The sequence below is a fragment of the Pinus tabuliformis genome, chromosome 8 (genome assembly GCF_031772625.1).
Source record: "Pinus tabuliformis cultivar Carrire ecotype Pingquan chromosome 8, CPIR1, whole genome shotgun sequence".
Lineage (NCBI taxonomy): Eukaryota > Viridiplantae > Streptophyta > Pinopsida > Pinales > Pinaceae > Pinus > Pinus tabuliformis.
Window position 1 is genome coordinate 1,145,613,089 of NC_142294.1, and position 72,089 is coordinate 1,145,685,177.

The 72,089-nt window shown below is 40.0% G+C and overlaps 1 protein-coding gene across 1 annotated transcript; it reads right to left on the reverse strand.

The window, feature by feature from the left end:
• Window positions 1-23,265: 23,265 nt before the first annotated feature.
• Window positions 23,266-56,521, reverse strand: LOC149239399 (pyrophosphate-energized vacuolar membrane proton pump 1-like). The gene is made up of 4 exons (XM_089369848.1): window positions 56,362-56,521; window positions 56,095-56,312; window positions 55,844-55,936; window positions 23,266-23,436 (listed from the first exon to the last, which is right to left on the reverse strand). The coding sequence occupies exons 1-4, from the start codon at window positions 56,519-56,521 to the stop codon at window positions 23,266-23,268; spliced, it is 642 nt and encodes a 213-aa protein (XP_089225974.1).
• Between the last annotated feature and the right edge of the window lie 15,568 nt (window positions 56,522-72,089).

Sequence of the window (72,089 nt, forward strand, 5' to 3'; positions counted from 1 at the left end):
ACCGGTGAATGAAACAACCCAACCCGATGTGATACGGAGGACAAAGTGTCATGTTCAAGAGCGACTTGCTACCATTAAAGCTGTGAGGTTCTCCCAATTTTTCCCCAGTCATTGCTGACCAGTACCTCTTTATTTTACCAAGTGGGCCGAGGCGATGCCTACATTGGACAATACCGGTGAAACAGCTGCCCTATTCTTTTTCAATCACGTAGTCGCCAGGTTCGGCGTACCCCAAGCTATAGTTACAGATCATGGATCGCATTTCCGCAATCACATGATGGTCGAATTAGCTGCCAAACTAGGGCTATCTCATGACAGCTCTACTCCGTATTATCCACAAGCCAACGGACAAGTTGAAGCAATCAACAAGGTCCTGAAGCGTATGTTGCAAAGGATGATCGGAGTTCATAAAAGAAGATGGCACATAATCCTGTATGCAGCCTTGTGGGCCTACCGAACTTCGGTAAGAAACGCAACCGGATTCACACCTTTCCAATTGGTGTACGGTCTAGAAGCAGTCTTACCGATCCAGTGTGAAATTTCGTCGCTTAAACTCGCAATTGATCTCCTCCCCGGAACTTCGGAAGAAGAGGCTCGTTTCTTGGAATTAATCCACTTGGATGAAACCCGTCGTGATGCCGCTTTGGCTAACGAAGCCCATAAGAAACGAGTCAAGGCTCAGTTCGACAAAAATGTCAAACCCCGTGTCTTCTCAGAAGGTGATTTGGTCTTGCTTTATGACCAAGAATCCGATAAATTAGGAGCAGGTAAATTCAATTCCTTATGGATGGGCCCCTATATTGTTAAAAGAGTGTTAGCAAAAGGAGCCTACGAGTTAATAGATTACGACGGAATTCCACTGGCGCAGCCCCGGAACGGGCTGTACCTCAAGCGTTACTATGCTTAAATAGTAACCTGCATGCTTTTGTTGTATTTTGTTTTCGCCGAAGTTCTTGTTCTGGTTGAGTGATTCCCCTTTTTCATTCGTTGCAGATGTCGAACCTTATGGAGACATGTGTTGGATATGCCGACGGAGCGAGTCGTAGTTCGCGGAACCTATCCTCCGCAGCATGGGCCATTTTTTATCCAAGTGGCGAGTTAGTAAGTTTCAGAGGTGTATGTATTGGGCAATCAACGAATAACATCGCTGAGTATAGCGCGTTGATAGAACTACTCTCTGATGCCGTCACACGAGGCATACGCCGACTAATTGTCAGGCTAGACTCACAGCTCGTAGTACTACAACTCAATGGCATATATTCTGTTCGTAATCCAGCTATTTATCGCATGTTCCTAAGAGTAAAGATCTTGGAAAGACGATTTGATTCAATTCAATATCAACATATTTCAAGAAATTTAAACACATTAACTGACTCATTAGCAAACTATGTGTTAGATAGACATCTGCAACATTTATAAAAGGGACACATCATAAAAAGTGTACATATGAATCATCCAAATCAACCAGAATGAAAATCGAAAATCAAAATATATATAAGTTGTTCATAAAGTTCATACATAACGTTCTGTAACCAAGACAAAATTGGTCGTGTGACCTAAAAACTCAAAAGTGCTAGGGGGCACCCTAGCCTAGTGATGCTCCTGATAGTAAGCCACAGTCTGTGCTATCATACGCAGAAGACGGGTCCATCGTCTAGGTACACCGATAGTATGCTGCTGCATCGGTAAAGGTAACTCGTCAATCTGTACATCCGGAAGACCACGGGTAAGGTTCTCAACCTGCCCCTGCACAGCTGTAAGAGTCTCAGTATCGCTAAGATCACGGATAATAACTCTCCGAGCAGGTTCCTCTGCCGGAGCAGCAACAGGTGGTCTCAGACGAACTGCCGGACGAACAGGACCGACATCTGCAAACACGCATGAGTTCAATTAAAGTCTTGATAGAATAAAGCACAAGAACATTATAAATGAAAACAATGAACAGTAATATGGTTGAAGTTCTTACCAGTAGCATCCCACTGAGCACCGTCTGGCAGTACCATATCCGGATCACCCCGGAAATCCATACCAACATATGGGTACTCGGAAAAAGCCATCTCCTGGCGATCGAACCACCTGAAGAAAGCGGCATTGAAAGAAATCTGGGATTGACCTGCATGTCTGGACATGTGATCGACCCATCGCTGCATACGTGGCTCGGTAGGAGAAGGCACTCCGAGATCAATGTACTGAGGTTGCATCAGAGGGATCTTCTCCAAGGCGAAGGCAGTCAGAATCGAACCAAAACCAAAGTTCTTCAGCTTCCCGTCCTTCACCTTGTTCAATTGATTTTTCATCTGAGTAAGCACCGCATCACTCCAGTTGAAGATCTTCGGTTGGAGACATTCCAAGGCGTGCTGCATATGAGACCTGTTGGCAACATGTAAAGATGCGCTACCGGCCATCCTACCAAGAGTATACAGAATGGACCTGAGAGGCCTGCTAGTAACATCACGGATAACCACCTTGCCGTCTCTGCTCGGCTGGGACCCCTCCCTGCAGTACTGGCGGACATAATCTCTCACAGAATCATTCCCCCGAACTGTACCTGATAAAGAAATGGGGGCACCCCGCCTTGACAAGCCAGTCAAGAAATAAATATCTGTCACGGTCAATGGAATAGGTTTGTTCCTGATCTGGAATACTTGGTTAACAGGATCCCAAGCATCAAGCATATACTGCAGTAGAGAAATCTGTGCTCTCATGCTAGAGATACGGAAAAACTTCAGCAAACCACAGTCTCGTAATGCGCCCACCGTAACAGGATCATGAAGGGCAATCATATCTTCTTCTTCATGTTCTCGTTCTCGCCATGTTAGGGCCATCTTGATCAAGAATCCCTGCAAAACAAACAAGAGAATGAGTCAGCTCCTGAAATTGATGAAAAACTGGCGAAAATTTCATCAAAATCTGTGAAAAATTGTTGTTTTTATGCCCCAACGCAGGTGCCCAGTGTACTACCTGTGTTGGGGGACAAGCTGCCTTCAAACAGCTTGAATCCCAATGCAGTTTTCGAATGGGGAACCTGCGCTGATCAGAGGGCGCCCTAGCAAAACCCCAGAGGCTCAATAGAATAGCAAAACAGGCATAAAACAGGAAAATGAAACCATGAAAATGAAGAGCTAAGGTTTAGCTCCTACCTGGTCCAAACGGCGCCGAAAATCGTCCGCAGAATCTCCCGGAATCAGCTGATGAAAATCAAGGGGAAAGAGGCTCCTCCAAAGCTCCAACAAGCAAAATGCAAATGAAATGGTAAAGTGAGAGGTAAAAACCCTTTTTATTTGCTTTTTTTACGTAGTTCAAGGTAAATATTAATGTGTTAATCTCATTTTCAAGTAAATATTACTCATTTCTAACTAGTTTGTTGCAGCAATTTGAAAATGCAGTGCTATCAGTGAAAAAGAAAGGCTAGTTATGGTAAAAATCAAAAGTAAACCATATAATCGAGCAGTTTTAGCACACAGTTCATGCTCGTTAAAAAATAAACGCAAGATCCGAGCAGTTTTAGCACATAGTTCATGCTCGTTAAAAAATAAACATAAGTTGTGAGCAATCTTCCCCTAGAGTTCAAGCTCACCCAGAAAAAATGAACGGTAAATAACCTTGGTAAATGTAACCTTTGACAGCCATATTAAAGCCCTTGGTCGTGTTCTTGCAGTCTCACCTCCATCCGTTCATTTGGCCAATCGTTCATCTCCATATGTTTGTTTACCCATTTTGAGGAACAGCTGCGAAGAGTGATTTCACTTAGCCATCCTTGTGACACTGCCGTGATTGGAAAATTCCAACCTGTACCTGGAATCTGCTGCTATCCCTGTTTATCACTCGTTCCTCAAAAGACGAGTCTTCTTTGAGCTCTTTTCTCCTGACTCGTAAAATATGAAAAGTTTGCCGAGTTTTGGCTTTCCAGCTCGTTAAACGACCGGAAGAGCTATCCCTCCTCTAGATTTTAATCTTTTTGGACCTGAGGGATTATTGCACAAAAAGATCGAGCGCTTGTTTTGTTCGGCTCGTTAAAGCAATCGAAAATTCATCCCTTCTGTATTGTTTTATAATTTTTCGGACTTAAGGGATTAGATGACGAAAAAGGAATTCTGGAGTTGACTTTATGTACCTTTTCAGACTCTCTAAAAATGAAAAGGACCGAGTTATCCTTGTCGTTAGACTCGTTAAATTCATTAAATAGCGACAAACTTGTCTTTAGACGAGAACGAGTTTCCATATCGCTAGGCTCGTTAAAACATAGCGATGGGCTTGCCCGAAGGGCAGGTTATAGAACAATCATATGTTATCCTCCTCAAGCTTGATAAAAATAAAGAGGTACTCGTCAGCAATGACTGGGGAAAAATTGGGAGAACCTCACAGCTTTAATGGTAGCAAGTCGCTCTTGAACATGACACTTTGTCCTCCGTATCACATCGGGTTGGGTTGTTTCATTCACCGGTCTCATCACCATGGTCCTCGCCACACCATCCACATTTGGGGTAATGCTACCGATCCATCACATCAGTGTCGTTATATGTTCAAGAGATGTTGTTCTGCAAAGAGTCAACCGTGTCCCATCCACTGCCATACATTGTCCTTCATCCATTTCATGACCGCCACCCTGAATCATACATCACGGTTTGTTTTCACCTCATCACAATCACTAGCTCCGTTCCGTGTCACTGATGTGGGATTCATTAAGGCCCTCCTTTGACGGATCGCTCCTTGTCGACATCAGCTCATTATCCAAGGAGTTGATCTAGGAACAACCCCTTCAGTACTTTGAAGCTTGCATGCCTCAATGGCAAGTTTCTCACTTCCGGCGACAGGTATACATCAATGACCTTCGACCAGAAGATTTTGCATGGTGGTCGACGCCAAGTCCTTTATTCCCACCATGTGAATTGTACTGTCGTACCTTGAGGGTCATCATCCTTATCGGTGATTCCTCTCGCGCTTGTTAACGGTTTACATCATTGACCGGTAATCAAGCGATGTCTTTCCATGTTCGACTTCAAGAAATTCTCACATGGATCGACTTGTACATCGAGTGAAGATCGGAAGAGATTGAAGACCCCGGATCTAGTTTCATCCATCCGGGCTGCGATATATATTCAGGATATAAAGACATTTGATGTGTACATCATTGCAGCAGATGACCATCCTTCTCAAAGGATGATAATTTCAGCAGAGAATTATCAGTCTACCATCAGACGATCGTCTGTTCTATGTACCAAAATGAATTTATAAAGCTGAGCATGGGAATGCCCGCCTCAGCTAGATCATGAAAAAGTATGAAAAATAATGTATTGTATTGTATCTTATTACAGGACACTTCTCAGCAGATTGAATGAACTTCGGATCCTCCTAATAAATCATTTCACCCGATAAACGACCTCATACTTTAGGGGGCATCTGTTATAGACAATTTTGTGCCTTGCAGCATCAGGCATGAATTGTCAATAATCCAAGGGATCCAAAGTCCCTAAACATGATGTTCCTACCCCTAGAGGAACAAGGTCAGCAAACCAACAGCTCTCAGATCAGTTCTCCACCTGAAAACACTCAAAAACAAGCAATCCTGAAATCAAAGCAGGTGCTCCACTAGGCTTCTGCGCTGAAACTCAACTCCTCCATGGTGTACCTGCGTTGCAAAGCAGGTAGAACAAAGGCCACCTGCGCTGAGCGAGATGGGACAAGTGGCACACTGAGTCATTGCTCTGGAATCTTCCAAAAATGACACTTGGATCAGGGATTTCGCCTTGTGATGAGTCAGAGGCTCTGTTTCTCCAAGTGGAAGCAAGGTTCTCCAAGTGGACTCAGGAACTGAAGATCAACTAAAGAGAGAGAGGACACAAGGCAGCTACACATCAGTTGCAAGCTGACTCATCCTTTCTCAATTCATCTATATATTGAGCTCTCTCCTATGAGCTCAGTAGGCTGGAATTTTGTGCAAAGTAATGATATGCTGTTGGTTTCACTATAGAACTATTGGGTGATTGCTTGAAGGAGGTGAAGAGGAGAAATTCTTTCTGCTGGGAGGTGTTGCTGGATTGGGGCCTTCAATGGTTGTAACCTTCTCAGAACTTTACTTCTTCCATTAATAAAAGCTATTGAGGTTCTTCTATATGCACTTGTTTCAATGATGTATTGTGATGATTGTATATTTGATTTATGCTAATCCTTGAATCAGTTATGAATGCATGCTTCTTGTAGTTTCCTTCTTTGTTATTTTGCAGGATCTCATTGTAGCTGGGCCAACAAAAGAGCAAAGAGTTAGGAGCAAGCAGCAAAGAGAAGAGATTGGAGCAAATATTAAGCGCAAGGCAACGATTAGTGCATTTCTTCATTCTCTCTTGCTTTCATAAAGAAGTAAACCTTAAGTAGTTTTGTTTACAGTTGTTGCTGAGGTACTATCACCCTTAGAGTGGGATAGGGTCATCCGAGTCGGATACTTTTCCCTACAACAAACTGGCGACTCCGCTGGGGATCGTATCTGTTTGATTGTTTGTAGTATTTTTCTATTCATTTCCTGAACAAAAGAGTACCAAATCGAAAAGCTTTTGACTATATCAAAAGCAAAGTAGAGGGCAGCTACTCTAGCTCATTTCTGAGCATGTTCATGATTTGAAGAGCTGATCTACAAGGATCCTTGTAAGCTCTTAGTGATAGCTTTTCATCCTCCTTGTCATCCCTTTGTGTGTGCTTGACTGATTGCTTCTGATTTGAGCAAAAACTGTGAATTTTTGAGAAAATTGTGACCCGGAAACTGTGAAAACGCAACTTTCGTTTTCCAAAGCAGGTAGTACACAGGCTACCTGCTTTGCAACGTAGGTCCCGAAGGGGCTACCTGCGCTGAGAGCCAGACTGGCTGTGCAGCACCTGCGTTGGCCCAATTTTGCCTTGTGCATTTGGGGTTTCCTCCCTTTTTCTTGCCTGTTTTCACTATAGATTTTGCAGCCAGTTACCAGTCTTGTACCTATTCTGAAACCAACCTTACTTGCCATCATTCCGCCTCTGTTATATAACGAAATTGTACTTGTTCTTTTGTATTTCTTACATCATTTACGATTTCTCATAACGAAAGTGAACTAGTCTTGCTTTGGCCTCTTAGATCTGAACCTGTGTTAGGCATTTTGCTGGTCTAAAGAGTTAGCTTGTTTGCTGTCCATAGCTGATTAGTCTTTTTACTTTCGTCATTATGGTTTGATTTCATGTATTTCCAGCGATTAAACAAGTAAATCTTAAGGCGTCTTTTGATTTTGGACAAGCTTGTTTGTTTTCGCTTTAAATCGAAATCAAAGTTATATAACAACTTTCTTTTTGTAATACATCAACATTAAGAAAGGGAAAAGAAAATACATGCATTGTGCATTTTGCATTTGAAAAAGTTTGCATGATGATTTAGGAGAAAGTGCATTAGTTTGTGCTATATGAACTGTGTGAAAAGATATGCCTTTCTTCTCCCTCAGTAGTTAAGATTTTCATCAGTCAAAAAGATTTGAAAAAGCTTGCTTCTCATCTTAGGCTGCATTTAGGAATTTGTCATATACATCTCGTGGTGAACCTTGAAAGGCAAACTTTAATAAGATCAACTTAAAATATACTGAATGAACCTAACAACGCATTGAAACATAACGCAAACACATAGAGGTCTAAGCTAGAGACGTGTTCCGGCGTCGTTAAACGTAGTGACTGTCGATCTCTACGAAGGTGGGTGATTCCTCCTGAGAGTCGGTGGCACTAATACGGACTTGTGCTCCCACGTACCGTCGAGTATATATTGGGAGACCCCTATAGGCATATATCCTTTACCCTTAGGAAGCCGTGTTGGCCGCCCTACTGATCGCAATGCAGTGAACACAGCATTCACGAAGATTGACCACACGTACCGTAAAACATATTCCGTGGTTTTGCGAAAGGTTTGGCACACCCTCTGCCTAGATCTCCAGAGCAGTTTCTTTTGGCCTTTTTCAAACTCTATAACTGAAAAAGTCCAACCGAGCATTTGTCACTTCGGGCTCGTTAATACATCGAAGGAGACTAGAGTCATCTTTAGCTTTTTCTCGACTCTTAAAACATGAAAAAGCAAAGTTATGTCTAAAAGCGTCTAATAAAATTCATTCAAATCGGAAACACAATTTTTCCCCTTTATATTTTAGTTGATCGAGTAATCCGCAATCGTGGAAGAAAGTCAATTGAATATCCGTCGTTCTCGGAGGCTTGCGAGTCAACCGTCTTTGTCTCCGGAATCCCACTCTAAGGGTGATAGTACCTCAGCAGCAACTGTAAACAAAACTACTTAAGGTTTACTTCTTTATGAAAGCAAGAGAGAATGAAGAAATGCACTAACCGTTGCCTTGCGCTTAATATTTGCTCCAATCTCTTCTCTTTGCTGCTTGCTCCTAACTCTTTGCTCTTTTGCTGGCCCAGCTACAATGAGATCCTGCAAAATAACAAAGAAGGAAACTACAAGAAGCATGCATTCATAACTGATTCAAGGATTAGCATAAATCAAATATACAATCATCACAATACATCATTGAAACAAGTGCATATAGAAGAACCTCAATAGCTTTTATTAATGGAAGAAGTAAAGTTCTGAGAAGGTTACAACCATTGAAGGCCCCAATCCAGCAACACCTCCCAGCAGAAAGAATTTCTCCTCTTCACCTCCTTCAAGCAATCACCCAATAGTTCTATAGTGAAACCAACAGCATATCATTACTTTGCACAAAATTCCCGCCTCCTGAGCTCATAGGAGAGAGCTCAATATATAGATGAATTGAGAAAGGATGAGTCAGCTTGCAACTGATGTGTAGCTGCCTTGTGTCCTCTCTCTCTTTAGTTGATCTTCAGTTCTTGAGTCCACTTGGAGAACCTTGCTTCCACTTGGAGAAACAGAGCCTCTGACTCATCACAAGGCGAAATCCCTGATCCAAGTGTCATTTTTGGAAGATTCCAGAGCAATGACTCAGTGTGCCACTTGTCCCATCTCGCTCAACGCAGGTGGCCTTTGTTCTACCTGCTTTGCAACGCAGGTACACCATGGAGGAGTTGAGTTTCAGCGCAGAAGCCTAGTGGAGCACCTGCTTTGATTTCAGGATTGCTTGTTTTTGAGTGTTTTCAGGGGGAGAACTGATCTGAGAGCTGTTGGTTTGCTGACCTTGTTCCTCTAGGGGTAGGAACATCATGTTTAGGGACTTTGGATCCCTTGGATTATTGACAATTCATGCCTGATGCTGCAAGGCACAAAATTGTCTATAACAGATGCCCCCTAAAGTATGAGGTCGTTTATCGGGTGAAATGCTTTATTAGGAGGATCCGAAGTTCATTCAATCTGCTGAGAAGTGTCCTGTAATAAGATACAACACAATACATTATTTTTCATACTTTTTCATGATCTAGCTGAGGCGGGCATTCCCATGCTCAGCTTTATAAATTCATTTTGGTACATAGAACAGACGATCGTCTGATGGTAGACTGATAATTCTCTGCTGAAATTATCATCCTTTGAGAAGGATGGTCATCTGCTGCAATGATGTACACATCAAATGTCTTTATATCCTGAATATATATCGCAGCCCGGATGGATGAAACTAGATCCGGGGTCTTCAATCTCTTCCGATCTTCACTCGATGTACAAGTCGATCCATGTGAGAATTTCTTGAAGTCGAACATGGAAAGACATCGCTTGATTACCGGTCAATGATGTAAACCGTTAACAAGCGCGAGAGGAATCACCGATAAGGATGATGACCCTCAAGGTACGACAGTACAATTCACATGGTGGGAATAAAGGACTTGGCGTCGACCACCATGCAAAATCTTCTGGTCGAAGGTCATTGATGTATACCTGTCGCCGGAAGTGAGAAACTTGCCATTGAGGCATGCAAGCTTCAAAGTACTGAAGGGGTTGTTCCTAGATCAACTCCTTGGATAATGAGCTGATGTCGACAAGGAGCGATCCGTCAAAGGAGGGCCTTAATGAATCCCACATCAGTGACACGGAACGGAGCTAGTGATTGTGATGAGGTGAAAACAAACCGTGATGTATGATTCAGGGTGGCGGTCATGAAATGGATGAAGGACAATGTATGGCAGTGGATGGGACACGGTTGACTCTTTGCAGAACAACATCTCTTGAACATATAACGACACTGATGTGATGGATCGGTAGCATTACCCCAAATGTGGATGGTGTGGCGAGGACCATGGTGATGAGACCAGTGAATGAAACAACCCAACCCGATGTGATACGGAGGACAAAGTGTCATGTTCAAGAGCGACTTGCTACCATTAAAGCTGTGAGGTTCTCCCAATTTTTCCCCAGTCATTGCTGACCAGTACCTCTTTATTTTTATCAAGCTTGAGGAGGATAACATATGCTTGTTCTATAACCTGCCCTTCGTGCAAGCCCATCGCTATGTTTTAACGAGCCTAGCGATAGGGAAACTCGTTCTCGTCTAAAGACAAGTTTGTCGCTATTTAATGAATTTAACGAGTCTAACGCAAGGATAACTCGGTCCTTTTCATTTTTAGAGAGTCTGAAAAGGTACATAAAGTCAACTCCAGAATTCCTTTTTCGTCATCTAATCCCTTAAGTCCGAAAAAGTATAAAACAATACAGAAGGGATGAATTTTCGATTGCTTTAACGAGCCGAACAAAACAAGCGCTCAATCTTTTTGTGCAATAATCCCTCAGGTCCAAAAAGATTAAAATCTAGAGGAGGGATAGCTCTTCCGGTCGTTTAACGAGCTGGAAGGCCAAAACTCGGCAAACTTTTCATATTTTACGAGTCAGGAGAAAAGAGCTCAAAGAAGACTCGTCTTTTGAGGAACGAGTGATAAACAGGGATAGCAGCAGATTCCAGGTACAGGTTGGAATTTTCCAATCACGGCAGTGTCACAAGGATGGCTAAGTGAAATCACTCTTCGCAGCTGTTCCTCAAAATGGGTAAACAAACATATGGAGATGAACGATTGGCCAAATGAACGGATGGAGGTGAGACTGCAAGAACACGACCAAGGGCTTTAATATGGCTGTCAAAGGTTACATTTACCAAGGTTATTTACCGGTTCATTTTTTCTGGGTGAGCTTGAACTCTAGGGGAAGATTGCTCACAACTTATGTTTATTTTTTAACGAGCATGAACTATGTGCTAAAACTGCTCGGATCTTGCGTTTATTTTTTAACGAGCATGAACTGTGTGCTAAAACTGCTCGATTATATGGTTTACTTTTGATTTTTACCATAACTAGCCTTTCTTTTTCACTGATAGCACTGCATTTTCAAATTGCTGCAACAAACTAGTTAGAAATGAGTAATATTTACTTGAAAATGAGATTAACACATTAATATTTACCTTGAACTACGTAAAAAAGCAAATAAAAAGGGTTTTTACCTCTCACTTTACCATTTCATTTGCATTTTGCTTGTTGGAGCTTTGGAGGAGCCTCTTTCCCCTTGATTTTCATCAGCTGATTCCGGGAGATTCTGCGGACGATTTTCGGCGCCGTTTGGACCAGGTAGGAGCTAAACCTTAGCTCTTCATTTTCATGGTTTCATTTTCCTGTTTTATGCCTGTTTTGCTGTTCTATTGAGCCTCTGGGGTTTTGCCAGGGCGCCCTCTGATCAGCGCAGGTTCCCCATTCGAAAACTGCGTTGGGATTCAAGCTGTTTGAAGGCAGCTTGTCCCCCAACGCAGGTAGTACACTGGGCACCTGCGTTGGGGCATAAAAACAACAATTTTTCACAGATTTTGATGAAATTTTCGCCAGTTTTTCATCAATTTCAAGAGCTGACTCATTCTCTTGTTTGTTTTGCAGGGATTCTTGATCAAGATGGCCCTAACATGGCGAGAACGAGAACATGAAGAAGAAGATATGATTGCCCTTCATGATCCTGTTACGGTGGGCGCATTACGAGACTGTGGTTTGCTGAAGTTTTTCCGTATCTCTAGCATGAGAGCACAGATTTCTCTACTGCAGTATATGCTTGATTCTTGGGATCCTGTTAACCAAGTATTCCAGATCAGGAACAAACCTATTCCATTGACCGTGACAGATATTTATTTCTTGACTGGCTTGTCAAGGCGGGGTGCCCCCATTTCTTTATCAGGTACAGTTCGGGGGAATGATTCTGTGAGAGATTATGTCCGCCAGTACTGCAGGGAGGGGTCCCAGCCGAGCAGAGACGGCAAGGTGGTTATCCGTGATGTTACTAGCAGGCCTCTCAGGTCCATTCTGTATACTCTTGGTAGGATGGCCGGTAGCGCATCTTTACATGTTGCCAACAGGTCTCATACGCAGCACGCCTTGGAATGTCTCCAACCGAAGATCTTCAACTGGAGTGATGCGGTGCTTACTCAGATGAAAAATCAATTGAACAAGGTGAAGGACGGGAAGCTGAAGAACTTTGGTTTTGGTTCGATTCTGACTGCCTTCGCCTTGGAGAAGATCCCTCTGATGCAACCTCAGTACATTGATCTCGGAGTGCCTTCTCCTACCGAGCCACGTATGCAGCGATGGGTCGATCACATGTCCAGACATGCAGGTCAATCCCAGATTTCTTTCAATGCCGCTTTCTTCAGGTGGTTCGATCGCCAGGAGATGGCTTTTTCCGAGTACCCATATGTTGGTATGGATTTCCGGGGTGATCCGGATATGGTACTGCCAGACGATGCTCAGTGGGATGCTACTGGTAAGAACTTCAACCATATTACTGTTCATTGTTTTCATTTATAATGTTCTTGTGCTTTATTCTATCAAGACTTTAATTGAACTCATGTGTGTTTGCAGATGTCGGTCTTGTTCCTCCGGCAGTTCGTCTGAGACCACCTATTGCTGCTCCGGCAGAGGAACCTACTCGGAGAGTTATTATCCGTGATCTTAGCGATACTGAGACTCTTACAGTTGTGCAGGGGCAGGTTGAGAACCTTACCCGTGGTCTTCCGAATGTACAGATTGACGAGTTACCTTTACCGATGCAGCAGCATACTATCGGTGTACCTAGACGATGGACCCGTCTTCTGCGTATGATAGCACAGACTGTGGCTTACTATCAGGAGCATCACTAGGCTAGGGTGCCCCCTAGCACTTTTGAGTTTTTAGGTCACATGACCAATTTTGTCTTGGTTACAGAACGTTATGTATGAACTTTATGAACAGCTTATATATATTTTGATTTTCGATTTTCATTCTGGTTGATTTGGATGATTCATATGTACACTTTTTATGATGTGTCCCTTTTATAAATGTTGCAGATGTCTATCTAACACATAGTTTGCTAATGAGTCAGTTAATGTGTTTAAATTTCTTGAAATATGTTGATATTGAATTGAATCAAATCGTCTTTCCAAGATCTTTACTCTTAGGAACATGCGATAAATAGCTGGATTACGAACAGAATATATGCCATTGAGTTGTAGTACTACGAGCTGTGAGTCTAGCCTGACAATTAGTCGGCGTATGCCTCGTGTGACGGCATCAGAGAGTAGTTCTATCAACGCGCTATACTCAGCGATGTTATTCGTTGATTGCCCAATACATACACCTCTGAAACTTACTAACTCGCCACTTGGATCAAAAATGGCCCATGCTGCGGAGGATAGGTTCCGCGAACTACGACTCGCTCCGTCGGCATATCCAGCACATGTCTCCATAAGGTTCGACATCTGCAACGAATGAAAAAGGGGAATCACTCAACCAGAACAAGAACTTCGGCGAAAACAAAATACAACAAAAGCATGCAGGTTACTATTTAAGCATAGTAACGCTTGAGGTACAACCCGTTCCGGGGCTGCGCCAGTGGAATTCCGTCGTAATCTATTAACTCGTAGGCTCCTTTTGCTAAAACTCTTTTAACAATATAGGGGCCCATCCATAAGGAATTGAATTTACCTGCTCCTAATTTATCGGATTCTTGGTCATAAAGCAAGACCAAATCACCTTCTGAGAAGACACGGGGTTTGACATTTTTGTCGAACTGAGCCTTGACTCGTTTCTTATGGGCTTCGTTAGCCAAAGCGGCATCACAACGGGTTTCATCCAAGTGGATTAATTCCAAGAAACGAGCCTCTTCTTCCGAAGTTCCGGGGAGGAGATCAATTGCGAGTTTAAGCGACGAAATTTCACACTGGATCGGTAAGACTGCTTCTAGACCGTACACCAATTGGAAAGGTGTGAATCCGGTTGCGTTTCTTACCGAAGTTCGGTAGGCCCACAAGGCTGCATACAGGATTAGGTGCCATCTTCTTTTATGAACTCCGATCATCCTTTGCAACATACGCTTCAGGACCTTGTTGATTGCTTCAACTTGTCCGTTGGCTTGTGGATAATACGGAGTAGAGCTGTCGTGAGATAGCCCTAGTTTGGCAGCTAATTCGACCATCATGTGATTGCGGAAATGCGATCCATGATCTGTAACTATAGCCTGGGGTACGCCGAACCTGGCGACTACGTGATTGAAAAAGAATAGGGCAGCTGTTTCACCGGTATTGTCCAATGTAGGCATCGCCTCGGCCCACTTGGTAAAATAGTCTACTGCGACTATAATATACCCATGCCCCCCGGTCGAGGTGGGGTTACATTGCATGAAATCGATGCCCCATTTGGCGAAAGGCCCAACTGCAACTATTGGTTGCAGGGGTGCGGGCGGTCTTCTGGTTTTGCTATCAAAGATTTGGCAGGAATGGCAACTTCGGACTGCGATTATGCAATCTTTGAACATTGTTGGCCAAAAATATCCTGCTCTTAATATCTTTTGGGCTGTAGCGAAACCTGATTGATGCCCTCCACACGCACCTGAATGACACTCATTCAGGGCTTTTTCGGCTTCTTCATGGGTGAGACACCTCCTCAGAACTGTATCGATGCCACGACGGTAAAGGGTATCACCGACGATCACGTAGTCTTTTGCTTGGTATCGTATACGTTTCTGTTCGGAGTGTGAGGTGTCTGGCCGAAACTTTTGGGTTTGGAGATAGATAATTATATCTCCATACCATTCATCGCTTGCAGATATCAAAAATAAAGTCTCGTCCACGATTGATTCCTTGGAAGTTTCATCGTTGGACGACGATGGGAGATCGCATAATAATTCTGCGAATACCAGAGCTTTCTTTGACTTGGATTTCACAAATTCCAGATCAAACTCTTGAAGGATCGCTATCCATTTGGAATACTTGCCCCCCAGCAACTGTCGCGACAGTATATAAGTCATGGGGTTGCAATCTGACAGAATGGTAGTTTTCCTAAAGAGGATATAATGTCGAAATCTCTGTACCGCTTGAACAGCAGCAAGCGCTAGCTTTTCAACGTAATAATATTTACTTTCTGTATCATTTAAGTTTTTACTTAAATAATATACAGGATGTTCAATTCCATCGACTTCTTGAACTAAAACCATCGCAATGGTTGTATCTGCTGCAGCTAGATACAGGTTAAAATCCCTAAGATAATCTGGGGCGTACATTAATGATGCTTTTACTAGAGATTCTTTCAAAGCGTCAAAGGAAGCTTGCGCAACCTGGTCCCAGTCGAAGGGTACATCTTTTTTCAAAAGACGTGTATAACCTTTAGCAAGTTCTGCGTAATTTGGAATGAACCTCCTCAGAAAGTTTGCTTTCCCTTGGAGTTTCTGAATCTGAAGCAAATTCGAAGGTGGAGGCAAATTGATGATTGCCTGAACCTTAAAAGGGTCGAGACGAATCCCATCTTTAGAGACTACAAAGCCAAGTAAACGACCAGAACCGACGCAAAACACACACTTGTGTGGGTTGAGTCTTATCTTGTAGTGTCGGCAACGTAGAAATATCGCTCTTAAATGCTGCGGATGATCAGTCCGCTTTCGCGAATGAGCCGGAAGATCGTCGAGATATGGTTGAACAATGCTCTTGATGTCATGGAAGGCATAATTCATAGCCCTCTGAAAAGTCGCCCCTGCATTCTTTAAACCAAAGGGTAATTTTCGATAAGCGAATGTGCCCCACGGACATATAAAAGCAGTCTTTGACTGGTCCTGTGGGCGGATATTAATTTGATTGTACCCGGAGAATCCATCCATAAAGGAAAAGATTTCACATCCGGCGCATTCATCAATTATCTGGTCGATGAAGGGCGTAGGGTAGTTGTCCTTTGGACAAGCTTGATTTACATCCCTATAATCGACGCACACTCGTATTGTTCCTTGTTTTTTCATAACAGGTACAATATTCGATACCCAATCAGTTAGCGGAACCGGGTAGATGAATCCAGCATGGAGAAGTTTCTCAACTTCTGCCTTAATGGCAGCGGCTTTCTTAGGGTGAACCTGTCGAAGCCGTTGCCTTACTGGTTTGACATCAGGATACATTTTAATTTCATGTTCAACGATACTCGAGTCGATGCCTGGCATTTCATCATATGACCAAGCAAAGACATCTCTAAATTCGCGAAAAAGAGCGTTATATATTTCCAGTTCTGAAGGGGAACAACCTTTGCCAACATGAATATTCTCTACAACACCTGTTTTGGTCGAGATATTTATGGCTATAGTCTCTTCAATATTGGATAAGTTTCGCTCGAAATCCACCGTGTTTACAGTATTTGTTAGGAATTCAAAGACTGAAGGGTGGTAAAGATATTTTTGAGTATCTTCTTCGTATTCCGGAAGAAGGGAACGATGGTGGTGGTCATTCCATGGTGCCCCCTCAATCATCATTGATTGTAAGATTCCTTCGTCAGTCCCATGTACTTTTGACCAAGGATCTAATGGGGTACCATATTCTCTAGATCTATCTACCCAAACGCTCGATGAGCGTTGATTGGGGTTCGCCTCCCAGGCCTGAAACATTGATTGCTACAATATTTCAATGGGGCTTGGTGGCAAAACCATCGAATGATCCATAGCGACTCTGCCTTCTGTGACTTTCAAGGTGGATACCATATTGCATGTTGCCACAAATGGTACATTTCCTATGCAAATAGGAGGTGGCAGCGCGAAAGTCCCCATCATGGTGGGATCTTTCAACAGACCTACTCCAATATCTTGAATCGACCGGTCGCTTCCATGGATCATGGGAACGCTTCCTGTAACTTGTGAACCATTAGGGAGGAAGTTCTGTTGGTCGACGACCGTAATCCCTCCTTCAAAGGGGAATGCGATCTTCCTAAAATAAGTCGACACCACAGCTTGCATGGCATAAATCCAAGGTCTTCCCAGTAGGATGTTATAGTCAAGATTGCCATCGATGACTTCAACATCTATTTCTACTGTTTTGCCCCTAGTTCAACTTTCAAGTTACTAAGGATACCGTAAGGGGTATATATCCTTCCGTCGAATGCTTTTAATGTTGTCGATGACCGCGACAAGGTTGGAGATCCTAAAGTTTTCCAGCAACTCATCGACATAATACATGTCGATGCCCCCTCATCAATAATCGTTCTATGAACTGTTTTGTTGAGGGCTTTCACTTGGACGAGGAAAGCTAGTTGAGCTGGTAACTGAGGATCATACCCTTTGTGATCAAAGGATACAAGATTGGAATCTTTAGGATCCACTCCACCAATTGCTGATAACAATGCCTGCCTTTGGGATGGGCAATGTTGTATTACCTCAAGAGTCGACATAGCAGATGGCGATTGCGCCAAATCTTCCACTATGTTATAATGCTGTGCCGCTCTGGCACGAGGATTAAATGTCGACTTGTGTACTACTCCCTTTGGCGGTTTTATTGTTAATTCATGCGTGATGGGGGGTACAACTTCTGCCGAAGTTGTTGTCGAACTGCTAGGTTGATCTTTACCTTTATCGTTCGATACCTGTGGATTCCCGTAATCTTTGTTCCTTGTCGAAATCAAAGCATCATTTTGCTGTTTTGAAACCGACAACATAAGCACTTGAGATGGGGAAGCGTTTCCGCTATCAACCAGATTTTGACCTGGGTTAGGAAAAGGATCACTTGACATAGTTGAGGTATGAGGACTCTTAAAGAACCTCTTTAGCTCAGCTTTGAATGGGCAATTCTTTGTGTTATGATCTTTGTCATCGCATATTTGACATGGACTCGGTTTCCTATTCCCAGGAGGGTTCGAAGAATTTTTCTTAGGAGATGACTCACCTTGTTTATTCTTCTTCCCTTTGTTTTGCTTCTTCTTGCTTCCTGGTTGATTGGTTTCTTTGCCTTTATCTGTCGATACGGCATTTACTTCCGAAGCAAGAACTTCTCCATGCGCATTTTGATTCGAATCCTTACGGGCCTTCTTTTGATTGGTCCTTTTCGGATTCGTGTTTGCCGTGCCAATCACGCCATCGCCGGCATGAGAGTCACTATTTGATTTAGGAGGAGGAGGGATTGAAAATTCTGGTCTAGGGGCGTCTGGTATTTTGTCATAGAGCGTGCCGGACTGAGTATATACTAAGTCCAAATATTGTGCACGAGCAATAACCTGCTCTTCTGTTACGACTCCCCCCTTTGCCACATCTTCCATTATGGCCGGAAGTAACGACTTTATAAACCACTCAGCTAAAAGCTGATCAGGAACGTATGTTTTAACCATTCTTCGTCGACGTCTCCACTCATGTATATGATCTGATATATGAGTTGCGGTTGTTTGTTTGAAGTTAGTCAATATCTCTGTTCCCGTTTCATACCTTATCGGTAATTGAAAGTGGGTTAAAAATGTCGTGGCAAGGGAGCTAAAATTGTCGAACGAAGCTCTTGGCAATTCTATATACCATTTCGCCGCTGGACCTGTCAATGTCCTCTGAAAGAGGCGAAGTCTTATCGAATCATCATTTAAAGTGTTCGACGAACACCATAGATGAAATGTCATCACATGATTCGACGGGTCTTCACCTGGATTTCCATTGAATTTAGGAATGTCGGATGGGAGTTTGTGCGGGATCACTGGCCACCATGGGGCGTAAGCAATCGGATCATTGGTTAACCGATGTAAATCAGGCAACTCTAAAGTCGCCACGAATGGTAATTGTTGATTCAAGTTAGGGGAAGCGTATCCAGGGTACGATGGAATCGTCTGAACAGTTGGTCTTTGCATACCAGCATAATGGAGTTGATGTTGGTATGACTGATACGGTTGATGGACTTGACCACCATAAAGTGGTTGATTTTGACCATTTTGGATATATGGTTGTCCAGTATTCGCAAAGATTTGTTGTTCAGAACCTTGGTACACTTGTTGGAATTGTGGTTGTTGGTATTGCACTATCCACGGTTGCGATACCATGGGTTGTTGTGCTATACTAACCATTGGACCAAGATGTGGGGTGATTGTACCCGATTGTACTTGTGTCTCCCCACCAGCAGGCGATTGTGGTTGGGTCGCAGGGTCAAGTGGCTGTTGCATGAGAACCTAAGAAATCTGAGGTTGACATACAACAGGCATCGTTTGAACTTGCGACACGGTTACAATAGCCGGTGTAGTTGGGATGTTCGTCACAGGTACACACTGTTGCATAGAATATACAACTCTTGGTGGCTGGGATAGCATAGGTACCCAACTACTCGTTGCAATTCCACCATAACTTGAATAAGGTTGAGAACTCCCGTATGGGTACCCTCCCGGAGGGGGTAATGAAAGGGCGTACTGCCCCCCATACGGTGGTAATCCAGAACTCAAGGCAATTGATTGTCTTGGAGGACTGGATGGCCTAATTTGATTCCCAAAAGGGTCAATTTGTTGAGTCTCACCATAAGAGTTACCAGACATTACTCCGGAACAAACAGGAACAGACCATACTGCCGAGACAATCCCTTGGTGGACTCCTTCTAGCGACTGAGAGCTAGTTGGGACAGATGGTATGCCGGCGAACATTGTTGGATTTGCAGCAGGTAATTCTGCCGTCGTCGTGTCACTTGACACAGTCCTAGATGTCGACGGTTGTTCAGACATTTTGAGTCTATCCAATTGATTGCCTAGTGATTCTACAGGAACTTCCACTGGTGATGGACAAACTTCTGTTGTAGCAGGAAATAGAGTGACCCCTACTCCAAAATGAGTTGGAGTGGATACTTGCGGTTCCTCTATAATTTCCTCTATCGCAATCAGACCAGGTGGAAGAGGAAGACCGTCAGGTCCGTAATAGATTTCCGGTGCCGAAGAAGGGGTTGTATCAACAGCGACAGATTTTTGAGGAACAAAACTCTCTGGACCAGTTACAGATGGAACTGGTTCAGTTATACAAGTATTTGCCCCTAGACTAGGATCAGTATTACTGTCCTTCTGCGGCGGCTGAACTTCTTCTATAGAGGTAGGGTTTCCGGAAATGTTTGGAGTAACCAGAATCTCAGATGTTGTTGGAACACTTGTTCTAACTTTTAAAGGAGATTTTGAACTGGTTCGACGAGCTCGCTTTGTCCGGACTGTTTTCGATTCCGGAGACAAAGACGGTTGACTTGCAAGCCTCTGAGAACGACGGATATTCAATTGACTTTCTTCCACGATTGCGGATTACTCGATCAACTAAAATATAAAGGGGAAAAATTGTGTTTCCGATTTGAATGAATTTTATTAGACGCTTTTAGACATAACTTTGCTTTTTCATTTTTTAAGAGTCGAGAAAAAGCTAAAGATGACTCTAGTCTCCTTCGATGTATTAACGAGCCCGAAGTGACAAATGCTCGGTTGGACTTTTTCAGTTATAGAGTTTGAAAAAGGCCAAAAGAAACTGCTCTGGAGATCTAGGCAGAGGGTGTGCCAAACCTTTCGCAAAACCACGGAATACGTTTTACGGTACGTGTGGTCAATCTTCGTGAATGCTATGTTCACTGCATTGCGATCAGTAGGGCGGCCGACACGGCTTCCTAAGGGTAAAGGATATATGCCTATAGGGGTCTCCCAATATATACTCGACGGTACGTGGGAGCACAAGTCCGTATTAGTGCCACCGACTCTCAGGAGGAATCACCCACCTTCGTAGAGATCGACAGTCACTACGTTTAACGACGCCGGAACACGTCTCTAGCTTAGACCTCTATGTGTTTGCGTTATGTTTCAATGCGTTGTTAGGTTCATTCAGTATATTTTAAGTTGATCTTATTAAAGTTTGCCTTTCAAGGTTCACCACGAGATGTATATGACAAATTCCTAAATGCAACCTAAGATGAGAAGCAAGCTTTTTCAAATCTTTTTGACTGATGAAAATCTTAACTACTGAGGGAGAAGAAAGGCATATCTTTTCACACAGTTCATACAGCACAAACTAATGCACTTTCTCCTAAATCATCATGCAAAATTTTTCAAATGCAAAATGCACAATGCATGTATTTTCTTTTCCCTTTCTTAATGTTGATGTATTACAAAAAGAAAGTTGTTATATAACTTTGATTTCGATTTAAAGCGAAAACAAACAAGCTTGTCCAAAATCAAAAGACGCCTTAAGATTTACTTGTTTAATCGCTGGAAATACATGAAATCAAACCATAATGATGAAAGTAAAAAGACTAATCAGCTATGGACAGCAAACAAGCTAACTCTTTAGACCAGCAAAATGCCTAACACAGGTTCAGATCTAAGAGGCCAAAGCAAGTCTAGTTCACTTTCGTTATGAGAAATCGTAAATGATGTAAGAAATACAAAAGAACAAGTACAATTTCGTTATATAACAGAGGCGGAATGATGGCAAGTAAGGTTGGTTTCAGAATAGGTACAAGACTGGTAACTGGCTGCAAAATCTATAGTGAAAACAGGCAAGAAAAAGGGAGGAAACCCCAAATGCACAAGGCAAAATTGGGCCAACGCAGGTGCTGCACAGCCAGTCTGGCTCTCAGCGCAGGTAGCCCCTTCGGGACCTGCGTTGCAAAGTAGGTAGCCTGTGTACTACCTGCTTTGGAAAACGAAAGTTGCGTTTTCACAGTTTCCGGGTCACAATTTTCTCAAAAATTCACAGTTTTTGCTCAAATCAGAAGCAATCAGTCAAGCACACACAAAGGGATGACAAGGAGGATGAAAATCTATCACTAAGAGCTTACAAGGATCCTTGTAGATCAGCTCTTCAAATCATGAACATGCTCAGAAATGAGCTAGAGTAGCTGCCCTCTACTTTGCTTTTGATATAGTCAAAAGCTTTTCGATTTGGTACTCTTTTGTTCAGGAAATGAATAGCAAAATACTACAAACAATCAAACAGATACGATCCCCAGCGGAGTCGCCAGTTTGTTGTAGGGAAAAGTATCTGACTCGGATGACCCTATCCCACTCTAAGGGTGATAGTACCTCAGCAACAACTGTAAACAAAACTACTTAAGGTTTACTTCTTTATGAAAGCAAGAGAGAATGAAGAAATGCACTAACCGTTGCCTTGCGCTTAATATTTGCTCCAATCTCTTCTCTTTGCTGCTTGCTCCTAACTCTTTGCTCTTTTGCTGGCCCAGCTACAATGAGATCCTGCAAAATAACAAAGAAGGAAACTACAAGAAGCATGCATTCATAACTGATTCAAGGATTAGCATAAATCAAATATACAATCATCACAATACATCATTGAAACAAGTGCATATAGAAGAACCTCAATAGCTTTTATTAATGGAAGAAGTAAAGTTCTGAGAAGGTTACAACCATTGAAGGCCCCAATCCAGCAACACCTCCCAGCAGAAAGAATTTCTCCTCTTCACCTCCTTCAAGCAATCACCCAATAGTTCTATAGTGAAACCAACAGCATATCATTACTTTGCACAAAATTCCCGCCTCCTGAGCTCATAGGAGAGAGCTCAATATATAGATGAATTGAGAAAGGATGAGTCAGCTTGCAACTGATGTGTAGCTGCCTTGTGTCCTCTCTCTCTTTAGTTGATCTTCAGTTCTTGAGTCCACTTGGAGAACCTTGCTTCCACTTGGAGAAACAGAGCTTCTGACTCATCACAAGGCGAAATCCCTTATCCAAGTGTCATTTTTGGAAGATTCCAGAGCAATGACTCAATGTGCCACTTGTCCCATCTCGCTCAGCGCAGGTGGCCTTTGTTCTACCTGCTTTGCAACGCAGGTACACCATGGAGGAGTTGAGTTTCAGCGCAGAAGCCTAGTGGAGCACCTGCTTTGATTTCAGGATTGGTTGTTTTTGAGTGTTTTCAGGTGGAGAACTGATCTGAGAGCTGTTGGTTTGCTGACCTTGTTCCTCTAGGGGTAGGAACATCATGTTTAGGGACTTTGGATCCCTTGGATTATTGACAATTCATGCCTGATGTTGCAAGGCACAAAATTGTCTATAACAGAAACCCTTGCAACAGTCGCAACAAAATTTGCAGTTTTAGATGTAGTTTTTCCACCATTCCTCCCAAACTATTTCCTCACAAGTTCAACCTCTGCAGCCATAAGGACAACCTTTACAGCAGCAAGGCCAACCCTTGTAGCAACAAGGTCAGCCTGGGCAGTAGCAACCCTTGTATTCATATCAACAGGATCAACCTTTGCAAGGTCAAGGTCAAGTCCTGCAGCAGTAGGGTCAAAATCCTTACGTACAAGAGAAACAGGTTCAAAATCCTTATGTCCAGGGGAAATAGGTGCAAAATCCTTATGTCCAAGGGCAACAGGTTCAAAACCCTTATGTCCAGGGGCAGCAGGTGCAAAATTCGTATGTCCAAGGTCAACAAGCTCAACAGCCTTTTAACCCATATGTTGCTTATCAACAGCCTATGGCTGGACAATATCAAGGCTACCCAGGCTAGAATCCTCCCTATGGGCAAGGTAACCTAAAATGGGGGCAAAATCAGATGCCATATGCACAAAATCCTCTGCTATGGGGCAAAACCCTTACCAACAAGGATGGGTTCTGCAGTCCGGGCCTACTCAGAGGCCCCAAATGCCTTTTAATACGCAATTTCCATTCTTGGCCACATTAGAGCTGCCAGATGTTTCTAGACTTACGAATGATCCCATTCTTCATTCGCCATACTGGCCTCCAGTTCCATCCAAGATTTCAAGTGATTGTCTGAAGTTTGAGGGAAAAGCGAAGGAGGACCCACAAGCCCACGTGATGATGTATCACCTCTAGTGCTCTACAATTCATACGTTGATGATTCCATTCATCTCTGGCTCTTTCAACAAACTCTCATAGGTGTTGCAGCCAAGTGGTACATCAGATTGCCTCGAGGTACCTACAATGACTTCAACACTCTTGCTATGGATTTCCTCACTCATTTCCAGTTGTCAGTTCGCTATGAAACTGGCACCCATATGCTTATGTCACTTAAGTAGGACACTACGACCCATATATCCGATCACATCCATGAATGGAGGCGTCGGCGTCGCCTAATCAAGTGAAATTTCTGATCAGTTGTTAACAGAATGGTTCACCAAATCATTCGTCAACAAAATTATTGAGGACATAGCTATGGGTGGGTGTGTTACTGACAAGCAAGCCATCGCTCGTGCCCAGTATTTAGACCTTTCCCACTCGCAATTTGGCACGTTATACAATATGTTACCCGATGCTCCAAGACCATCACCAAAATCTAACGACATCGAAGCCTTCGGCAACCCCACCTGTTGATGGAGTTATTAGTTCTGTGTCTCAGACTCCCAAGAAATCCTCTTCCAAGAAGAAGGCAGTCTCAAACACCAGTTCCAATGATCCCTCTCGAAATTCACCTGGTCCTGGTAAAACCTCTGAGGTTCACACTATCCAATCTACCACAATGGAAAAATCCTCTAAGGGTAAAAAGAAGGGCAAAGGCAAGGCCAAAGCCAATGCCCTGAAATTTTGGTCTTTTTGACTCATTAAATTTAAAATATCATCGAGCACTTGTCCTTTCGAGCTCGTTAACTTCGAAAGTGACTAGAGTCACCTTTTTCCCTTTTCTCGACTCTTAAAATATGAAAAGGCAAAGTTTTGTTTCAGTGTCTTAAAATTAACTACCCACGAAATATTCCTAGTTAAAGTTATCTTCCTTAGTGATTCTTTAGGGTCGATTCCAATGGAAACATTTCTAGAGTCTACCAGTCAAGGATTCCCCTCAGATGGGAATCATGATCCTTTTCCTTCTTTTGGAAACGCTGGTACTCCTTATATGGCAACGTTGTCCCTCCCAGGGTTAACCATTGGTTTACCTATCTGGTTATTTTCGACCTCGGTGGTCCCGAGTGTCCCAACTCCTACCCAACCATCTCCTTCATTTGAACCAGATCATGTTGATTCTAAGGCTGACCTCTCACCTTCTTCCCCTATTTCTTCATCTTCCTCTTCTACTTCACCTGGTGAATTTTTGAAATCCAGTAACGAAGAGGCTAAGAAGAAGAAGAAGAAGACGAAGAAGAAGAAGTCAGATAAGCAAGAGGCCAATCATGCAGTTGTTACTCCAAATGCACCTCCTGTAGACAAGCCTTCCAATCCTCCACGGAATGTCAGATTCCCTTGCAAGCTGTGTAAGGGTGACCATCTCCTTCGAGACTGTCCTGGCATTCCCAGAGTCTTAGACGTGTGGTCTCAAGACCTGAATCGACTATCCCCATTGACCTCTAGAGATCATGTCGATGCTACACCTTCAGCTAATGATGGTAAGAAGAAGGGAAAGATTAGATTCCCCTGTAGATTGTGTAAAGGGAAGCATCTTCTTCACCTTTTTCCTCTTATAGATAAAGCTTCCAAAGTTTTGGAAATCCTTACAGCTCCTCAACCCCAACTTCCCATTGGTTATCAGAGGCTTTCTTCTAACCCTCTCCTAGTTGGCAAAGAGATTGACTTGGATTCATCTCTTACCCATCCTGCTCTTCCTGAGCATGACTCTTTCTTATCTAGTCCTGACTAACCATAGGTCGAAAGGAGTGTCAGCTTGGCTCTGCTTTCATTTGTTCACTCTGTTCACGAAGAGAGTAGTGATCACACTTCTCATGTTCTTCTCGTCTCCTCAGATTCTCATGAATCGAAGAGTGGCCCTCCTGTCCCAGTTGTTCAGGAGAGTCCTTCTCCTTTTCCTGCAGGGCATGGGGGCAATCATATGATACCCCCACCAAGTAGTTCTGTCATTTCTTTTGATTGGAGTCAATTAACTACTTTCCACCTCCCACCTTATGTGCCTTTCTAGATCACAGTACAAGCCTATAACATGGTAGTACTTGGCACTATATTAGATGAAGGCACGTCTGTTAGCATCATGTCTTCTACTACTTGGCAAGCTTTGGGTTCCCCACAACTTCTGCTTGTCACCCAGAATCTGTTGACTTTCAACGGAGGACTAGTCAACCCTTAGGGATCCTTCCAAAGTTCTCTATTACTTTGGGAGGAAAGACCGTCTATATAGACGTGATGGTAGTCCAAGGTCCCTTAGATTTCAATATTCTCCTTGGACGCGACTATGTTTATGTCATGGGAGCTCTTGTTTCTTCGCTTTTTCATGTGGTTTGTTTTCCACACGAAGGGAGAATAGTGACCATTGATCAATTGTCATTCATTGGTCACTAGGTGCCTCCTATGCAACCATCATCCCCTATTGGTTCTTATTTGCAAGCAGTACCCTCCCTGCCACAAGTCAATTATGTGGCTACCCATTCCATCTCCACATCTGTTGATGATCACACAGATGGTATAGTACATTATGTACTAGGGGCATTGGAACCCAATCTGTCATTGGTACCAGTTGACATGTATTCCTCCTAGAGCGTGGTTCTCCCATCTAGTGAGGACCTCTTGGGAGCCATGTTCTTGTATGGTCCATGAACAAAGGGTTAGAGCATAGTTCCTTGTCTTGTGTCAAGCTCGTTAAAAAATGAAACAAGGGGCTAGAGCAGAGTTCCTTCTCTTGTGTCAAGATCCTTAAAAAATGAAACAAGGACCTTAGAGCAAAGTTCCTTGTCTTGTGTCAAGCTCCTCAAAAAATGAAACAAGGGATGTGAGCATAGTTCCTTATCTTGTGTCAAGCTTGTTAAAAATGAATCAAGGAGTCTGAGCATAGTTCCTTGTCTTGTGTCAAGCTCATTAAAAAATGAATCAAGAAGTCCGAGGGCAGCTTCTTCTTGTATCAACCTCGTTAAAAAATGAAACTGATGTTCGAGGATAGTTTCTTCCTGTCTCTACCTCATTAAAAAATGAAACAGATGTCTGAGGATAGTTTCTTCCTATATCTACCTCGTTAAAAAATGAAACAGATGTCTGAGGATAGTTCTTTTACTGTGTCAACCTCGATAAAAAAATGAAACAGCTCCCTTTTCCAAATCGAGCCTTTTATTACGATATCGTAAAATCCAAGTTGAGTCTTTCTTGGATCTCGAGAGTGAACCTTCATTTTGTCCACCTCGTTGAATGAAATGAGGCTTTGGGGGCATGTACCTCGAATTGAGTCATTATGCTCGGGGCATGCAAACTTATCGCAAGCATAGTTTTTCATTTCAAGCTTGTGTAAACATGAATCCGAATTCAAGCAGAGTTCCCCATGGTTCAAGCTTGTGTAAAAATGAACTCATGCTCGATTTACAACTCGTGATTTCCATTTTTATCAAGTAATTTCTGCTAGATGAGCCTTGGTTGTTTCATTCCATTGCCACCATCTCTTTGGTCGATCATATGCTTTCACTTGGTTTTTTTTCCTTTCCTGAGGAACCGCATCGATGAGTAGTCTTGTTAGCCAGCCTCTTGACCATTACATGTTTTTTAGTAGTTCCACCATAACCGGAACCAGTTGCTACCCTTTATACCACTCATTCCTCTAGGATGAGTCACCTTTAAGCTCTTTTCTAACTCGTAAAAAATGAAAAGATTGCCAAGTGTTTTTCCCTTTTTGACTCGTTAAAGAAAATAAAAATGGGGAGTTTGCTTTAAGCCCTTTTCTAACTCTCAAAACACGAAAAGATTGCCAAGTTCTTGTTGTTTTAACCTCGTAAATGGTTTCAAAACATTGTTTACCCAGTATATGTTTACCCCTTTTTCGGGTTGGGATAAACTATTTACAAAAAAGGAATACCTTAGTCAAACATGACTAGGAGCTTCTCTCGAATATTGTTTTCTACCTTTTCAGGCTCGAGGGACAACTTTACGAAAAGGGACTTTTTGGAGTTTTATTTTCCGTGTCTTTTCAAACTCTGCAAACATGAAAAAGATATTGAGTTTCACCTTTGTCAGACTTGTTAAAAGATTAAATGACATAGGACTTGTCATTGTGATGAGACTGGACTACTCCTTCCTAGGGCTCGTAAAACTTACTAGGTAGGATCCATTCGAAGGATGGACTTATATTACAAGCATATGTTATCCCCATCAAGCTTGTGTAAAAATAACTAGGGTACTTGCCAGAAATGGTGGGGGGAAATTGGAAGTATTTCATCAGTTGTATTCTTCACTTGAGGCAGCATGTCGCTCTTGAACATTGACACTCATCTGCTGTTTGTGTCGGGTTTTGGGACATCCTCACTCTGTCACTTGCCTCCCTGGGTTTTTGGGTTATCCATTTTAAACCTCTCATATGATCTCTGCCATGTCACCATGACCTCTGACCTTATGATGTCAAATGCTGCCAAACTCCAGAGTCGTGTCATCCACATGTTCAAGAGAAGTCTTCCTACCTGTACATTGTCTGATCATATGTCACCATCTTGGATTACTCTCATTCATTGTGTTTCCCGTTTCGTGTCGATGATGAAGCATTCATTATGACCTTCCTTCGACAGATTACTTCCTGTCGACTTCAGCTCGTTATCCAAGAAGTTGATCTAGAAACTCCTTTCCATTACCTTAGAGCTTGCATGCCTCAATGGAAATTTATTCGCACTCGATGACATGTTCTCATCATTAGCCCTCGATTGAGTGATTTCACAGGTGTTCGTGTTCAGTTCCTTATTCACACTTTGTGAATTGTATTGATAGTACCTTGAGAGCCATTGACATTATGGGTGGCTTCTCTCACGCTTGTCAACAGTTCACATCATTGGCCGATAATCAAGTGATTTTCTAGCATGTTCGACTCTAGCATGTCTATTCACATGTTAGAATTTGTACTTTGGTTGGGTTGTGTTGGAGCGCAAGACCCTAGGATTAGATCACAAAAGTCCAGGTTGTGAGGAGTGATGAGTCATTCATGATTATATACATGATTCTTTAGACGGATGGTTGCGACCATGCTGTGGGTATCATTTTGATCCTGCTCAGTCGAATGGATGCGACCATACCATGGGTGTTTTCATTTTGATCCTCTCTATGTAGATGGTTGTGCCCATGCTGTGGATCTATTTCATATGATCCTTTCAATCGGATGGTTGCGTCCATGCTAAGGATCCCTGCACATGATCCTTTTCTTGATGGATAGTTGCACCTATACCATGGATTGATGTATTGTTATATGCCTCTCATTTTTATCAAGCATGACTATCAGATTTCAGATATGTACATGTATGTTTGAGTTGCAAGTCTTTTGATGCTAGTATTCCAAGTCCTTGCTCTGTCTTAAAGCATTTCATCCATCGCTCTCAACTCTGACTTCATGCTTTAGGGGGCATCTATTACACAGTAATTTGTTACTTTCCTGTCACTCCCCATTCCTAATCTCGAAGAACCCTAGTAGTGACTACTGTGTTATACCTTCAACATGAAACCTATGCTCTTGCATCCCTTGAAGTTTGAAGAAAGTAGTCCCCACTCCCTTCAAAACATTTCCAAACAATCCTTCTTAAAAAAACCAGTTTTTAAGAAAAACGTTCTTTCCCAGTGTCTCATCCGCGCCGATTTGCAGAGTTTAACACTGTGAACCATGCCTATCGGTGCTACTGTTAGCCCAATACCCACGCTAGTCTACGTTTGGAAAGTTTTAATAAAAGGAAATGGAGTTTCACATCTAGAAACTTCTAGTGGCGATGTGTTGGATGTTCGTTTGGTTGGTTAAGGGCCGAGAACTCCATATAAGGTTCTTTTCCCCTTAAAAGTGGACCTTCCCAAGGAGATAAGACCTTCTTCCCCCTTAAGTGGATCTCATTATTATCCTCCTATCCCTATATAAACCACTTCCTCTTGCCGTTTTTGGTTATGCACAATACAACCAGCTGCAAAAATTCTGCAAATTTTTAGCCTTTCATAGGAGAAGATTAGTCTTAGATGACAAAAGACTAGTCTTTGGTAGCTAAAGCATGAGGAGAGAGAGTTAGAGCTTGGAAGCCATTTCATGTCAAGATAGGGGAGGAAAAGAGTGCTAAAATGGTATCTAGCAAGACGTGGATACCGCAAAGGAGATCTCCAACGTCAAGGCTTCGGTTGTATTTCTCTTTGAAGTTTATTTTAATACAACTAATGGTTTATTTCCTATATCGGGTGTAATATTACATTTGATAGCTTAGAACTCCTTGACCTTTTAAGTAGATTGGATTTGATTTTATGCTACCACATTTGTTGTTGTTACTTGCATGTTTGTTTCAGGTACTTGAACGGAAGGAATGAAAGGAAGATGGAGCAAGGAAGCAAGATCATCATCAAGCGGATTAGCATTATAAGAGGTAGGCCTTGTTATTCGATTATAATTTAAGGAAATTTACATTAGATTGTCTTTTTTGTGGCTAGACCCACTCTCTTGGGCTAGAGGGATCGTCTCTGTCCGCAGAGAGGATACTCCTACTCCACAATAAGCTCACAAGAACATTTTTACCAGTGGAACCTAGTTTGTAAAATTGGGGTCTGAAACCTTCCGAGAGCATTTTGAGTTATCAAACAACATTTTTCGGGGGTAAAAATTTGTTGCTTATCATCACAACATTTTTTCATATTCTACACACAGATACATTTCCAACCATGCGAGAATTTCCTCAATTGGAGTCCATATGCAAAAGTTACGTCACTCTGAAGTTGACCTTCTTGTTTTGGTCACCATAATTTGAGAGGATGCCACATCACCCCCATTATTCATGGAAAAGGGGTTATACATGTGATCATGATAAAGAAGTCTCTAGAAGAGTCCATATTGTAACTCTAGTTAAGAGTTGAGAGAGTCAAACTTAACCACTAGTAGGCTATCAGGTTGTGTTATAACTCGACCATTATGAGGAAAAGAGGTCACATTCTCTTCGAGCGCATTTTGTTCCACATATGAACAAAGTAGTTGAGAAACATAGGTAGAAAGCACACAAAGAGGATTTGTGCAATGTAGTAGCCCACAATCCACAAGCCTTACTTTTTCGTACTCGCAGCCATTTTCTATTCATAGAAAGAGAGAAAAGTGACCTCACTTTCCAGTTGACTTTTTTCCCGAAAGGGTTTCCCATGTTATATCTTGTGTCAAATCACAATTTGTGATTTTTTATTTCATTGTTCTCTATTTTTTGCGTAATTATAATATGCATGCATATGCAATAAACAATAATTTACAAATTTCAAAATCTAATGAGAAATAAATCCTCATAGTGTAGATTGCAGATTTTTAAGTACAATTTATTAGATTTGTTATGAGAACTGTCTAGTGGAATATTCACGGAAGTTTATGGGTTACTCTAGTCCTTCATGATTTGATAGAGAATTCCTTCATACAAAACATAGCAATTGCTCATATTCTAATTGCACAACTGGCATGTATATAGTGGATCATATGTTAGATTATATATAAATCCTTTGGAAGTGGTTTTTCCTACATGTATAAGCCTTCGAGACCATGAATAATGAATAGTCTATTCTATTTGGAGTACTTTATCCTTCATTGACTAGAATTTTTGGTCAATGCTACAACTCCACATCACCTTTACAAGCAATTTTATGGATGAATTATGGTGACAAGTTTTTGTCTTGGGAAACTTTAGAATCCTAGAATCTCTGGTTTGGCATACTCCCTTACTTCCTTCAATATGTCATAGCCAGAGTAAACTCTGTAATGCAATGTAGCCATCTCAAAACTTCAAATGTGCAATGTCATTCACCGATGTGTTTCACCACCATCTAGAAGAAGGATATCACCACCATCTAGAAGAAGGATATGTCAAGACCAACAAATTTATATGCATAAAACTTTGTCAAAGGTATTTTAAACTACTAGTCTTCTTCATATTCATTCTTCTGGCACTTCCTTTACAATGTGTAAATTTGATTGAGCCGAGAGGCTCATTCTAATGTGTAAGTATGTATGTCCATCTGCCCCCCTTTAAAATACATTAAAAATTAAAAACTATGTTCTAAATTGAAAAATAATGTCCTTTATAATTAAAAAAATGAATATTCTCTGAAGTAATTAGAAGTAAAAAAAAAAATGAATATTCTCTAAAGTAATTAGAAGTAAAAAAATGTTTGAGTAAGATGTTTAAATCTTATCATTTTCAAAAATATTTAAATAAACTATTTGAAGATTTATGTTGACTAATTTATGTCCATATGAACTTCACATATATCTATATATAGAAAAAATTATTAAAATAAAATATTAAATATTTTAATGTTGTATATAAAAATATTCAATGTAGGTTATCATAAAATATTCTAATATGAATTAATATTAACATATACTTAAAAATATATTAATAATAAAAAATCATTTTAATTTGCTTGATAAAACTTTTCCATGTACATGTTATGTAAAATATTTTAATGTCAATAATTAAGTGTGTCTATAAATATAAATATATATAGGACCAAATAAATGTTTTAACCATAAAAGTTTATTTTCCGTGATATATATATATATATATATATATATATATATATCACGGAAAATAAACTTTTATGGTTAAAACATTTATTTGGTCCTATATATACCCTATTTAGCATTCAAAAATACAATTTAAAGAATGAAATATAACACATTGTATTTTTCCCTCTAAAGAAGTTTGCATGTGAAGAAATTTGATCCCTCTAAGCTAATGTTAGATCCGTAGTTAAGATAGATCTATGCTGGGGTTATCTCCAACACAAATCAAGTAATATTTGAAATCAACAACATCATTGATAACCATATTCAAAAGATTCTCCTCCATAATTATTAAATGCCCTTTAAATTAAAAAAACAATAAAACTCGTGAGTCATTCTTTTGAAAAAATAAGCATTGCATTCTATTATGTGGTCCAAAAATATTGTAGACAACTTCAGAATAAAGGGTGAAAAGCTACCTTCCAATATCTACTTTAGCTACAATATCTATCGCTACACTGAAATTGGCCTTGGAAGAGCAAGTCGCTTTTTCACACCCTTTGGAGAATGATAGAATGTCAATGTAATTCTGAAGGGCTAGAAATGGAGTAATAGGATTGCAAGGGATGCTTGCTTTCAGAACATTTGTGACTGCATCTTCTGCACATGTAGCAGAATGCTGATCTTCAAAAATGATTGCTACTGCATGATAGTCTGAGGTAATATAACCTTCAAGGCCTCAGCTATTTCTAGTCATCTATGTGAGAAGGTCATAGTTTGCACATATAGGAACTCCATTTAGCTGATTGTATGAGCACATCATACAACTAGCATGACCATTTTGCACACATCTCTGGAAAGGTGGTTGGAATGTATCTTTCAGGTCTTGCTCATACACACATGATTATTTGTAAATGCTACCTTTTCAGACATGGAAAGATCGAAATCAAAGTATCAAATCTGGCAAGTTTTGCCACATTATCTACATGTATTTGGAAATATTGCATGTTGTCTGCCATACAAAAATACATATGTAACGACACAAATGTACTGGTGAATATTCCAATAATATTGACAAACAATTATTGGAACAATGGACCCTGGGCTGATCATGATCTTCAACATTCCTCATGAATGTATCGATGTTTACACCCTTTTTAAAGTATCTCACATTTATTTTTGGAACCATCAGTAGTTTGCATTTCCGAAGAGATTGGTAGCATATTTGAGACAAATTCGAAGTCAGAATGGGGAAGGATACATGGCCAACTGGTTGGAGTAATTTTCCTGTCCCATTCTTATGCATATATCCATGTACATTTTCTGCAATGCTAATTTACGGTGTCTGAAATGTTGTCATGAATGATGCTAAATCTATTGTGAATCACACTTGCCAGTTATCCAAATAATATTTTGTGAAATGTTTGCAACATGCTCAAAGCATGAAACGACTCAGTTCTCTTTAAATTCTATTTACCCCCTCCATTTCTAAGTCCCTCCTAGCTCTGCTTCTCTGAATCTTCTCCATTGTGTTATCTTTCATTTTCGCCTTGGAAACCCCTTACAAATGCAACTGCAAACTGAGTAGTCCGTATATATTATCAATCCTTCCAGCATAAATGTCCACTTGAGTCGGGCCATATCGAGCTATAAAGCCCAGTCTGGACATGAATGTGGTGTGAGGTGCTTGGTATTGAGATATTTAATTCAATCCTTGGATGATAGACTCAATGCATAATCGAGTTGTATCGATAAGAGGGAAAATGTGTTTGCCCATAATAGCCCCACAGCTGGCTAAAAGAAAACCGGGACTCCTCCACAAACATATCAGAGATATGAGGCAGAGCATACTCTGTTTTTTTGGAGGAGGCTGAGGATGAAGAAGTACAGGTCCGTTACAATCATCTCGCAAGGTTCAATCTTCAAGAGGAAGGTCTAATCATCATGCAGGGTTGTTGATCTACACTCTCTTCATAGGGATATAAACACACATATTTACACTCTCTTCACAGGGGATATAAACACATACTGAGGATACAGATTCTCTGTTTTATGTAACACAGGAGAGCCCTGTAGAACACTAAAATGTATCAAGTTAAAACTGGATCCCGGATCCAAGTAACAATGTTTTTTTTTTTCTGAAAAATTAAAAAACACTTGTCAATAATGGGTTTTCCCTAGGGTTTATTAACCTCTTCTCCAGTGAGGTTCTCGAAAGATATTAATATTGGGTGCCCAAAATGTCAAGCCTGCTTGACCAATAATGTACATTGACCGAGCTTCAGTAGCCATTGCCTTAGGTAGGATTTTGTGAATTATCACCATCTGCGCCATTGAATTGACTTCTTCAACGTTGAGCACTCAAATCCTCTAAACTTTAAAGCATCAAAACCCTCGAGATCGGAAGTGGGCTCCAATTCTTTCAATTCTTCCAGCTTTCTGTCGGATGCTTTCCTCCTCCACTAGTAGTGTACCGCAGTTCATCGACTCTATTTCTTCACCTTTTACAGTGTTGATGATGTGTTCTCGTGAATTTTGAGTTGCAGCAGAGCAGGGCTAAGGCTCAGGCTGAAAAATGGGGCTTATATTTGTGGGGGTTTTGGAATTCAATGATGAACTCGTTCCGTTGCAGATAAGAAAGATACAGAAATGAGATCGTAGGAATGCGTCCGAATGGGACGCACAGGCGCGAAATCCACTGTGTAGTGAGACCAGCATTAATGCCCTCGCCTTGTCATCTCCTTGCCTTTCAAGCTCAAGCTCATAAATGCATTGTGCATATAAATTTAAGAAGGTATTGCTGTCGGAGAGAGGAGGAAAGAAATTGAATCAGGAAGATCTCATTCTTAAGTCTGCAACATTTTTAGGTGTAGCTTTTACCAAGGCGGACTCAATAAATATGCATAGTTTTGGTACCTTTTTGTATTCTGGTTCTGTTAGTCTTACCGTACATGTAGAAATAGACACACTAATTGATTTCAAGATTGTCAGCATCAAAAACCACATTTCTGAAAATGGACAAAATCAAATTATAAGTGCCACTATCTTAAATATCCATGGTAATCCATTTCTTCAAAATAGCCATTGCTTTCAAGATTGTCAGCATCAAAAACCACATTTCTGAAAATGGACAAAACCAAATTATGAGCGCCACTATCTTAAATATCCATGGTAATCCATTTCTTCAAAATAGCCATATCTGACTTGTACTCTTTGTGGTCTATTTCACCATTTCTGACTTGTACTCTTTGTTGTCTATTTCACCATTTCTCATTAATTTAGCACGCAACCATCACACCCACTGGTGCTATGAAGGTTATATGATTCCATGGAATGGTCTAATTTTTCACACTCATATATATATATATACATACTAAATACTAAATGAGTGAAAAATTATATCATTTGAAATTGTATAAAGTATATCATATCAGCAGAAAATGTATCATCTAAAATTAGACCGATGATGTTTAAACTCACACCGCATAATTAAAAAGTCTTCCAAAATTTTTTTTAAGTTAATATGTTCCATGCTTCCCAAACTTTTTTTTAAGAATGTATACTTGTGTTGATTATGGTTTTCACTCAAATGCAAGAGAAAAAAGTGATAGTATTAATTGGTAAATTCTTCATATTCTAGCTCATTTTATCATTCCATATTCATCAAATTCTCCCTTGACATATTTCAATTATAATTTGATTATCTTATTGAATTTATGTTACCTTTGCATGTGCAACTGAGTAATTGTGTATTGAATTTTGTAGAACCTTAGTTTGGGATCAAGTTAAGCTATGCGGGATATTCCGCCAATGAAAACACACCACAAGCTCTTATCAAGGGCAAAATACCATAGGAAGATGGTAGACGGAAATTAAGGGCCAATTACCTTCCCATTATCATGTGTTATCTTCTAGCAACCATCTTGGGCCCATGGTACTTTACCATAAACTGTATCTTTGTTATAACACCCTAGTAATATATAGTTGTTGAAATTGTAAATGGTTGAAAGTGAATCGTAGGTGTCTCACATTGTTCCATTATATTGATGATCGACTACGCAAATTTGATAGTACAATTCCTCCTATTATGGTCAAGGATTCAATACATGATATAGAAAAGACACATAAATAAATGTTGTGGGATTTCTATAAAGGCTAGGTGATCCAACCACTTGTTCAACATTGTTGTATCACTTCTTGAGAGTATTCATTCTAGAAGACACCCTTAAAGAAGAGTAGCATATGCTTTCAACGGTAAACTAGATAGAACCCAAAGACTTGAAATGTTGGCATCAATGGCTTGGTTTAAGTCATTGACGCAAAGGATAATGGAATTGTAGAGTTGTTTGATTTAGATGAGGAACCTATGTTTCATGATCTTGAATTATTTGACACCTATGTTGAGAAAATTTCCATCAAGAAGAAAAGGAAATCTATATTTTATGAACTTCCTTATTGACAACATCTTAAGAGTGCTCACTTACTAGATCCCATGAATGTATTAAAAAATGTTTCTTCTTTATGAAGGTACATACCATTAAAAAATATGATACATTGGGTGTTAGGAGAGATATTGTTTCTTCAAATACTAAAAGGTAACATTGGCCAAGAAAATAAAGTAGGGAAGAAGTCAGCCCCCCCTTGGTCTTTTAAAGGAGATGTAATGTCATGGATTTTCAAGAAACATGACATTTTTTTGATGAGGGATGTTATATTGGTTGTGAAGGAACCTTCTTTATATAGGTTGACTCAATGTTTCATTATAAAATAGCATTTGTCAAGGCTGAAATCATATGACCATTTGAACCTTCTAAGAGTATGTATGTTGATTACATGCTTCTTCTTTGCAATTTAGGTTATAATCTGCTATGCAATGAGAGTTCTATGCCAAATAATTTTATATGTGTTTATTTTGTAGTGCATTTATCCTTTACTCATGCATGGTTATACGAACCATGTATTCCTTTAGGCCTTGCGTCATGACATATCTAAATTATCTACATTTCTATGTTGGATTAAATCAAAGTAGATTCATATGTATAACATTCTAGGGCCAGTGTCAATAGTATCTATGATTATTTGCATGTTGGGAAGGAACTACCTATGAGTTTCGTGGACTTGCAAGTCCATACTATAATTTACCTAATTTATGAAGTTCAATTAGCCACGGTTGTTTCATGTCATTGGATGTTCTTCTTAGAGAGGTACATGAAAATGTTGAATGTGTTTGTTTGACAAAAGGAAAACATGAAGGGGTTTACAATCAAAGGTACATAACATACAAACCATTCAATTATAGTAGCGAGTATATTGAGAAAATCAATGACACACTATATGGAGTGGTATGGTCTAACTTGTAGGACGAGGACAATAGGGAAGGGGAGATAATCCAAATGAACTAAAAATAGGTATGATAAAGAGTAAGGTTCTTACCTTTTGCCAAAAAAATTTAGAGTAACTTTTTCCACTAAACTTGATAATGTATATTTGATTTCTTACTATTCATTTTGATTTCATGAATACATCATCAAATTTAGACATTAATGTCATCACTAAATTCTTTCTTTACAATTAGGAGGATATAAAACCATGGGTCACATTGTATGAATATAAGAGAATGAAATGTGACAATGACATAAAATAATCTAGATAGTTTAATGGTAGAAGCATCCCTTACTCTAATCATTTAAAAAAAATGTGCTAGTGATCTATCCAAATAGTTGGGTGGTTAACTACATCATAGAGAAATATGATGCATTTGGTCATTACTCACATGGTGAAGAGGGTATTATAAATGTAGGGATTGGGTGTAACAACTTTGTAATAATATCTCTATTTACATTATTCACTTTATAATGCATATTTGAATTATAACATGCATTATGTTTTTATTATTGCTCTGGTTACTAGACACATGACACAATCCTTTGTTCAAATTTTTACAGGTGCATTTGTTCCCATCCATGTGGGCATATTGGCATCATTTTGGAACCAAGGAGCCTAATGATGGACATATCAACTTGACTATGGAGTGGAGGCAAAATTTGGCTAATCTAGTCACGTTAGCCATTATGATTAGAGCCCAATAGAGGGAAAGTCGGGTTACATAAAAAAAATACAAGAGATAATGCAATTGGACATCTCATATTTCCATATTAATGTGTCATTTTTAAATGCAAGTGGTGGTATACCTTTGATCATGATAATGTAAAGGAAAAATGTGAGGATGAGTTAATAGGTAACAACTCTAAAAAGACTTGGGATGAAAATAAAGAGCCTTATGTTTTTCCTAAACATTGCAACCTGCAAGTTTTTTTAACCTAGATGTGTTGGATAGGGATTGGTGGTCATACTGAGACACAGTTTTTTAAGAACAACAATGTTTTCATGCCAAGCATGGAAGATAATCAAGATGATGATGATGAAGAATGATATGTACATGCTTTATTTCAACATTTATATTATGGTCAATTTATTATGGTTATTTATAATTGGCCAAGTATTTTTTTTTTTCATTTTATGGCGTTGGATATGAGAAGTTAACGAACTTTTGCAACAATCATGTAGAAAATAAGATTACATTGTTTTGGAACTTCAAGTTATTTAATGAATTATGAATCATTTTTAATCACAAGATTCACTTGTTATTCATTTGGGGCATTGTGCCAAAGGTGTTTTTGATATAAATTTATTGCCATACATTAAATTAATAAAAGGGTTTTTATAGCTTCCCCTTGGAAGCTCACTTTGCAAGCCCATGAAAATGTAAAGTAAATGTGAATACAAAGTCCCATGTTCAAATCCCCCAAATTGTCTAACCCATGGTTGTATGTTGAGGGTGACGTGGACCCACCAATGGGTATAGTGGTAGTGGTTATAATCAACCTTGTGTCACGTGAGTACAAGACCATCCCAATTGTCAATTCCCCTAATATTAAAAAACTAAATAAAAATAAATAATAAAAAAATGAAAATAAAAGGGTTTTATGTGTAAATGCATCTTTTTTATTTTACAATGGCACCTAGTAACTTGTGGACTGAGTTTGATTATAACTAGAGGCCTCATTACATACTTTACCTTGAAATAACTCAGTAGAACCTTCATATATACTAGCATATTTTATGTGCACAAACATATAAAATAATCTAAATATGTTAGATAGATACTTAACGAGATACACTAAAGACATTGTGTAAAAAAATTTATGTGCTAAATGTTTTATTGAAATGAGGGATGTTAGGTGAACTTTATGACACAACAAGGTTAAAAAGTTTAACTTTGATAATGCTTATAAAAATATCAAAATGAATAAAATATTGAAGCCAACATCAAAAGCAAAAATTTTGAAGATCTTACAATTTTTTCACAAATATCTTGATCCCCAAATAGATTATTCACAAAAATTCGTCCAACAAACTACTTACACCAAATCATCTATAAGTTTAACATATAGGATGTGAAATAGATCATTTAAACAATGGATGTATGCTTAGGTGCAAGTTTATCTATAAGAAAAAGAATTTTTCCTCATCCATTTTCTAGTAATTGTGACCAACTCCTCTACTTTGCTTGTTTGTTCCCTATACAAATACATTACAACATACCCCTCAAGGGACTTAGTTTTGGTGAATCTTATAAATATGAAAATATTTTATCAAAAGAGAGTTATAATATAAATATCTCTATCACTAATGATGTGATGTATGTTGGATATAGTGTTGACATTAATGACAACAAGTGTCATTGATGTCAAAGGGTATGTTAAAAGAAGAAGAGTATCAAATGATAATCTGATGCCTTGTAATATCTCATAAATGATGACAAAATAGTTTAAATATTATTGAGTTTTTGGTGAAGTTATGATGATCAAATAAAAATATAGATGGTGTGGTTAGATATTCTTCTCTAAGACCTTTCCAACGATATATTACACCTTTTCAAACTCCTCTGGGATGAGAAGATAAGTTAGTTTGAAAGTGACATTGGCAAAAAAGGTCAAAACCCCCAAATTTGGTTATAAAACACCAAATTTGTTAAAGTTCATGCATGTTTAAGACAAATACAAGAATTGGTGAGAAATCAATGACTTTAGGCACACAAACATGTGCACTATTTAACGAGACTAAACATCATACATCTATTAGTTGATATGATGGTTGTGGATAATGTGTATGGTGGTTTGTGTGTATACCTAGATGTCATTTAATAATGAATGCACCCCCCATATATTGCATGTGGATTTTCTCCAAACTAGTAAATTTAAGACATGTGGCAGACATCAAGCGGACCCCTTACTTGGATGCCAAGTGGAGCCCCTAAGTGTAGGTGAGCATGACGTGCCCCCTAATGTGGACACACAAGTGGTAGGACCGGATTGGGCAATTGGAAATATAGTGACATGTAGCAACACAAGAATGGCTCAAGGGTTATGACATGGCAACAAGGTGATGAAATGGTAGTGCCATGTGGCATGCTTAATTAACATTTTGGACAACCAATAGGGTCGAACCTGAGTGACACATAGCACCAATAAATAAGTGCCTTATGGCATCTATGACATCATCCTAACGTCAACATAGGTTTTCTTATTGACCCCTAGGACTGGTTCATGTTAGTTGGTCATATGATGCTTCTAGAAATGGTCCCATTTCAGTTTTTGGCCCCTGCTCGTGTATAAATAAGTGGTTCGACTGTCTCAAATGAGTAGGAGTGTAGCGAGTTATGAGTTGTGTGTTCATAACCATTAAATGGGGATGCCACTATGGTTTCAATGAAGAGAAGTAGACCTACATTTATGGTATCAAGTTTGATATGGCTTAACACTAATGGATTTGGCATGAAGTCTAATGGATTGATGAGGTTTTTCGTGTTGGCACAGTTGTGTGAAAACTTACATGGATTTTTGTTTGACATGGTTGGCATAATCATTGGTAGGAATGACACATCATTCACAAGGACTATTGGGCGCTTTGATTTGCATTTAGTTTTATACTCAGTATGTGGTGGCCCTTGGTTGGCACTCTAGTTTAACACTTTGTTTGTGGCTCGACCCTTGGTTGGAACTTCGATCAAATCTTGGTTTGAAATTTTGATTATTACTCAGTCCATGGCTCGGTAGTTTGGTTGGCACTATGATTTGATGCTAAATCTATATCTCGACACTTTTTTTGGCACTTTGGTCTATAGCTCGACACTTTGTTTGGGACTTCAGTCTATAGCTTAGCACTTGGTTAGCACTCTAATTTAATACATAGTCTGTCACTCGGTACTTTCTTTGGCACTCCAGTATGTAGAATGACACTTTGTTAGCACTTTGATTTAATACATCATTTGTTGGCTCGAAACTTTGATTGACACTCTAGGTTAATACTCAGTTTGTATGATTGATGCTTTGGTTATGAGGTTTTGGTTGGAACTCCAGTGTTGGTGCAACACCTTGGTGGCACTCTAGTTTAATACTTAGTCTGTTTGTTGCAAGGTTGTGGTTGGCACTCCAGTGTTGGTGCGACACTTTGGTGGCACTCTGTTTTAATACTTAGCATGTTTGTTGCAAGGTTATGGTTGACACTCTAGTTTAATACTTAGCTTGTTGACTCAACAATTTGGTTGGCACTCCAATTTAGCATTTAGTTTGTTGGCTTGGAACTTGGTTGCAAGGTTCCGTCTCTCCCATGCCTTTGGCTTCATTTGCATGACACAACTTATGATTGAAACAACTTTTGTCTTGAAGGTTTGAATGAGGAATGCAACAGTGTAATTGGTAGAGAGTTCTATTATGTGATGGGAGATCATAGGTTCAAATGCAACCAAGCTTCTGAAATTTTTGTTTTCCCTCAAGTGTTCATTTTGTTGAATGTTTGCTGAAAAGGTGTGTTTTGTAGACAATGAACTGAAAAGGTGCAATTTGTATAACAATTAATTTTATAATGTTTTGTGGGCCAATTTGAGGTTAATTTTATTTTTGAAAAATGGGGGATATGGCTTGAATTTTCTTGTGATCTATGTGGGGGACATGAAAAGTCACGAGGATAGGTTTTTGAGGACAAGAAGTTATATTACTCTCATTATTGTCAAAATATTATGGGCTAGATGAGCAAGTTTAGTGTTGAAACAAGAAGTAAAAAATGGGTTATTGTTGATGTTTGAAGAGCTAGTTGAAGTTGTGATGATATGATTATATTTGGAAGAGGTATATTTTATTGAGCTTTTGGATCCAGTTTGAAAGATTTTGAAAAGTAATCCATTACAAGTTGAAGAAGGAAGCGAGTGCTTCCATCAAGGTTGGTGCCTCAATCAAGTTGTAGCCTACAATAGGTTGGTGCTTGAATTAAAATTATTTTGGGGGTTGGTGCCTACAAGCTAATGTGATCAAAGATTAAAGAAGATGAATTTATTTTTGGTTTTCTCCCACAAGGGCTTCCACGTACATCTAATGTTTTCATGTGTTGATGTGATGATGACCTATAATGATGCATTGCAAGTCAGCCAAAGAACTATGAAACAAGCTCAAAATTTGTTATGAAGGGGATAACAAGGTGAAGAAGGCCAAGCTACAAACATACAAAGGTTAGTTTGAAAGTTTGAAAATGGAAGAAGATGAAAACATTGCTTCATATTCCCATTGAGTAGAGAGTATTGTCAACTCTATCATAGGTCTCGGTGAAGAAGTCAATGAAGTTGATGTTCTTTGAAGATATTTAGATCACTCCCTTCAAGGTTCAATCATAAGGTTTCATCCCTGGGACAACTATCTGACATGCAAAAGTTGAGCATGGATGTCCTTCATGGACCAATAATTTGGCAGGGGGAGTTCAATCTATGGCCATCAATGACCATTAATGTCGGGTGGTGTTTTCTTCAATCACAAAGGGGAAATTGTTGGACATAGTGTTTTCATTAATGGAAACGTGTCATTGATGTCAAAGGATATGTCAAAATAAGAAGATTTTTTAATTATTGTCTGATGCCTTGAAAGATCACATAAATTATGACAAAGAAATTTGAATATTATTGAGTTTTTGGTGAAGTTATGATGATCAAATGAAAATATATGTGGTATGGTTAGATATTCCTCTCTGAGACCTTTCCAACAATATATTACACTTGGTGAATCTCCTCCAAGATGAGAAGATAAGTTAGTTTGGAAGTGACATTGACAAAAAGGGTTAAAAACCCTAAATTTGGTTATAAAACACCAAATTTGTTAAAGTTTGTGCATGTTCAGGGTGGATCCAATCATTAGTGAGCAATCAATAGATTTAGGTGCATAGACATGTGCACTATTTAACAAGACTAAACATCATTCACCTTTTGGATAAACTAATGGTTGTGGATAATGTGTATGGTGGATTGTGTGCATATCTGCACATCATTTAAGGATGGATGCATCCCCCATATATTCCACATGGATTTTATCTGGTCTAGTAAATTTATGACACATGGCATACATCAAGTGGACCCCTTACTTGGATTCCAAATGGAGCCCCCAAGCATAGATGAGCATGATGTGTCCCCCTTACATGGAACCACAAGTGGTAGTATAGTGACACATGCCAACACAAGAGTAGCTCGAGGGTGATGATGTGGAAATGATGATGTGACAGTGTCGCCAAATCTGAGTGACATGTGGCACCACTCAAAAAGTGCCACATGGAATATCTAACATCACGGTCATGTCAGGACTAGGTTATGTTGACTGGTCATATGATGCTTCTAGAGTCAGCTCCATTTAAATTTTTGGCCCCTGCTCAAGTACAAATAACTAGCTATATTAGATCAAATGAGTGGGAGTGTAGTGAGTTTTGAGTTGTCAGTTCATAACCAACAATTGGGGATTCCCCTGTGGTTTGAATGAAGAGAAACATACCTAAAGTTGTGGGATCGGGTTTGATGTGGTTTGACACTATTGGATTTGGCATTGAAGTTTGATGGTTTGATGAGGTTTGACACGTTGGTAGATTTGTATGAAAACTGATGTGGCTTTTTGTTTGATGTGGTTGGCATAATCATTGGTGGGATTGGTATGTCATTCGCAAGGCTTATTAGGCACTTTCTTTGGAATTTCGTTTTGTACCTAGTTTGTAGATCGGCCCTTAGTTGGCACTCTGGTCAAATATTGGTTCGATATTTTGATTATTACTCAGTCCATGGCTCGGTACTTTGGTTGACACTATGATTCAATACTCAATATGTGGCTCAACACGTTTTTTGGCAGTCTGGTCGATAGCTCAACACTTTGTTTTGGGCTTCTGTCTATAGTTTGACACTTGGTTAGCACTCCAATTTAATACATAGTCCATGGCTTGGCTCATTGTTTGGTACTTTGGTTTGTAGCTCAGCACTTAGTTAACACTATGATTTGATACATAGTTTGTTAGCTTGACACTTTGAATAACATTTCGGGTTAATACTCAGTCTGTTTGATTGAGGCTTTGGTTTCAAGGTTGTGGTTGGCACTCTGGTGTTGGAACGACACTTTGGTGGCACTCTAGTGTTGGCATGACACCTTGGCGACACTCTTGTTTAATAATCATAAAATTTGTTGCAAGGTTATGATTGGCACTTGGGTTTATACTTATTTTGTTAGCTCAAAACTTTGGTTGGCACTCACGTTTAGTACTCAGTCTGTTGCCTTGGAACTTATTTGCAGGGTTGGGTTTCGCCCCCACCTTTGGTTTCGATTGCATGACACAACTTATGATTATAACTTTTTTTTTCTCGAAGGTTTGAATGAGGAATCTAATAATGCAATTGGTAGAGACTTATTTTTTGTGATGGGAGGTCACAGGTTCGAACTCAACCAGGCTCACTGAATTTTTATTTTCCTTAGGTTTTCATTTTTTCAAACTCTTTTCCTAACCGAGGGAGTGCATTTTTTTTAGCACATGCTGGAAATATGCATTTTGTAGATAACCAACTGGAAAGGTGTAGTTTGTAGAAAAATTATATTTTATAATGTTTTGTGGGATAATTGAGGTCAATTTGATTTTTGAAAAACGAGGATATGGCTCTAATTTTCTTGAGATCTATGTGAGGGACATGAAAAGTCACGAGGATAGATATTTTAGGACAGTAAGCTATATTACTTTCATCATTGTCAAAATATTCTAGTCTACAAACAAGAAGTGAAGAATGGGTTATTGTTGATGTTTCAAGAACTAGTTGAAGCTGTGATGATATGATAAGACTTGGAAGAGGTATATTTTATTGCTTTTGTGGGTCCAATTTGAAATATTGTTAAAAGTGGTCCACTACATGTTGAAGAAGGAGTCAGTTGCCTCCATTGAGGTTGGTTTCTCAATCAATTTGAAGCCTATTGCAAGTTGGTGCTTGCATATCATCGAGGTTGGTGCCTCAATTAGGTTGTAGAATATAGCAGGTTAGTGCTTGAAAATTTATTTTGGGGTTTGTTCCCGCAAATTCATTTTGGGGGTTGGTGCATGCAAATGAATGTAATAAAAAATTGAAGAAGATAAAATGATTTGTGTTTTTCTCTCGCAAGGGTTTCCACATATAACTAGTGTTTTCATGTGTTGATGTGATTATTATCTTTAATGATACATGATTGTATTTACAATTTTGATTGATTGCTAAATTGTTTAAAATTGGTCATTACACTGATTCACTCCCCCTCTCAATGTAATCATTAGTCTAACAATGTATGTCGATGGAAATTATAAACATACTTAGAAATTAAATAATTAATGATTCTCCAAAGTTTAATGAAGTCCTACATATACTCCTACTGCTAACTAGAACTTTCACTAAGAATGTAAATCCCTACCTTAAGAGTATATCCAAGAGATTTTCCATCTCAAAATTTATAAATATGTTGTATTTTTAAGGTTCAACTAGTGTGGAACCTTAGGCTTAGAATGTATAGTTTTTAGTGAACCACCATGAAGAAGGCGTTGAACCTCTAAGTCACACCTTAGTTCCATTAGGAGATTTTATTCTCTACATATGCACTTGAGGCATTGAACATGGTTATGGAAGGAATATAAAGAGTTTAAGCCCTATTTGAATCTTCTAAATATCAAGCTTCATGTAATAGTTCTCCAACAACAACAGAAGAATTTTCTAGGGTATATTTGGCCTCTTGGGGGATCTTTGGGTTCATTAAAAAAATTTGTACACTAAAAATGGGTCTCAAGCCGTATACCAAGTCTAAGGGAGGAAAACAAAATAGGCTTGAGACAAAGCTTCTTAAGTTCAAGGGCCATGAACTAGGGTTCAAACAACCACACAAATCCTTTCTAAGGGATATATGGTCTCCAAGTAGGAGATGGGCTACATTACGAGCTTTTTAGTAACACATATTGAAGTTAGAGCCTATAGCATGGATGAGGGAAGAAATTAAAGGCCTCATGCTCTAAATGAATTTTTCTCATGCTCAATGGCCATGAACAAGGCCTATAACTAGGAATATGCGCACCATAGTATGTTTTGCATAATAAGAAAGGGTTTAAGGACCCTAGCCATGGTTTTGAGAGGAAAACAAAGGATTTATACTCTACAATATTCTTCTCAACCTAAATGGTCATGAACAAGGCCTTGAACCACTAAAAACATTCTCTTTAGGATATCTCTAGTATTTGGGTGAATATAAGCATCACTCATATCCTTTAAGCACCATAATTGGGCTTGGAATCCTTTGGATTGGAACTCAATTCTATTAAGGGTTTTTACACTACGTAATGCACTTGTGGCCTAGAAAATGTTTAGGGAAGGACCATAACGTGTTAAGGAAATATTTGTTTTTACTCAGGAGCAAGATTCATGTAGTAGTCCTCAAATAACCACACAAGACCTTTGTAGGTGATCTTTGATCTTTATGGAGGATATTTGGCAAAATTGCTATGTTTTCTATAATTAAAATTGGTAATGACGCATGTACCATATCCAGTGGAGGAAAAAAAACACTTTAGGACCTAAATGATATTTGTAGAGCTCAGAGGCCACGAACTAAGATTCAAACAACCACATTGATCCTATGGGTGTTTGGCCTTTGGGTGGGATATGAGTGTCAATAGATTTTTTTTCACAATACCTATGGGAGTGATCTGAATTGGATCATTATATTTTTTTTAATCCATCTCAATGCATTTGGAGTGGAAAAAATGGAGGGATCATCTTACGGGACTGTTTTTACCGGTGAGACCCAATTTGGTGAAACAAGGTCTGAAACCTTCCAGGAGCATTTTGAGGCATACAATGATGTTTTTTGGGGTAAAAATTTACCACATAAGTGCAACACCTTTTCATGCTATTCTAAAAACAAAGACTTTTCCAACAATGCAAGAATCACGTCAATTGGAGTCCATATGCAAAAGTTATGCCACTCAGAAGTTGACCTTCCTATTTTCACACCTATAGTTTAGGAGGATGCCTTGTCAGCCCCCATTATTCATGTAAAAGGGGATAGCCACCTGTTTGTGATGTAAAAGACTCTAGAAGAGTCTATTTTGTAACTCTAGTTAAGACTTGATGTAGTCAAAATTAACCACTAGTAAGCTATCGGGGTGTGTTATAATCGGGCCACTAGGAGGAAGAGGCATTCCATTCTTTCGAGAGCATTTTGTTGCATAGCTGAGCAAAGATAGCCAGGATAGATAGGATTTAGAGCACATAGATAGGATCTATGCACTTAGCATCCCATAAGCCACATACATTACTTCTTTGTACCTGCAGCCATATTTCCAGATATAAGCGACCTCACCTTCCAGCGGGGTTTTCTCCTGAAAGGGTTTCCCAGAGAGAATATCTTGTGCCTTGTATGTGTGTTTGCTTATTTTTTAGTTCTCTACTTTTCTTCATAATTTCAATCTACATGAATGCAAAATTATAGTTAAATCCACAGATTTAAAAGTTTAATAAATTATAATAGTGTAAAATTTTTAGAGTTTTAATATAACATTATTAAATATGTTGTGATGAAATGTCTAATGGAATATCCACGGAATTTTATGGATCATTTGCTATCAGAGAAGGTTTCTTTGGGTATTTGTAGATATTTGCAGGAGATCTAGGTTGGTGAGGTTGAAAACTGTAAAACCATAATATTGGTTGATAAATTTGTAAATGAATCTTGTGATCCTGTAGCGGTGAGGTTTTTGTGGCTCGAACAACAAGTTCCGGATATAAACCGCATTGTAAACATACTCATGGTAGCCCTAAGCAATAGCTGGGGATATTTGGAGAAGATGGGGGTTCGAATGCAGAGGACAAATCAGAATGGGGATCGGGAGATTGGGAAGACACAGAGAACCAACCGAAGAAAGAACCCAAACAATATAAACCTAGTTCGAGTGGCGTGAATCAATCATTGTTCAAAATGGAAGAAAAAATCGATATTAAGTCGTACCATGGAGAGACCGACACTGTGAAGCTAAACCATTGGTTGCAGCAAGTGGAATTTTATTTTAGCGTCCATTAGATCGAGGAAGGGTAAAAGATCTAATTTGCATGGTTGAAATTAGAGGGCCATTTGCTGACTTGGTGGGAGAGACACATGAAAAGCCTGAGGTTGGAGGGAGAACCTCCATTGACTAAGTGGGAGGATTTCAAAACCCTCATTAAGTCACAATTTTATCCCATTGGTTACGTGGAGGACCAGTGGATCTGGTGGCATTACTTTAGGGAAAATTCAGGCCAAAGTGTGCAGGAGTACACCAAAAAATTCATAAATTTGGCTATAATGTTGGGTATCTCTCCAAAGAACCCAAATGTACTCCTCAAGTAATTGGGGGGCCTGTGCCGCCATTTGCGTGGGAAAGTGATGGTGTTCAAGCCCAAATCAGTGGACGAGGCTTGTGTATAGGCATAATACCTAGATAACATAGGCCTAAAAAGAGCACAATCAAGTGGGTCGAAGCAAAAGGAGAAACATGAAGCTTCTAAGGATGGGAAGAAGAAGCAAAAGGGGGAAAAGATAAAAAAAAACGATAACCACAACACACTAGTGAAAATATCATAGAAACCACTTCAACCATTGCAACATTGATGACCATACAGAGGGGAAGTGTTGGAAGTTGCATCTAGATCTAAACCCCAAGAACAAGAAGAAAGATAATAAGAAGAAGAATCTTATGATCACTGATTCGAGCAACCAAATTGAAAGTAGGTCGAACGTAGATGAGAAGTTCGTTTTTACATCAATGTAGAAGGAGGTGAATCTTAGTAGCCTCAAGCAATAGGAAGAGAAAGAAATGACCAAATTCTTCCATATAAAGATATAGGTCAAGAAGACAAAGGTTGATGTTATGTTTGACTCAGGATCGTAGGAGAATCTCATTGCAGCAGAGTAGGTCAAGAAGTTTGGGATGGAATTTCATGATCATCAAAAACCATATCCATTGGGATAGGTAAATAAGGATGCAAAGCTGAAGGTAACAAAACAACGCGAAATTAAATTTTCTCTCAATGTTGATTTTAATGATGAAGTGGATCTGGATGTGGTTCCCCTTGATGTATGTGGAGTCATGTTTGGGAGTCCATACATGTACATGCATTATGCATTATTCATGAGGAGAGCTAACCAATACCGACTCATTAAGGATGGAAAATTGTTCATCATCAACACGCATAAAGGAAAGTCGAAAATTTCACTGTTAAGTGCCAACCAAGCCAAGAAATTGATCAATTCCAACAAGAAGTATGTTTTATTGTTTTTAAGAGAAAGTTGGTCTAAAGAGGAGTCAATAAGAGGCAAGGCATCCCTAGAGGGGTGTACTAAGAAAAAAAAACAACAATTGGAGGAGTTGTTACAGACATACAAGGATGTGTTCCGAGAGCCTAAAGGGTTACCACCTAAGAGAGAAGTGGAGCATGAGATCCAACTATTGCCAGACTCCCCATTGCCAAATATTGGGTTGTACAGGCAGAATTTTATAGAAGCAAGTGAGGTGAAGAAACAGTTGCAGCAGTTGTTGGAACAAGGTGTCATTCGACCGAGTGCATCACCATCTGGGTCACTCATCATCATTGTGCCAAAGAAGGATGGGACCTAGCGGGTGTGTATAGATTACATGGCGTTGAATAAAATCACACTCAAGAATAGATAACCCCTTCCCAGGATAGACAATTTTTTAGATCAGTTGGAGCAAGTAAAGTATTTCACCAAGCTAACTCGAAGTTTGGATATCACCAGGTTCGAGTCGAAGAAGAATATACATGGAAGATCGCCTTCAAAACCAGGAAAGCTTTGTATGAGTGATTAGTTATGCCATTTGCCCTATGTAATGCACCAACTACATTTATGAGATTAATGAATGATATAATGCAGCGTTTTATAAATTCATTTGTTATTTTCTATATAGATAATATACTAGGATATAGTGCTACTTGGGAGGATCATATTTCACATTTGACAAAGGTGTTGGAAACATTGAAGAAGCAACAACTGCTAGAAAATCTCAAGAAGTGTGAGTTTGCGCAAAAGTCTTTAGTGTATATGGGATATGTGATTGATGGATGGGAGTTGAAGATAGATCCTTCCAATATGGAGGCCATCATGAAATGGTTGGTTCCTGCTAATGTTTCTAAGTTCAAGAGTTTTATTGGAGCAACACAGTACCTGAGGAAATTCATAGCCCCATTTTCTGCTGTAGCAGCATCACTCCACGCCATAATAACAAGTGGCAAGAGTTTCCAGTGGGGAAAAGGTCAACATAAGGCTTTCAAGGAGCTAAAGAAGAATATCAATCATGGATCAATCAAGCACCAGTTCTAGCATTACCAAACTTACAGTGGTTCTTTGAAGTGGAGATAGATCTGAGTGGGTATCCAATGGAAGTTGTCTTGATCCAATGAAGAAGACCCGTTTTCTACCATTCAAAAGTATTTCATGGGGTTGTTCTTAACTAACCTATCTAGGATAAAGACCTCTATGCCATGGTGCAAGCCGTGAAGAATGGAAGCACTATCTGATGGGAAGACATGGAGAACTAGCTGAAGAAAGAACCCAAAATAGATCAACCCAGTTCGAGTGTCGTGAATCAACCCCTGTTCAAAATGGAAGAAAAATTTAATATCAAGCTATACCATGGCGATATCAGCTCTGTGAAGCTAAACCATTGGTTGTAGCAATGGGAAGTTTATTTAAGCATCCATTAGAACGAGGAAGGGAAAAAGATCTCATTCTCACAACTAAAATTAGAGGGCCATGCTTTGACTTGGCAGTAGAGCCACACAGAGACCTTGAGATTGGAGGGAGAAGCTCCATTGACTAAGTGGGAGGATTTAAAAACCCTCATTAAGTCATAGTTTTATCCCATTGGGTATGTGGAGGACCACTGGATCTTTTGGCATTACTTCAGGGAAAATCCTGGCCAAAGCATGTAGGAGTACACCACAAAATTCAGAAATATGGCTATAATGTTGGGTATTGCTCCAAGGAACCCAAATGTACTCAAGTATTTGTGGGGTCTACACCGCCATCTTCGTGGGAAAGTGATGATGTTCAAGCCTAAATTGGTGGACAAGGCTTGTGTATAGGCACAATACTTGGAGATCGTAGGCTTGAAAAGAGTGCAATCAAGTGGATCAAAGCAGAAGGAGAAACATGAAGCTTCTAAGGAGGGGAAGAAGAAGCAAAAAGGGGGAAAAGATAAAAAGATGGAAACTACAACACACCAGTGAAAATATTTTACCAACCATTGCAACATTGATGGCCATATAGAGGAGAAGTGTTGGAAGTTGCATCGAGAGCTAAACCCCAAGAACAAGAAGAGAGATAATAAGAAAATGAATCTCATGACCATTGATTCGAGCAACCAAGTTGAAATTAGCTTGGATGTGGATGAGAAGTTGAAATGGAAAATCTCATTGCAGTAGAGTTGGTCAAGAAGTTGGGGATGGATGTTCATGATCATAAAAACCCATATCCACTGGGATGGATGAATAAGGATGTAGAGCTAAAGGTAACAAAACAATGCAAAATTATATTTTCTCTCAGTGCTGATTTTATTGATGAAGTGGATCTGTATGTGGTTCCACTTGTTGTACGTGGAGTCATGTTTGGTAGTCCATACATGTACATGTGTTATGCAATATTCATGAGGAGAGATAACTAGTACTGTAACATCAAGGATGGAAAATCGTTCATCATCAATATGCATAAAGGAAATTCGAAAATTTCACTGGTAAGTGCCAACCAAGCCAAGAAATTGATCATTTTTAGCAAGAAGTATGTTTTATTCCTTTTAAGAGAAAGTCAGTAATAAGAGGAGTCAATAAGAGGCAAGGCATCCCTATAGGTGTGTACTAAGAAACAAAAACAAGAATTGGAGGAGTTGTTACATGCATACAAGGATTGTCCTGAGAGCCTAAAGGGTTACCACCTAAGAGAGAAGTGGAGCATGAGATCCAGCTATTGCCACTCCCCATTGCCAAATTTTGGGTTGTATAGGAAGTCTATTATAGAAGCAAGTGAGGTGAAAAAATAGTTGCGGCAACTACCGGAACAAGGTGTCATTCTATCAAGGACATCACCATGTGGGTCACCCATCATCATTGTGCCAAACAAGGATGGGACTTGGCGGATGTGTATAGATTATAGGGCATTGAATAAAATCACACTCAAGAATAGATACCCCCTACCTAGGATAAACGATTTGCTAGATCAGTTTCAGCAAGAAAATTATTTCACCAAGCTAGACTGGAAGTTTGGATATCGCCAGGTTCAAGTCAAAGAAGAAGATACATGGAAGATCGTCTTCAAAACTTAGGAAAGGTTTGTATGAGTGGTTAGTAATGCCATATGGCCTATGTAATGCACCAACTACGTTTATGAGATTAATGAATGATATATTGTGCCCTTTTATAGATTCATTTGTTATTGTCTATCTAGATCATATAATAGTATGTAGTGCTACTTGGGAGGAGCATATTTCACATTTGACACATGTGCTAGAAAAATTGAAGAAGCACCAGTTACTAGAAAATATCAAGAAGTGTGAGTTTGTGGTGAGCTCCAGTATTGTAGCAATAATGCTGCAACTCCTGGGGCTTCCTGTCTCTTAATTTTATCAACCCGGTAGTTCGTACAAACTTGGAAGCGGCGGTGCTGTATGCACAAGTACTAGCTCTTGTCGCAGCTGTCACTTGGTCAGCTGGCACAAGTCCGCTAGGGCTCAATCCAACTTCTATATGCTCTCAGAAGAAGCTTGCTAAATGATGGACGAAGGCTATCTTAGAGGAAATTAATCTATTTTGCAAAAATGAACTGAAAGCCAAAAAGAAATGCAAACCCTAGCAAACCCTAGCAAACCCTAATTCTACCAACTAGTCCTACTGATGTAAAAATGAGAATGCAAACTATGAGAAGAGATGCCATTACTTCTAGGAAGGTAAAATGCATGTGTCTAAGTTATCACTATCTGAAGAAAACATCTTTTTGTATTTTTGATTAAGTTGTTGAAATTATCATGCATGTGCTTCTAACTAGTTTTCCACTGTGCAGGGATGGATCAAGGGATGAAATGCTCTGGGAAAGGTTGGAATGGTACAGAGAGAGTCTAAGGGATACCTGACATCCTCTCCGAGAGTTTCACAAGGTCTGGATGACATGTAACCGTGCTTATGAACTTCTACAGGAAGTCTGCAGGGGTTTCTACAGGAAAGTCCTGTAAGTCTTCTACAGGATGTTCTGTATTTCTTCTACAGGATGTTTACGAATTGGATTTTTGAGGATGGATGGTTGATGGAAGATGCATGGATGGTTATGGAGGTAGGATGGGGGTTTGAAGTGACCCAGGAACTGATGGATGGAGTGGTGAGATGATGTGGAAAGCTGACTTGGCTTGAAGGTAGTTGAGACAACAATGGGGAAGAAGGTAAGGTTACTTGGCAAAAGAGAAGATGGGAGATGAGGGAACAGACTTTGTGATGGAGGAGCTGACCTGAACGAGGCTGAGATGAACGAGGAGGTGATGAAGGTGATAGAGATGCCCTGCACAATGCTTATTCAAACAAATCAATGAATTCTTGCAAACAAACCAAGTCCTAGCTAACTCAATCCAACTATCAATGAAATGAATAAACAGCAGCTTTGTTTGCAAAGAGAACCATATATATCACGTGAGCAAGAACATGCCAAAAGGTTTAAATGCATAACAAACTCCTACCAATCTATTATAAACATGAAAAGCTACTTGAACCATCAAAAGAAACCTAAGTAACAAAGCACGAATTAAGTCTAAAGAGCAGATTTTATTTCAAGAACGCAACAAACACATAAGGATAAACAAGGGAGGTACTGGGCGCTTGAGATGGGCCCAACCCCAAGAACTACAGCCTCCCAAGAGAGATTTAGAGCTGGTGCAAAGCTGGATCCATCTTTATTAACCAAGAAATGAAAAGTACATCAAAACTGTCCATAAGGAGAGCTTGAGAATGAGCTGAAAGAAAAGCTAATCCATGGCCTAAAAATTGAACTACAAGCTAGCTAACTAATAGCTAAAACAAAATGACTAACTAGCTACAAAAATGACTACCAACTAGCTAACCCAAATGAGGCCCCAAGCCTTCTTATTTATACAATTTGAGGACCCAACAGTCCTCCTAAAAGTTAGGGACTTGGCTGCCCAAGACTTGGAGTTAACAGCAGTCCAACTTGACTTGCTTGGCTGCCCTTGTGCTCATTAATTCGGTGGCCCTTGAACTCCGAGCTGATGGTGGAGAATTCGAGGTAAGGGTCCATAAATGAGGGGGACACCTTCCTACAAATCCTCTAGCTTGTTCTCCCACGAATTTGGCTGCCAAGTGCTCATTAAGACCTTCAATTTTGTCTCCAAGTTGACCAACAAGGCTACACAAAGCACCCATTAGACTTGTTGGCATAATGACTAACCAAATTCACTCTATTAACATAAAAATAATCAAAAACATGCAATAAACAAATGAGAATGGTGGACTAAGCCAAATTAGGAGGTTGAATGAGCCCAAATAATTGTACATTTTTGGGGCTCATCATCACCCCCCTACTGAAAGTGTTGCTCATCCTCTGAGCAACCAAATCTCTCCCCTTGTCTTTGATGGCCCTGGTGACGTCCTTGGCTAGCATCTTGGCCGATTTCTCCTTTGGCTTCCCTCTTTTCACTTTCTTGTAGAAACTGTTCTGTCTTCCTGTAGAAACTGTTCTGTCTTCCTGTAGAAACAGTCTGCTAGCTTCCTGTAGAAACAGTCTGCTAGCTTCAATGAACTGCTCGAGAATAGATATTGCATGCCGAAGCTGGATGGGAATCACTGTTTTTCCATTGGTTAACCTTGATTCATGTTTCTGTTCCTGACATGACAATACTTTCCGACTGTGGCAGCTTTCTTTGCTTCATAAAATGCTTACTGCAATAGCAAATATAATAACAGATTTGTATCCCACAGCCAACCCAAATATAACATTAGTTTCTGCTTCCAGTCCAATCGGCCTTGGACAGGGCTGTAAGCATTACTAGTGCAGTATTCAGTGACAAAACCAATAACAAGGCCAGACCACAAACCAATAGCACCACAGAAGAAAAGCGCCCAGTTCTTTACAACCTTCTGGGCACCAAAATTGAAGATAGTGAAGGATGAAGGCAATGCAACTAGGCTTACAGCAACAATGCCAATAGTCATCACTACTATGGAGATAATACGTTGCTTTTTCAATGCAGGCTCAATTTCCTTCACAGCCTTGATCTCAAATATGTTAGTTGCAAACAGAGTTGTGATTAAGCAAGCAATGATACCCATTGAACTAATAAGCAAGGGGTAACACATGGCAGTAAGATCATGAGAGTTTTGAAATGATGATATGGATGCAACAACCAGAGCTGCACAGGAAGATTCAGTCATAGGACCCAAATAGATCTGATCCCATACCAGCGATATCTCCAACATTGTCACCAACATTATCAGCAATGATAGCTGGGTTGCGTGGATCGTCTTCAGGAATGTTCCTCTCAACCTTGCCAACAAGATCAACACCTACATCTGCTGCTTTGGTGCAAATACCACCACCTACGCTGCCAAACAGAGCCATGGAAGAACCACCGAGACCATATTTGAAGATGTTGAAATAAGTTTTGCTAACCATTTCATATATTTTTCTCTAAGATGTTCTGCTAATTTTCGTTTATCTCCATCTGAATTCGGATACACTTCGAGTGAATCATGATCATTGCAACAATTTCGGAGAGAAATAAAACAATCATCAAATGAGTTGATGATAGAGAACCAATTAACTGATTGTGCACACTTTAGTTGAGGACGTGGAAAGTGTCGATGAACAGCAGTTCATGAGTTTCAGCCAAGCCGTCTTCAATTTCTCCGTGATTTGTGATGAGGTGGAAAAAACATGTGCGCTAGATTTTTCAAACTGCAGTGATACATGTCTTCTTCTCTCCGTTAATTAATTGACATCCTGTTCATTGGAGTTCAACTACCATTAACTGTGTTTTTTTTATTTTTTATTTTCACGTGAATGGCCGATCATGCTGCGTGATTTTTGCCTTGAGAGCTAGAGAAGACAATCGGTCGAGCCTCGCTAATCCATGGCTTAATTCCACCATCTCATTCATTCATGCAGTTTCCAAATTAATTTTATGCAATAGAAGAATGGGTTTGTCACATACCTCGAAGTTGAATGGCTGCCGTGAGCTGCTGTGGGCTGTCATTGCTGCATGCATTTGATTTTATGGTTGCATGATGGCTGGGCTGCTAATCCATGGCTGGTTTTCTTGTGCAGGTGTCCTCTGGCCAGATGCATGCAACAAGAATTCATTTCCACGTTCAGATCTGCATCCTGAACCTGCTGCCATTGAATTTTCATAGGACCGGAACTTCTTTTTTCCATTTCTCCCAAACGGAAAACCGGATTCAGCTGAAACTTGGTGGGCATGTTCCTACCATCATGATACATCTCCCATAGCAAATTCGTGATCAATGGATGCACGGATTTCGAGAAAATTGGAAAATGGCTGAAGATTTCAGAGCTCGATTTCTCGAAAACCGTGCATCGGAATTGGCTGAAACTGCTTGGGTAGGCTACTATCACCCACGTGCATCTCCCCATGAAACAGGTTTTGAAACGGATGCACGGTCATGGAGAAAATGCAAAAATGGTTGATGGTGATGGAGGCTGATTTCTTGGAAACCGTGCACCGGAATTGCATGAAACTGCTCAGGCATGTTGTCATCGACCTTGTACAGTCCCCCATAGAATGGTTTGTCAAATGGATGCATGGTTCTCAAGTTATGGCAAAAACAAATTCTGCTCTATGTGTTTTTGGCTTCAAGGCATTTTGCATGTGTTTGCATGGTATGACAAAATGAATTTTTGTTGTGATGCAGGTATGGAGATGATGGAGGATGAGTTGGAAGACTGCAGGAGGACTCTTGAACCTTTGAGGAAGCTACCATGCTTGCAAAACCACTTTTTGAAATGCATGCCTAGTTTCCCACAATTTCTACAGGAAGATCCTGTAGAAGCACAATGAGAGGCACAAGGAGGTGGAAAAAATGATGGATGAAGGCAAGGGATGGACACACAAGTGTTTGGAGGCCTAATCAACAGATTCCCACCATTAGATTCATTTTTGAGATTGAATTTGGCTCGTCCAAAGGTTCTACAGGATGTTTCCTGTAGAAATATAGAGCATCCTGTAGAAAACACAGTTTTGAGGAAAGAAGCATAATGGCATGAAAAGAATGGTGGAAAAGGGGTGAGGAGTGGAAACATAGATGAGTGTAGGCCTCATGGACATATTCCAAGCCTTCAGGTCGTCTTTAGAGATCAATTTGGCTTTTTTGTAAGCTTCCTGTAGAAGATACAAAACTTCCTGTAGAAGGCACAAAAACTCCTTTGTCTTTGATTTGAGTGCTCCTCCTATCATGAAACGTCCTCCTTTAACCTGCAATGTCATTGCTGCAACATGAACTTATTCAATGGAGATTAGCTTTATTTTTCCTTTTTTCTTTTTCTCTTTTTTTGAAAAACAACTAGGGCGCCTTATGGAGGTTTTCACCCTAATTGCCTGCCTTGGGCGCCTCCAAGGGAGGTTTTCACCCAAAGATCTTTTTCTCTTTTATTTTCTTTTCTTTCCAACCCATTGACCGCCTCATGGAGGTTTTCAATCAATGAGCCAATCTAAGGCGCCTCCGAGGAGGTTTTCACCTTAGATTTCTATTTTCCTCTTTTTTCATTTTTTCTTTTTTCTCTTTTTTCTTTTTTTTCTTTTTTCTACCCTACCCTACTTGAAAAACAAAATCATTTTCAAGTATAGGAATACTTCCAATGGAGCCATGTGCACATCGAGATTAGAGAAAAAATGATGTGAAGGCTCGAAATGCATGCTTGGACAACTATCCAACTTTCAGAGACAAAATGATCTGACTTTGAGAGTACAAAACATAGCTGAGGAGGAGAGTGCTGCTGCAACTTAGTGACCTTCTGAAACCATATCTCAATATAGCTTTGATATCCTTGGTCATCTTGCTGATTTGGATCATTCTTCATGACCTTCTGATCTTCCTCTTTTTGCTGATCTTTCTCTTGAGTACATGGAGGATTTGATGGTGACCATGAGGAAGCTTTCTCGATCTCTGATTCTGATCTCTTTTCTTCATCAAGTGCAGCCCATGGTTCTTTGATCTCCTCTTTTGAATCTTCTTTTGCTTTTGGTCCTTCAATGCTTTCAAGATGATCTCTTTTTTGCATTACTTTTCCTGAGCTTTGGTGAACATCATTGAGCTCACGAGGAATCATTTGCACATGTTGTGCCTCAGATTTGCAATTGGGTTGAGCTGCTCCATTGCATGGTTTTGGAAATGGAGGTACGGGTAGATGAGTGGAGGTGTGAGTTTGAGCTGGAGATGGAGGGCATTGTGGTTGGGTAGGCATTTGGGGTTGCCTTGGTGGAGGAGGAGGCGATGGTTGTGGATGAGTAGGTGGTGGAGGAAAATGAGAGGGATGAGAGTTGTACTGGGGCCTCCACTCCTGATAAGGTGCATTCCACTGAGGCTGTGGCTGAGCATAAGAGTGAAACGAATGAGCAACTGGTTGGGCATAATATGGATCTGTGAAGGAACAAGGAGGATATGACCAAGGAGGAGGTGTAGACCAGGAAGGATGAGCAGGGGGACCCCAAGAAGGCATGAAGGTGGCTTGGTAAGGGTCATAATAGGTCTCGGGTGTCCCTTGTAGTTCCTGCTGGTAGGGTATGGGTCCATGTGGCCTCCTTTGGTTCATATAACAGAGTGATTCAGTGGCTCTCTTGGCTCTTTGATATGTAGCTTTGATTCTGGGCAAGGAAGGGCACTGATCTGTAGGATGGTATTCCTCACAGATGAAACACACTTCTAGGGAGTGCATTGGACATTCGTTCCTAGGATGCTTTTTAAGGCACCTAGGACAAAAAATGACCAAAGCCCTCTTGGCTTCCTCTTGCTTCTTCTGGATCCGCAAGGTATCCAGTTGCATGGCAAGAGACTGCCTCATATCACTCTTGAAATCTTCCAGCTGATTTTCAAATTCATCTTTGGACAAGATGTTGCTCCCAACATTTCTACTTGTAGCCATTTGCTCCAGAGGAATGTTTTCTTCTTCTTCTCCCCTAGAGGTTCTTCAGATATGTCTTGATGTCTACCCAGGGGTTCTTCAATCACAGCCATCGAAGAAGAGAGAAGGCTGTGTGAAGCAGTGGGGGTGTTTTGCAATCATTTTTCTAACTTATCTCTACTCCTACAAGGCATGAAATAGATTGAACTGCAACTAACTATCTTGCGAAATTGAAATGAAAGCAGGAAAGGACTAATCTATTTTGCTCAAATGAAATTGCAAGAATGAAATGCTAGTCTACGCTTGCGGAATTGAAATGCTAATCTATGCTTGCAGAATTGAAATGCGGAATTGAAAGGCTATTCTAGGAAAGCAGGAAATGCTAATCTATGAAAGCAGGAAATGCTAATCTATGAAAGCAAGAAATGCTAATCTATGAAAGCAAGAAATGCTAATCTACTTTTGCATAAATGAAATTGCATAATGGAAATGAAATAAACTACTTAGCAGAAGGTTGTAGTAGAAAATAGAAGAATAGCAACAATCACCAATACTCTACCGCTTCCCCGGCAACGGCGCCAAAAAGATGGTGAGCTCCAGTATTGTAGCAATAATGCTACAACTCCTGGGGCTTCCTGTCTCTTAATTTTATCAACCCGGTAGTTCGTACAAACTTGGAAGCGGCGATGCTGTATGCACAAGTACTAGCTCTTGTCGCAGCTGTCACTTGGTCAGCTGGCACAAGTCCGCTAGGGCTCAAGCCAACTTCTATATGCTCTCAGAAGAAGCTTGCTAAATGATGGACGAAGGCTATCTTAGAGGAAATTAATCTATTTTGCAAAAATGAACTGAAAGCCAAAAAGAAATGCAAACCCTAGCAAACCCTAATTCTACCAACTAGTCCTACTGATGTAAAAATGAGAATGCAAACTATGAGAAGAGATGCCATTACTTCTAGGAAGGTAAAATGCATGTGTCTAAGTTATCACTATCTGAAGAAAACATCTTTTTGTATTTTTGATTAAGTTGTTGAAATTATCATGCATGTGCTTCTAACTAGTTTTCCACTGTGCAGGGATGGATCAAGGGATGAAATGCTCTGGGAAAGGTTGGAATGGTACAGAGAGAGTCTAAGGGATACCTGACATCCTCTCTGAGAGTTTCACAAGGTCTGGATGACATGAAACCGTGCTTATGAACTTCTACAGGAAGTCTGCAGGGGTTTCTACAGGAAAGTCCTGTAAGTCTTCTACAGGATGTTCTGTATTTCTTCTGCAGGATGTTTACGAATTGGATTTTTGAGGATGGATGGTTGATGGAAGATGCATGGATGGTTATGGAGGTAGGATGGGGGTATGAAGTGACCCAGGAACTGATGGATGGAGTGGTGAGATGATGTGGAAAGCTGACTTGGCTTGAAGGTAGTTGAGACAACAATGGGGAAGAAGGTAAGGTTACTTGGCAAAAGAGAAGATGGGAGATGAGGGAACAGACTTGGTGATGGAGGAGCTGACCTGAACGAGGCTCAGATGAATGAGGAGGTGATGAAGGTGATAGAGATGCCCTGCACAATGCTTATTCAAACAAATCAATGAATTCTTGCAAACAAACCAAGTCCTAGCTAACTCAATCCAACTATCAATGAAATGAATAAACAGCAGCTTTGTTTGCAAAGAGAACCATATATATCACATGAGCAAGAACATGCCAAAAGGTCTAAATGCATAACAAACTCCTACCAATCTATTATAAACATGAAAAGCTACTTGAACCATCAAAAGAAACCTAAGTAACAAAGCACGAATTAAGTCTAAAGAGCAGATTTTATTTCAAGAACGCAGCAAACACATAAGGATAAACAAGGGAGGTACTGGGCGCTTGAGATGGGCCCAACCCCAAGAACTACAACCTCCCAAGAGAGATTTAGAGCTGGTGCAAAGCTGGATCCATCTTTATTAACCAAGAAATGAAAAGTACATCAAAACTGTCCATAAGGAGAGCTTGAGAATGAGCTGAAAGAAAAGCTAATCCATGGCCTAAAAATCGAACTACAAGCTAGCTAACTAATAGCTAAAACAAAATGACTAACTAGCTACAAAAATGACTACCAACTAGCTAACCCAAATGAGGCCCCAAGCCTTCTTATTTATACAATTTGAGGACCCAACAGTCCTCCTAAAAGTTAGGGACTTGGCTGCCCAAGACTTGGAGTTAACAGCAATCCAACTTGACTTGCTTGGCTGCCCTTGTGCTCATTAATTCGGTGGCCCTTGAACTCCGAGCTGATGGTGGAGAATTCGAGGTAAGGGTCCATAAATGAGGGGGACACCTTCCTACAAATCCTCTAGCTTGTTCTCCCACGAATTTGGCTACCAAGTGCTCATTAAGACCTTCAATTTTGTCTCCAAGTTGACCAACAAGGCTACACAAAGCACCCATTAGACTTGTTGGCATAATGACTAACCAAATTCACTCTATTAACATAAAAATAATAAAAAACATGCAATAAACAAATGAGAATGGTGGACTAAGCCAAATTAGGAGGTTGAATGAGCCCAAATAATTGTACATTTTTGGGGCTCATCAGTTTGCACAACAATCTTTGGTGTATCTTGGGTATATGATCGGTGGAGGGGAGCTGAAGATATATCCTTCCAAGATGAAGGCCATCATCAAATGGCTAGTGCCTACTAATGTTTCTGATTTCAGGAGTTTCATTGGAGCAACACAGTACCTGTGGAAATTCATAGCCTCATTTTCAGTGGTAGCAACACCACTCCACACCATAATAACAAGTGGAAAGAATTTCCAATGGGGAAAATTTCACCAGAAGGCTTTCAAAGAGCTAAAGAAGAAGCTCAGTCAAGAATCAGTTTTGGCATTACCAAACTTGAAGTGGCCCTTTGAAGTGGAGATAAAGGAAGCATGTTTGCTACCATTCAGAGGTATTTCATGGGGTTTTTCTTAACTACCCTACCTATGATAAGGAAATCTATGCCATGGTGCAAGTCGTGAAGAATGGAAGAACTATTTGATGGGAATACACAGAGAACCAGGTGAAGAAAGAACCCAGAAAAGAACAACCCAATTTGAGTGTTGTGAATCAATGCCTATTCAAAATGGAAGAAAAATTCAATATCAAGCCGTATCATGGTGAGATTGAAGCTCTCAAGCTAAACCACTAGTTGCAACATCTAGAAGTTTATTTCATTATCCATTAGATCAAGGAAGGGCAAAAGATCTAATTCGCATGACTAAAATTAGAGGACCATGCACTGACTTGGTGGGAGAGCCACACAAAAACCCTAAGGTTGGAGGGAGAACCTCCACTAACTAAGTGGGAGGATTTCAAAACCCTCATTAAGTCATAGTATTATACCATTGGGTACGTGGAGGACTAGTGGATCTGGTGGCATTACTTAAGGGAAAAGTCAGGCCAAAGCGTGTAGGAGTACAAAACAAAATTTAGAAATATGGCTATAATGTTGGGTATCTCTCCAAAGAACCCAAATGTACTCCTCAAGTATTTTGGGGGTCTGCACCACCATCTATGTGAGAAAGTGATGATGTTCAAGCCAAAATTAATGGATGAGGCTTGTGTAGGCACATTACTTGGAGATCATAGGCCTGAAAAGAGCACAATCAAGTGGATTGAAGCAGAAGGAGAAACATGAAACTTCTAAGGAGGGGAAGAAGAAGAAAAAAGGGGGAAAAGATAAAAAGATGACAACCACTCACACCAGTGAAAATATCTTAGAAACCACTGCAACCATTGCAACATTGGTGGCCATATAGAGGAGAAGTGCTGGAACTTGCATTCAGAGCTAAACCCCAAGAACAAGAAGAAAGATTATAAGAAGAATAATCTCATGACCACTGATTCGAGCAACCAAGTTGAAATCAGCTCGGACGTGGATGAAAAGATCGTTTGCACATCAGTGTAGAAGAAGGTGAATCTGAGTAGCCTTCAGCAATAGGAAGAGAATGAAATGACCAAGCTCTTCCATATAAAGATACAGGTCAAGAAGACAAAGACTGATGCTCTGTTTTACCCAGGATCGTAGGCGAATCTCATTACAACAGAGTTGGTCAAGAAGTTGGGGATGGAAGTTCATGATCATCAATACCCATATCCACTAGGATGGGTAAATAAGAATACAGAGGTGAAGGTAACAAAACAGTGTAAAATTATATTTTCTCTCAGTGTTGATTTTATTGATGAAGTGGATTTCGATGTGGTTTCCCTTGATGTATGTGGAGTCGTGTTTGGGTTTTCATACATGTACATGTGTTATGTAATATTCATGAGGAGAGCTAACCAATATTGGCTCATCAATGATGGAAAATCATTCATCATCAACGCGCATAAAGGCAAGATGAAACTTTCACTAGTAAGTGCTAACCAAGCCAAGAAATTGATCAGTTCTAGTAAGAAGTATGTTTTATTGTTTTTAAGAGAAAGTCAGTCTTAAGAGGAGTCAATAAGAGGCAAGACATCCCTATAGGGGTGTACTATGAAACAAAAAAAACAATTGGAGGAGTTTTTACAAGCATACAAGGATGTGTTCCGAGAGCCTAAAGGGTTACCACCTAAGAAAGAAGTGGAGCATGAGATCCAACTATTGGAAGAATCCCCATTGCCAAATATTGGGTTGTACTGAAAGTCTGTCATAGAAGCAAGCGAGGTGAAGAAATAGTTGCAACAACTACTGGAACAAGGTTTCATTCAACCGAGTACATCACCATGTGGGTCATCCATCATCATTGTGTTAAAGAAGGATGGGACTTGGTGGATGTGTATAGATTACAAGGCGTTGAATAAAATCACGCTCAAGAACAGATACCCCCTGCCCAGGATAGACGATTTTCTAGATCAGTTGCAGCAAGCAAAGTATTTCACCAAGCTAGACTTGAAGTCTAGATATCACCAAGTTCGAGTCAAAGAAGAATATACATGGAAAACCACCTTCAAAACTAGGAAAGGTTTGTATGAGTGGTTAGTTATGTCATTTGGCCTATGTAATGCACCAACTATGTTTTTGAGATTAATGAATGATATACTGCGCCCTTTTATAGATTCATTTGTTATTGTATATCTAGATGATATACTAGTATATAGTGCTACTTGGGAGGAGCATATTTCACATTTGACACAAGTGCTAGAAACATTGAAGAAGAACTAGCCACAACCAAATCTCAAGAAGTGTGAATTTGAACAATAGTATTTGGTGTATCTGGGGTATGTGATCGATGGAGGGGAGCTAAAGATAGATCCTTCCAAGATGGAGGCCATCATGAAATGGTCAATGCCTACTAATTTTTCTGAGTTCAGGACTTTCATTGGAGCAACACAATACCTAAGTAAATTCATAGCCTCATTTTAAGCGGTAGCAGCACCACTCCACGCCATAATAACAAGTGGCAAGAGTTTCCAATGGGGAAAAGGTTAGCAGAAGGATTTCGAGGAGCTAAAGAAGAAGATAAGTTAAGCACTAGTTCTGGGATTACCAAACTTGCAACGATCCTTTGAAGTGGACACAGATGTGAGTGGTTATGCTATGGGAGTTGTCTTGATGCAAGGAGGAAGACCCATTTGCTACCATTAAAAAGTATTTCATGGGGATGTTAATAACTACCCTACATATGATAAGGACCTCTATGCCATGGTGAAATTCATCAAGAATGGAAGCACTATCTGATGGGAAGACACAGAGAACAAACCAAAGAAAGTACCCGAAAAAGATCAACCCAGTTTGAGTGTTGTGAATCAATCCCTGTTCAAAATGGAAACAAAATTCCATATCAAGCCATACCAATGCATGATCGACACTATGAAGCTAAACACTTAGTTGCAGCGACTGTAATTTTATTTCAGTGTCCATTAGATCGAGGAAGGGCAAAAGATATCATTCATACAACTAAAGATTAGAGGGCCATGCACTAACTTGGTGGTATATCCACACAAAAACCCTGAGGTTGGAGGGAGAACCCCCATTGGCTAAGTGGGAGGATTTCAAAACCCTCATTAAGTCACAATTTTTTCCCATTGGGTACATGGAGGACTAGTGGATCTGGTGGCATTACTTCAGGGAAAATATGGGCCAAAGCATGCAGTAGTACGCCACAAAATTTAGAAATATGGTTATGATGTTGGGTATCTCTCCAAATAACCCATATGTACTCCCAAAGTATTTGGGGGATCTGCACCGCCATCTGCGTGAGCAAGTGATGATTTTCAAGCCCAAATCAGTGGATGAGGCTTATGTATATGCATAGTACCTGTTAGCGCTGGAATCTGCCTTAGGCTGAGGGAAGGCGAGACTCAAGGCCACATCAAACCAAGCTCAGCCTTGTAGCTAGCCCTACGAGGACAGGAGAGGGCTCTCTTCGGGTCTATCTCGGCAAAAGGTTTTCAAAGGGGCTGAGATGACCTATAGTGAATGCTGATTTTAGGCTAGTAAATAGATATGAATGAGGTTTTTAATAAATGACGGGGTTTTCTGGACTGTATGGGATCAAGAACAGCGTGAGCAGGGAAATTAAATGAAAGATGCAGATTATTACATAAGGCAAGATAGGCAAAAGCTTAAACATTCAATTTGAATTTATATGGAATGTGAAGAATGTTTGAGAATGCTGAAAAGGGCATGGATTCATGAATCCTTTTCAGACGGAGGAAAACATAGAACTTGAATACTTTCCCAAGGCAGAGCAGCAAGCTGAATTCTGCCCTTCACACTTAAAAGTATTCAATAGGCAATGATTATGAATGAAACATTAAACATCACAAGAAACATATGAAAACAGAGAAAAACATAATGCTAAGTTATTACCACAGGGATCGTATGAAACAGAGTTGCAAACTTTTAATTAAATCTCTGTCAACTGTACAATAAAAACTCTGTATTTCTCCTCCACCAACTCTCAAAACTCTCTCCCCCCCAACCTTACAAATGATTTTTTCATACAATAAATAAGCCCAGGAGAAAACAGATTGATGAAAGTATGGAACTGTTTCAACTGAAATGATGAAAATAGTAAAAGAGCCACTCATCATTTCTAAAGAACAGCGTTACATTTTCATTTGAGACTTTCTGTGACCAATACAAAGGCGGAAGCTGTAGTGTGAACCTTCCAAATCATAACTGAAGACAAAGATAAGCAATCTGTCCCTATTTTTCTGCCCAGGTTGGTAATCTGCGTTTAATTTGGGTTTGACTTTACTTTTCCTTTGAATAAGAACTAATAGCGCAATATCTTCTCCAATATCGGCGTAAACATATCCATTTATTTGTGGGAAAAGCTCATGCCATTCATAATTGCCAATACTCATCTGCATGATCACCTTTGGTTGCCTAACCAGCGGTCTTAGCTTTATGCAGATCTTTATGCAGTAACTAAAGCACGAATCCAAAGAAGTAGAATCGAAAACATCGCGTACAGGCAAGGTTGTTGCCACCATGTCACAAATGCGCCAGTTTGACCTTTCAATACACCGCTTCAGCATGGGAAACATGAGGAAAATCACCGCAACCGCATTTAGGCAGCAAATATGTGACAACAGTTAAAATATACAAGGAAGGGAAATTCCACCTGCTAATGACTAATAACATGCAGGGATATACATGTTATCCGTGTGAGAACTCCAATGACTGACATCAACGTAGACCACGTTTTGAAGAATCGACGTTTCTGCTCTTTTGCACTAGATGCTTTGGACAAAGCAGTTTCAAAAGCACTGAAGGAATCTTGTGTAACAAAAGGCAGCGATAGAAGTACTTCTCTTGGTGCAGAATGTCTGTTGGAAAAGAGAACAAAAATCTCACGACAAAGGCTGACAAGATCTGAATGGATCATTGCATTTGACTCCAAAGTTAAACCTTGAATAATTGTGTCAAATAAATATTTTGCCACAAAATTTTGGAGTTCAAAATTGCTTGTCGAAATTGATATACACAATATCAAGACCATGCTATTTCAAGCTTCGAATGCTTCTGGGTAGAAAATCATAACCACTCACTCATATACCATCGATTTGATATAAGTAGGAGTCGATCATGAAGTCAACATTACTAAATCACTTAGTGTGAATACCGCAGTCGATACCCAGGTCCAAAACCATTTAAAACCATGGTCATTCAACGTTTAATCCTGTGAGGAATTATGTTCAGACCAGTGAGCCACTTAGGCATTTAAATACCTTGATAGGGGATAAGACATTATATTAAATTTCATTTTCATTGTATTAACAACTGCCCTTCATACCTTGGTTAAAATCCATATTGGAACATGTCATTGGAAGTCGAATGCATAATGTGACTTGGGGGAGCCACCAAAAATTTGAAGCATCAGGGCGAGATGTTATTTTCACGCCGCACCATGATTTGGGATCGATATCGATACACCATTAGGTCAGAATATTGTTTTCACTTCGCACCTTGATTTGGGATCGACCTCGTTCTGCCATCGAGTCAGGATGTTGTTTTCACTCCGCACCATGATTTGAGAATGGCCCTGATATTATACGCGTAGCGCGCTCACCAAGTGCGCTGCGCGCAGCATGTGCATAGCGCACGTGCTATTTTGCACAGGCCGGTGAAGCCCAACGCGTAGGGCACGCCTTGTGCGTAGCGCGCCCTCTCTATGGGTAGCGCACACCTCCAGTTGAATTTTCAGCGAAAAACTTCAGTACCCAAAACTGCATCTTTCTAAGGATTCATGCCATACATAAAACTGGTTGTAGAAATTGAATTGAATAATTGTTTGCAAACGATGATATATCTACAATCCTTCAAGCAACTTTAACTCAGCTTTTGCCATTAATTCCTTCATATGTCGTGTGAACTGTCATAAAAACAGCGCCTGTGTATTTCCAAATACCTGGAAATCAAAATATAATGAAGATTCATTGTCATTCTTTCTCTTTTCTCCTTAATGTTTGGTTCACTTTATCTTGTGACATACGCACCAAGCAGAGCCATTTTCCATGTCCTCCGTTCCAAACCACTAAAGAGCAGCTCCAACAATCTTCATAAAGAGTAACTCCAACATAAAGGTGATGGAACTAGGGGAATGGAGACACCAAGTGAAGATGGAGACAATGGTTTCCAAAACATAAGGATGCTTAAAATCAGTGAAGGAAAACCTTTGCAACTCATATGGTGACTGTTAACTCTTGTCTATATGTTGCAGGGTTGCTGAAACTGGTGAAGATAATACGGTGACAGAGCTGCCTTTGAAGCTGAAACAGGGCTGTCATTTGAAGAGTTGGAAAATTTGAAACATTTTGACAACTTACCTATTTATTACAAAGACACATCTGATAATTTCTTCTTCAAAACGGGGTTTTGAAAAAGAATCAATCTCACATTATTGACGATGACATCCCTGAAAACTCACTGAACCTTCCTCTAGTCTGCAGACAAAACCCTGGACTCAAGAATTAAAATGACTCTTTTCTGGACCACAGTAACATCAGTGACTGCGCATAACAAGGAATGAACTTTGGAGAATTTGACTGCAGCGGGCTGACAAGACGGAGTCTAACATTGGCTCCAATGGGGATGGCAGCTGCCGCTTTTTGGAGGTGCCAAGAACCGCAGAGCTTTGGGAGAGCAGACAGTGCCTCTATCCATTGGGCAATGGAGTCATTATTGCGAAGAAACGACACGATTAATTTATTCACTGGAAACTGACTGAAATGATTGAAAAACTGACTCGACAAACTTCAAACTAAACTGTAATGAAACTGGAACAAAATGCTGCCTTTTGGCTGCTTATTTATGTACAAAATTTACCCTAATTTGCTGCAAAAACAATAGATCAGGTAATACTGAAATGCCAGATCAACCATTCAAGTAAATCGGAGAAGAACGCTGCTTGAGAGTGCTTCAACCAGATCACAGATGCAATTGCTGGCAGCCCTACATGCACATAATGAGCCTGATCACGTAAAAGACAGTTTGATTTGTCAGTCAAACTGAAAAACATTTCCATGTACATCGCAATAGGATCGCGAAAGCCAGACTCCGTTTGCTGCCCCAACTCCACAATACATACCTCCAGCTGCACACTGTCAATGCAAACATCTGTAGGCAACTCTATTATTTCTTGTTTCGGAGGAGGAAGAGTTTCCAAGAACTTTTTAGGATCTCGGAAATCGTATGAATGGATCTGCTCATTCAAATACTGAATCTTTTTCTCAAGTTTTTTAACAACTAACTCACAAAAACTAGTTTTAGCTTCAAGAGGGAACTTTGGAGATTTCAAACATTGTAACATAGCAATGAAAAAATCTTCATTAATTTCAAAATCTGCAAACTGATTTCTTACTTCTTTTATAGCTTCACACGGTGCAGGGTTTGCCACATACCCTACCATTGCATGAATGGATCAGCGAGCACTGGAATGTCTGGATCGAGTTGGAGTTGTCAGGTGAATGTTTCAGCCTTCATATATGTCTGACTGTTGTCCACCATCAACATCAGATCTGCAACTTGATTTCATGTACTGGGGCAAGACAATCTTCAAGTCGAATGTCCCATCAACAGCAAACCATCGTCCCCAGTATGGTCGCCACTATGTTAGCGCTGGAATCTGCCTTAGGCTGAGGGAAGGCAAGACTCAAGGCCACATCAAACCAAGCTCAGCCTCGTAGCTAGCCCTACGAGGATAGGAGAGGGCTCTCTCCGGGTCTATCTTGGCAAAAGGTTTTCAAAGGAGCTGAGATGACCTATAGTGAATGCTGATTTTAGGCTAGTAAATAGATATGAATGAGGTTTTTAATAAATAACTGGGTTTTCTGGATTGTATGGGATCAAGAACAGCGTGAGCATGGAAATTAAATGAAAGATGTAGATTATTACATAAGGCAAGATAGGCAAAAGCTTAAACATTCAATTTGAATTTATATGGAATGTGAAGAATGTTTGAGAATGCTGAAAAGGGCATGGATTCATGAATCCTTTTCAGACGGAGGAAAACATAGAACTTGAATACTTTCCCAAGGCAGAGCAGCAAGCTGAATTCTTCCCTTCCCACTTAAAAGTATTCAACAGGCAATGATTATGAATGAAACAATAAACATCACAAGAAACATATGAAAACAGAGAAATACATAATGCTAAGTTATTACCACAGGGATCGTATGAAACAGAGCTGCAAACTTTTAGTTAAATCTCTGTCAACTGTACAATAAAAACTCTGTATTTCTCCTCCACCAGCTCTCAGAACTCTCTCCCCCCCAACCTTACAAATGATTTTTTCATACAATAAATAAGCCCAGGAGAAAACAGATCGATGAAAGTATGGAACTGTTTCAACTGAAATGATGAAAATAGTAAAAGAGCCACTCATCGGTTGTAAAGAACAACGTTGCATTTTCATTCGAGACTTTCTGTGACCAATACAAAGGCGGAAGCTGTAGTGTGAACCTTCCAAATCATAACTGAAGACAAAGATAAGCAATCTGTCCCTATTTTTCTGCCCAGGTTGGTAATCTGCGTTTAATTTGGGTTTGACTTTACTTTGCCTTTGAATAAGAACTAATAGCGCAATATCTTCTCCAATATCAACGTATACATATCCATTTATTTGTGGGAAAAGCTCATGCCATTCATAATTTCCAATACTCATCCACATGATCACCTTTGGTTGCCTAACCAGTGGTCTTAGCTTTATGTAGATCTTTATGCAGTAATTAAAGCACAAATCCAAAGAAGTAGAATCGAAAACATCGCGTATAGGCAAGGTTGTTGCCACCATGTCACAAATGCGCCAGTTTGACCTTTCAATACACCACTTCAGCATGGGAAACATGAGGAAAATCACCGCAACCACATTTAGGCAGCAAATTTGTGACAACAGTTAAAATATACAAGGAAGGGAAATTCCACTTGCTAATGACTAATAACATGCAGGGATATACATGTTATCCGTGTGAGAACTCCAATAACTGACATCAACGTAGACCACGTTTTGAAGAATCGACGTTTCTGCTCTTTTGCACTAGATGCTTTGGACAAAGCAGTTTCAAAAGCACTGAAGGAATCTT

Excerpts from the sequence above, each read along its gene's own strand:
- LOC149239399 (XM_089369848.1), bottom strand. The coding sequence starts at position 56,521 with ATGGCTCTGTTTGGCAGCGTAGGTGGTGGTATTTGCACCAAAGCAGCA. Across the intron at positions 55,937-56,094 it reads TGACTATTGGCATTGTTGCT|CCCTGTCCAAGGCCGATTGG; the intron begins GTAAGCCTAGTT and ends TAATGCTTACAG. Across the intron at positions 23,437-55,843 it reads TTATTATATTTGCTATTGCA|GATTTTGACCCTACTGCTGC; the intron begins GTAAGCATTTTA and ends CTTGTACGTAAG.